This window comes from Camellia sinensis, chromosome 6 (genome assembly GCF_055761805.1).
Source record: "Camellia sinensis isolate YWXY chromosome 6, ASM5576180v1, whole genome shotgun sequence".
NCBI lineage: Eukaryota > Viridiplantae > Streptophyta > Magnoliopsida > Ericales > Theaceae > Camellia > Camellia sinensis.
Window position 1 is genome coordinate 180,211,859 of NC_138966.1, and position 72,089 is coordinate 180,283,947.

The following is a 72,089-nucleotide window of genomic DNA, read 5'->3' on the forward strand; positions in this document are numbered from 1 at the left end:
TTCTGATTTTGATGGTTATGATGGTTATTGGGTAGTGGAGGGGTAATGTGACATGGCGGTGGGGTGGGGTGTGGAGGGGTGTTTGATAGTGTGAAGTGAATGTTATTGATTAGACCAAATTGATACAAATTTTTTTTTTTAAAAAAAAATGATTAAAATTGAGCAAAAATTCAAGATCAAATTGACACAAAAGACAAATTACTGGTTTACTAGTGTAATTACCTTGTTAATTATAAGTAGAAAGGTGGTCATTTGTTACTAACAAAAGTAACACTACAACAAATAGCACTTTTGGCGATTAAATTTTTAATCGCCAAAATTACTTTTTTAGTTGCTGAAAGGTTTTACCGACTAAATTATTTGGTGCCAGCTTAGTCGTTGAGTAATTGTCGGGAAAAGTAATTAGCTACTAAATTTTTTTTAATTATAATTAGCAAGATGTCCACGCAAAATTGTTGGCTAACATAATCCTAAACAGTACTAATGTCATGCGCATATGTAAAACATTTTACAACATGAGAAGTGAGATAGATAGATAAATAGATGGGTGGATGGAGGAAAACTACCAATTTTCATAGCATTTACCGGCTCCTGTGGATATTAATTTTTTTTAGCACAAGTGTGGATATGAGCTAGATTAAGTACTATTTTTTTATTGTTTACAAAACGGAAAATTAGAAAAATAAAAATGTTGCATATGTTGCTTGTCTATTGTGAAATTTTTATCTTTGTAGCCTTCCACCAAACATAGACCAAAAAAAAGTCACCTTATATTAAAGGGCAAACTACAAACACCCCCTCGAGATTTGGTAAAAATACAGATTTCTCCATGAGGTTTGAGAAATTACAAATTACTCCCTGAGGGTCAAATTTTCATGACAAATTAAGAAAAATTATGGGGGAATCTGTATGAAAATAAAAACCTCAGGGGGCAATTTGATATGAAAATATAAACCTCAGGGGGTGGGATGTAATTTCTTAAACCTCAGAGAGAAATCTGTATTTTCACCAAATCTCGAGGGGGTGTTTGTAATTTGCCCTATATTAAAATAGGCACATATCAATTAACATTAAGATAGCAAAGACATGCACATGGGGAAATAATGCATTTAAACATAGATAAGGAAGGATATCAACTACCAATTCCATGTATATCTATATATATATATACATTTTTTTTTGATGCGCTGTTGGGTGTTGCACCCAGGGCCGGCCTTGAGGTTGAGGGGCCTAAGGCGAACTTTGAAAATGGGAGCCCCTCTTACATTGAAAAAAAAAAATTTCATGAATAAACGATAAGATAACTTTTTTTATTTATTTGTAGTCACAAAAAAATTTACTTGCACATATAATCATTAAAATTATAAACAAAACAATTTAATGAAACAAAATTAGGGCAAAAAAATTAGGAAAAAATTATTCAATTAAAATTGATAAAGACCTAGGTAAAAAAATTTGGGCAAAATTATTTATTCTACTAAAATCTAATAGATAAAGAAGGTTAAAAAAAAAAAAAAAAGGGCCATATATTGTATGTATTGTTTTTGTTGGGCCCAAACATTTTTTTTTATGTATATATTTTCATTTTAATAAATATAAACAAAAAAACTACACTTATAAATAAGTATGGGCTAAACTGTACATGGACCCAATAAATATTTTGGGCCCTTTAAATTGATCCTAAAACCAAAAAAAAAAAAAAAAACATTAAACCTATAATATTTTACCAAATTTAGAGACGCTATTTTGAGGCCAAAATTTTGGAGCCTAAGGCCTAGGCCATACTGGCCTTAGGCCAGGGCCGGCCCTGGTTGCACCGCTGATGTTGAAGCTTTGTTGATTGGCTTCTTAATGCTGCTTGTATGCTTGTTGATGCTTTGTTGAAGCTTTGTTGATGTTTCTTTCTTTGCTGCTTGTTCTGTTCTTCTTTGGGTATTTTTGATTGGTTTCTCACCAATCTTAGGTCAAGTGCTAGTATATGATTGCGCTTCCTTTACGGTACCAACCTAGTTGGGATTGTTAAGGTTAGTTATGATATTTTTTACACTTCCTGCTTTGTTGATGTAATGTTGCTTGTATTTTACCTCTTTCATCAATAAAGTTTTGTTTTTGCTGATAAAAAATATATATATATATACATTTTTTTAAAAAAAAAATTCTTAAGGTATCTAGGATTTTGTCCCAACATTATTTTTATTTATATAGTCTCGCTGTGTCACATATATTAAATTTCTAAAGATAGCTTCAAGAGAAATAGAGCCATTTAACTATTGATTCTCTAAAAAAAAAAAAAAAACTTTGACAGTTACACTTTGAGATACCATGATTTTTTTTTTTTTTATTTTCTTTATTTATTTATTTTTAATGAGAGTTACAGATCTGATGAACTGAGACAACCTGTTGATTTCAATATAAATTGTCTTGTTGGATCCATGTTCCAAGTTCTAGCACAAAATGCACAAACATGAATCCCAATATGCTATGTATGTGTTTCAATTCCACCTTCTCCATAAATCATGACATCAAAACAACCAAAACTTTGACAGCAATTTCACATCACGAATATTCTGTGTTTTGAATTTTGCTGACGTTAACTTTGTTTAATTGCACTCAATTCGCCTACAAGTTCCAACACTGCAATCATGCACTTAGAACCCAAGCAATTCGAGCTTTAATTCAATTTTTTTTAAGGTTTAGGTAATAAATTTTTGAATTCAGAGTAGATTTGGATAGAAATTAAGAAATTCAAATTAAATTTGAGTCAAGCTTATACAGAAACAGTGAACGATCCAAGCAACTTAAAACCCGAATTATATATACACATATGTTATTAGCCGATAAATAATGTTTAAAAATAAATAAATGAAATATAAAAATCAAAAAACTCATTAAAGAACCTAGATACACTTAGAAACCAAATCTAGTTACTTGCCATAAAACTAGAAGCAAAACACCTGAATTTTAAGGGCACATGCATAAAAAATTGTTAAAAATTATACATTTTGTATAAAAATATATAATTTTGTAAAATTTTCTTAACACATGCTGTAAAGGGCACACTTCAACAGGAATTATACAAAATCATCAAACTTGAGCAACCATCTCTAGGTGTTTTTGGCACTGGAAACAGTAGAACATCCGGTGGATCTATCTCAACAATCTCCATAGGTTGACATTGACATTGCTGATGATTATTCATAAAAAATAAGGCCAATAATTTAATTAAATATAAGTTATCTTGATATTTTATTTTAAAATAAAAGTTTACTATTGAGCCACGCCATTATTTATCAAATTTCTTTATAAATTTTTTTATTTATTTTATATATCATTACAAAGATCTAGCAGGAGGCCCAAACGGTTTAAAAATTTGAATTTCCACCCCAAAAACAAATAAATAAAGATTTGGGCTGGGTACTACTGAAGTTTGAGGCATCTGGGCCTGCTTCATGACAACTAAGAACCATGACGGCCTGAATTGATGAATTAGTTCGTTTTAGAGCTTACATGTTAGTTTTTGTGTTCTCCTCTATTGATGTTGTCTTACATTCCGATGCACCTAATAAAATTTCTTAAAAAAAAAAAAAAAAGAAAAGAAACTGCTTTAACTGATTGTTTTTTGTAACCAAAAAAAATTGGTCGCAATTTGGTCGCTAAGAGCCCGTCACAGAAGATTTTTGGCAACCAAAACTTGAGTTGGTCGCTGAAAGTAAGCATTTGCGACCATATACTTTGGTCACGAAAAGGATTCCAATTTCTTAAAAGTTCATTTTGCGACCAAAATTCTAGTCGCTGAAAGGTAACAATTGTGACTACCGATTTTAATTGCTAAAATGTGATCGTTAATAGCATTTCACAACCAAAAACTCTGATCGCAAAAAAGTTCACAACAGATATTCTCAAAGACCTATTGTGACTAAAATTTTATTGGTTGCAAAAAAAACTTTCAATTTTAAAAATCATTTTTGTCAATGTAATGCTAATTTTTTTTGTAATACCTATAATACATTTGAAATTAATGCATAATTCATGTCCATCCAATTAAGCTACCAGTTTGGAAGCAAAACTTGTATAGGGGCTTCACAATCATCTTAGAGAAAGGAATGAGAGACATTATTATTGAGACTGATTCTATACAAATTGTTAAACTCCATGAAGAATCTAACCCAACTTTCCAGCATAGGGCCCTCCTTGAGAATGCTAAGTTCCTGCTATAGAAGTGCAAATGCACCATCCAACACATCCTCAGAGATGGAAACAAAACTGCTGATGGTTTGGCTAATTTAGGGGTGAATCACCAAGAACCATTTGTTTTTTTGAATGACCCACCTAGTGAGATTGCTAATCTGCTTGTTGCAGATATACTAGGAACAACATCTGTGTAATCAACCCAGGGGTGAGTGGCAACTTGGTAAGGGCTTGGGGTTTAAGCCCTCAGGTCCTGGGTTCAACTCCCCTCTGGGCCAATCTCCTGAGTATAGCACAGTTAGTTAGGAGGTTGACCTCAAGGATGCCTTATCAGCTACTTGGTGTGGGTTTAATTCTCCCCCGCTGTGCGAGTCCTGACTTAAGCGGAGCTTGCCTTGAGAGGTCGGGACAAGCTTCCAGGTTATAGTCTTTTACTCAGAACGGACAATAGGACACCCTTTAATTCTCCCCCGCTGTGCGAGTCCTGACTTAAGCGGAGCTTGCCTTGGGAGGTCGGGACAAGCTTCCAGGTTATAGTCTTTTACTCAGAACGGACAATAAGACACCCTGGTGATCTCCTCAAGGGACGCTGCCTTGGACCTGCGGAAGAGTGGAAGGATTTTCCTGTAACAAAAAAAAACATCTGTGTAATCAAGGCTTCATGCCTTAACTCTTTGTTCTCTTATTTTCCCCTGAATCAAGGGAAAAATAAATATATAAATAAAAATAAAAAATAAAATATAAAATTAATTAATTTCGACATACTAATCCATCAACAATCCAATCTACAAACAAAAAACCATTGAAAAGAAGTCAAAATAATAATTAATCTATCTAATTACTACCACCATCAACATGAACACATTAATATTTGACAAAATAACCATCAATCCATCCATTTAGTTTACAAAATAACCATCCATCCATCCATCCATTTAGTTTACAATGAATTCACCACATCGAAAACATATTTAACAAAACCATCAAAGATTTCAAAAGCCATTCATATCCAAGTGCGTGTCATATTTGTCTGATGCAAAATATATCAAAAACTTCATGTATAAGCCCAACTTAGAATTAATGCACCGGCAAACTCATGTCCATAAACACGCATGACTACACTTCTAACTACCTGCAATAAAACAAACAAACAAAAAAATAAATAAAAATGAAGAGAGCGTTGTTAATAATAATATTTTTGCTTACATTTCTATTTAATTTTGTAAAATTATGTGGATCTAATTCCACTCCCAAACTAGCAATCACATAGAGCCTTACTAGAAAGTTCAGGTAAAAAAAACAAAACAAAAGAAAAAAGGGAATTAATAGATATGCATAAATAGTACTCAAATACCTTAACTAGAAAATAGGACATTTTTCTGACACCAGCCTTTGGAAATCCAACGATTGAACCAGCTGTCAAAATTGTTCTCTGCAATGTGCTAGTCCATATCTAGGCCATAGGCCAAAGCACACAAAATGCCTATAAGAATTTCTGAAAGCAAGCTTGTACAAAAATTTAAGGCATTATATTCATCATTAACATAGCATTTGTGTACTCTAGTACAGTAACTGAGATATACGTTCCTCTCCTAAGAACAAAACTAAGTATTTGCTTCCAGAAAGCATGTCTAAATGCTGTTCCAATGCAAAAATTTTCTAAATGGATCCCACTTCAATCCAACTGCTAGCTATGACATTTCCATGTTTGATTTTTATTTTTTTATTTGGTACAGAGGAAAAGAACAGCAAAAAACAAAACTAAACAGGCCTACTATACAGTCTGCTAAAAGCAGGGCACTAATTCCTGGGAGGATCTACTAGGCCTACAATGCATAAACTTTTTCGTTTAATGGCTGCAATATGGTAATGTTGTTCTCCTCCTTTATTGGTGAAGTCGTAGAATATAATTTTTTTATGTAGTTTAAAGTCATAGATTCATTCCTAGTGTATAAAAGGCAAGACAAAATCATCTGAAGTAAAGGCTTCCTAGCCACCAAAATGTGGTGGAACTGAACTAAATTGCCATCACAGCATGTCATCTTTGTGATGCAGTCCACAAGCAAGCCCCAAGATGGTGAAATGAATGGCTAACAACCACAGTCTTGGGCAATTGTGGGGTGGTGCAATGAATGGCTAACCACAGCCTTGGGCATTGGCATGATCTGATTACACAGCTAAGGCCCCAAGATGACCCAAACAACCTGCAAAGACTGATGCCAAAAGGATGGCCAAAGAAAGACCGGTGTGTTTTATCTGCTTCTTACTTCCTGGTAGTATCCAGGCTTTTTTTTTTCTCCTCCCTTCTTCAGGGATTTTATTACTGGAGGGACTGAAGCCCAAGTTGCATCATGCCTCAGCCCCCATGATAATAAAAGAGAGATTTCACTGTCATAATTTTTCAAGAACTACACCAATCAAGATGAGGGTGATTGAATCAAACTAATGATCAGCAATTCACCTTTTTTTTATATCAGCCTCCTGGTTGGGGAGAAAAGTCACATAAATTAACTGACAGAATATCCCATAAGTTATCATCATCACAACAAATAAAGAGAGTTTCTATTCTACACTTAGCCTGGTCTAGTGTTACAATTTGACTCAAGCTCTTTGCATTATTTCGTTCCCACCTTGTAATTATGGTTTGTTGATAGTAATCTTCTTCCCTTCATCTCCATTAACCAATTTTATTTCATTGTTAAATTTTGTCAATAAGCCATATACGTTGCATTCTTAAGAATTCTTTTTGTCACATGTGAAAAGTGGGAAGGGAATGCATAGGATGTGCAGCGAATTGCCTGTCCTACCAAACCCAACCCGACCCGACCCGACCACATTTGGATGGATGTGTGACGCGTGGCGGGCGGATGCGGGCCCAGTTTATGAGTTTTCGCGAGTTCGGGTCGACGTGGCGGTTGATCCACCACTACACCCGTGAAACCCGACCCGCCCGTTTTTGCCTCTGTTTTTTTTTTCTTTTTCTTTTTAACTTTTATATATGTATTTATTTATTATTGATCAACAACAAAAACTTTATTGATAAATCAGAAAAGGAATAGAGGATGAGGTATCCTCTTACAAAAGGACAATGATAATACAAAATTGAAAACCCTTAACAAGCTAAACACGGACAAAATCCTACATATCACAAACCGCCAACCAATCTCTAGTTACCAAAAAAAGTAGAACTCCCTTAAATAAAGAGTTCCTCGATACCTAGAAAGAAGTTAAGTGACAAACATTATCCCACAAACAACCCACTTCCCAAAACTTATCTTCAAACAACCTCGCATTTCTCTCTCTCCATAGAACCCAAAAAGTTACAAAAATGACACAAGACCATAGCATTTTAGCTCTCTTTGATCCTCCGAAAGTACAAAAATCCACTAGGAGCATATGCATACTCCCTTTTGGAGCTACCCACATAACATTTCCCAAAGAAAACAATCTACGCCATAAATTCAACGCTATTGGACAATGCAAGAATAAATGATCCACGGATTCCCCATTTTTACAACACAGAATGCACCATTAAGGATTTAAAAAATTATTGGATCTCCTTTTTTGCAATGTATCATTTGTCAAAATGCCTCCATGAACCAAGGCCCACATGAACACTTTTTACCTTTAGGGGAGCACAAGCTTTCCAAACTTTTTTGCAAAAAGAAAACTGAGGAACATGAGGATTGTCAATGATGTAATCAAAAAAAGACTAACAAGAAAATATCTCGGACGAATGAAGAGCCCAAACCCACTTGTCCTCCAACAGAGGAAATAAAGAAAAATAATCAATCTTGGCCAATAAAGAAGTCAACTGTGAAGCCTCCCTATCATTAAGATTCCTAGAAAAATCAAACTTTCAGGAAATTGGAGCCAAAAGTGAGCAAGCCATGGTCGCAATTGTAGAATTATGAGAACGAGCCACTCTATATAGATGTGGGAAATCGGCAACAAAAGAAGATTGACCCATCCAAACATCCTCCCAAAATCGAACAAGTTCCTCATTGCCCATCCAAACAAAAGATGACGAGACTAACATGTGTAAATTTGATAAATTGACTTCCAAGGAGCGCAAGAGTTACCCCTCAAAACCGCCCGTGAATCCCTACCATTGTCATGAGTCCCATATTTGCTTTTTATAACCAAATGCCATAATGAATCAGTCTCGAGGGGAAATCTCCATAACCACTTACTAAGAAGAGCCATGTTCCTAACCACAATATTACCGATAGCCAAACCCCCCTTCTCCTTAGATAACAACACTAACTCCCAATTCACCAAGTGATCCTTTTTCCCCTCATCCTTCCCTTCCCAAAGAAAATCTCTCATCAACTTTTCTAGTGACCTAGCCACCTTAACCAGAACCTTGAACAAAGATAAATAATAAATAGGGATACCACTCAAAATAGACCTAACCAAGTGTATCTACCCCCACGTGATAATAAGGCCTTACTCCACTCTTCCAATCTCTTACCAATCTTTCCACCACTAGAGACCAAAAAGCTTCACTCTTAGGATTATTCCCCAATGGAAGACCCAAATACTTAAACGGAAATGACTTTATACCACAACGTAAAAATGACGCCATGTTCTGAAGTTGATCTTACTGTATATTAATCCCCACCACACTACTTTTTTCCAAATTAACCTTAAACCCTAAAATAATCCCAAAAAATTTCAAAATCGAATAAAGATTAACTAGCTGACTTTCATCCCTTGAGGAAAAAATATGGTATCATCCGCATATTGTAAATGAGTCACACTAACTCTATCCCGCCCCACCTCTAACCCCGCAAAAAGACCTCCTTCTTTAGCTCTATCCTATGTTACATGGACTCTTCAAATTAAATCAAATACCCGTGTCGGACACCCGACACTCGGACAAGGGTATGGGATATGTGTCGGATACTTTTCAACGGATACTTCTTATATAAGTGTATATAACACTATTATTATATGTATATATTGTTATATAATTGCTATAAATGTCATTTTGACACTATAAGTTAAATATAATACCATTTTATCTCACATATTAGATTAAAAATATAAAAATATGACATTTTTTTGCCGAGTCCGCGTATCCTTAAATTTATGATTTGATGAATTCGACCTCTAGATACATACCCGCACCCGACACCCGTACCCGAGTCCATGTAACATAGGCTCTATCAACCATCCTTCCCAACACATCAACCACCAAAATAAAAAGAAAATGAGATAGTGGGTCCCCTTGTCGTAGCGCCCACAAAGCCGTAAAGCATTCCCCCAGTTTACCATTAACTATGACTGACATATTGCAAGTTGACAAACAACCCCTAATCCAAAATTAACAACCCCTTTTTTACCTGAGCCATTCTTCTTCTTCGATTGACAGACATACATACAAGGCAGACACACTCTCTTCTCTCTCTCTCTCTCTCTCTCCCCCCAAAACCCTAAGCATCTACCGACGGCGACGAGCAACAACTGACGATCTATACCTAAAGTCGATTGGCGATCTTCTTTCCCGTTTCTTCGACTGAAACCTTAACCCTAACCCATTCTTCGACTAAAAGAGGATCAGCAATCGTCGTGGAGTGGTGAGATCTTCTTTCCTCTTCTTCTTCTTCTCAATCTCTAACCTTTTTTTTTTTTTTTTTTTTTTTTTGGTTCTAGTTCTAAAACCAGAGGATCGGCGACTAAATCTTGTTTTCATTTTTTTTTTCCTACTCTTGTTTTGTTGATATTCGATAGACCTCTCTTTAATCTATTGTTCTAGTTCTAATTTGTTTTTTGTTTTGCTGCAGTTCTAATGGTGTCATTGATGTAATCATGAACTGGGTTTAGGTTTTCCTCTCTCTCTCTCTCTCTCTCTCTCTCTCTCTCTCTCTCTCTCTCTCAGCTTCATACGAATATCCATTTCAATCTACTACTTATACCAAGCATTTTGCTCTTTCTGTTTGAGGTAATGCCACTGAGAAACTTTTGGTTTTTTTTTTATTTTTAAATATAAAGATTTGTGTAAAAGTGATTGTGTTTATTTTATATTAGCTCCACTTTGCAATTATTGGTTGGTTTGATCACAGTTTTATTTAAATCATTTGCTATAAAGTTTTTCCTTTCTGTCTTTGTTTGCTTCTAAAGAAATTCTAACAATTATTTAGAACACCCCATTTGTTACAAAGTGTTTTCTTGATTAATATGAAAAGTTTATAACTCTGACATGTTGTAATTTGTTTGGTTGATTCTAGTTGGATTTTTATTTTTGGGACTTGTATTGAATGCTTTGGAATGTTATGTGAGGAAGCTAAACAGGTTTATGAATTCTGGGAATTGATTTGCTGCTAAACAGAAGAGGGTATATCATATTGTTTATAACTCTGAATTGAATTGAAAAGTTTGTAACTCTGAATTGAATTGATTTGTTGCTAAACAGAGGAGGGTATGTCATATTGTTTATAACTCTGAATTGAATTGATTTGCTACTAAACAAAGGAGGGTATGTCATATTAATTAAAATCATAAGGAAAAACAGACCATGGATTTAAAAAGCATATTTTGAATATTTTTTATTTGTTTTTGACAGTATATTTGATAATCTTTTGGTCATGGATCCTTCAAGCAAAGAAATATTTTTTGTGAGTCCTAATGTTGAGCCCGAATGTTGACCCCTCTATCCAACCTAATGCTCCCCCTCTTAGACCACCCCTGGCCAAAACTAGTAGTAGTAGTGGGAGAACAACATCAAAGGCTTGAGATCATTTTGAAAAGATTAAGGGTATTGATGAGAAAGATAAGGCTATGTGCAAGTTTTGTAAGAAAGAATATATGGCAGGATTTAAGAGTCATGAACAAATAATTTGTTAAGTCATTTGAAAAATTGTACATAGTACCCATATAGGGCTACTCATGGACAACAAACACTAGGATTTCAATCTAGAGAAGTTGGTGGGGAGGGTGTTGTTGATGTTGTGGCTACGTCACTTTCTATAGAAGTTGCTAGGAAGTATCTTGCCGAGATGATAATAATTGATGAATTGCCCTTTAGATTTGTGGAGGGGATTTGTTTTAAGAGGTTTAGTAACGTCATGCAATCCAAGTTCAAGATCCAATCTCAATATACTGTTGCTAGGGACATTGTAGACATATACACCAATGAAAGGGAGAAGTTGAAGAAAATTGTGAAGGGGCATAGAAATTGCTTTACCACAGACACATAGACTTCTATACAAAATTTGTGTTATATGTGTCTAACTGCACATTTCATTGATGATGATAGGAAGTTACAAAAGAGGATCATAAATTTTTGTCAAGTTGAAGACCACAAAAGAGAAACTCTTGGTAAAAAAATTGAGGCACTCTTAAAAGAGTGGGACATTGATGGCCTTTTTACCTTAACTGTTGATAATGTAAGTTCCAATAATCTAACCATTAGATTCTTGAAACGAACCACAAAACTATGGGAGGGAACAATCTTGGGCCATGAATTTTTACATATACATTGTTGTGCATATATTCTAAATCTTATTGTTGGTGATGGATTGAAGGATCTTGAGTCTTGTATAGAGAATGTGAGGCATGCAGTGAGGTAAGTGAGGTCTTCTCCAAACCGCCTTGACTCTTTTAAAAAGTATGTGGAAGGTTTAAAAATTGAGAGTAGGAGTCTCTTGTGCCTAGATGTGCAAACATGGTGGAATTCCACATATCTTATGTTGGAGGTGGCGGAAAAAATTGAGAGTGTTTTTCAAAAAATGGGTGAGGACTACAATTATAAACACTACTTTTTGGATAATGAAGGAGGTGATAGGAGAGAGATGCCAACAGCTAAGGATTGGGATAATTGTAGAGTGTTTTTGAAATTTCTTATAATGTTCTACAATGCAACAAAAAGATTTTCTGGGTCTTTATTTGTTACTTCAAATACATTCTACACTGAAATTTTTGTCATTGAAAATATGATTGGACAATTAATCGAAGACAATGATCCTATTTTGTCTTCAATGACAAAGAAAATGAAAAAAAAGTTTGACAAGTCTTAGGGAAATGGGGATAAAATTAATCTCCTTTTGTATGTTGCGGTTGCGCTTGATCCTCGAAGAAAAATGACATATTTGCAATTTTATTTTTCAACAATTTTTGGTGGAGATGTAGTGAAAGTGAAAGAAATGCTAGACAAGGTAAAAAATTATGAGTCAATTGTATGATCATTATGCCACACTTGATTTAACAAATGTGCATGCCTTCAATGTAAATGAAACAGTAGATATTGTGATAGATGACAATGACCCACACTCTATTGTGAACTCTCAATTTAACTCATTTTTGGAGGAGCAATTTTCTAGTGGTGGGAGTGTGTCGGAATTGGACAAGTACTTAGGTGATATTGAGAAAGGTAGGAAGAATGCTCAATTTGACATTTTGGACTGGTGGAAAGTAAATGCAACAAAATATAGAGTATTATCACTTCTAGCACGAGATGTATTGGCAATGCTTGTTTCCAGTGTTGCTTCTAAGTTGGCTTTTAATACAGAAGATCGTATACTTGATCCATTTCGTAGTTCACTTGCTCCCAAGATGGTGGAGGTTCTTGCTTGTACACGAAATTAGCTTCGAAGTAACATTTCAATACGCCTTCGGCAATCAATGGAGGATGATGAAGAATTTGAACAACAATATGATTTGGGTAATGTATACAATGATTTTATTTTATTTTTAATCCATTTCATTTATTTTGTTTTTTGAAAATTCATTATCTTCACTTTACATGTTTTTGTTGCGTTATGTTTTATCAAATTCATGTTCAAGCCCAAGTCCAGAGAGTAATTTTATTCAAGTTTAATATCATTGGTAAAATATTACCCTTTTGTTAAATGTTGTTAACATATGTTTACTTATTTATAAGTTTATTAAATAATTTCATTTTTTTGTTATGCAGGTTTATATGACTCATGGTTTTTTTGTTTCTTTTTGGATGACTGTAACTTCTTTTTTTTTTTTTTTGATGCACAATGTTTATTGGATGACTGTAACTTTTTTATTTTTGGAACTCTTGGATGACTGTCGCTTGGATGCACAATGTTTTCCTTATGTTTTATGTGTAAGTTAGATGATTTATGCCCATTGGATGCACAATGTTTTGGGTGATATTGAATTATGCCCATTGCAATCCAAGTTGCACTACCCAGGTTGTTTCGTAGATGTGAATGAATAAATATTTTGAATTATGCCCATTGCAATGAAAACTGTTTTGCATTGCCCAAGATGAACTGCCCAAATTGTTTCATAGATGTAAATGAATAAATATTTTGAATTATGTCCATTGCAATGAATTTTGCATTGCCCAAGTTGCACTGCCCAAGTTGTTTCATAGATGTGAATGAATAAATATTTTGAATTATGCCCATTGCACTGAATTTTGCATTACCCAGGTAGCACTGCTCATGTAGTTTCATAGATGTAAATGAATAAATATTGCATTGCTTGGGGGTTTTTTTTTTTTATGTTGAAAATTTGTAAAATTTCAAACCGCCAAATCGATTCGTATCCATCCGCCCAATCCGCATCCACCGGATTGGCAGACGGATGCAGATTGATTTTTTCCAATCCGCTAATTTGGCGGACGGATAGTGGATTAGAAGTTTCGTGGCCGCAACCGATCTGCGCCTACCCCTAATGCATATCATGAAGAAACAAGTACAGTACTTGTAGGGAAAAATCACCTGGTTCCCGTTGACTCTAGGAATCTGTTCCAAGCTGCTTTTTCCAGACTTTACCTAGAAAATGCAGTTATTGAGAAATTTAAGAAGAAAGAAGCATAAGCATACTGTAAATACACATTTGATAAGAAGCATCTCACTCCTGTTCTTAAATATTCTTCTGCTGCATAAACTGCATCACTTCCAATAGAAATCTTATCAGCACCTGACCTGAAATATTCTGAAGCAACTTCCAAACTAGAATAGCGCCTGTGGAAAGAGTGCCTTAGATGTAGGTTGTAACTATTCATACAAATTTCTAACCGCAGAAGTTTTGTAAATAAAGTATTTAAAGACAAACTCAGGAAAACTGATATTAAATGTTAAGAACAAAAGAAGATTCCACCAAAAATAACAGAAGAACAGTGTAAATGTACCTGCCATTTCCATCAGTAAAATCTCTGATACCACCTCCAACTGTTAATGGTACAAAAACATTTTCTGACGCACACCTCAATACCTAAAACCAGAACAACTGACAAAAAGTTAGGAAATGACAGCACAATATACAAAGATTTATGCTGGACATTCACGTTAATCGCTTGCTGACAAACCTGCAGCATTGGCAAGTCACCTAGAGGGAAGGCACGGAAACCGGTAATATTCAAGAAACTAACCTGAAATACAATGTTCAGGCTTAAAACCAATTTCATGACTCTTCAACAAAATATGAACATCACATCTATCCAAAACCGGGCATACCTCATCAGCCCCATCTTTGTAATACTATCCGGCAAGATCCACCGGCTTGCCAAGGTTTCTCACCTTCAAAAAGATGATGACACTACTCATTACCAAATAAAAAAAAATTGAAGTGATGCATAAGCAATGCACATGATCATAATCCCATATAGAATGAGAAAATATATAAATATAAAAAAAAAAAAAATTGAAGGGAAAAGAAAGATATGGAGAGAGAGAGAGGGAGGGAGGGAGGTGAGGTGAGGTGAGGAGAAGTGGGAGTTAATTGCTATTATTTACTTTTTTCAAAAAGGTAAAGTTTTGTCTTTTCACCAGCATCTATATTTTCTTTTTCTTTTCTTTTTTTTCCCTTCATTATTCTCAATTTAAAGGATCAAGGACAATGCACACTTTCTCCATGTGGACACCAAGCTGGAAACCCAAACTGTTCTGGTTTAGTACAACAATAATCCTTCACAAGGGTTTCATGCTTTTTAAAACTTTATTCCCTTTCTTTAGATTCTGCAAGACATTTTTGATCGGCATAAATTCTGCAAGATACAAAAGCAATCCATTGACTATTTTGCTTATGGTCATAGTTAATGAACAGTTAGTAACACAAATGCTTGCTGCAATGGTAGAAGCTTGTGCTCAATTGAGCAAATGTGTGTTCAAATTGATGGTGGCACTTCATACCAAAAACGCTAGAAAGGTTACGTCTACACATGGTCTGCCTTGTCCAGAATCCTGAATTGCCTAGACATACATTTCTTAGTGGCATTAAATTCTGCTGTATAGGGCCCATGCTTATTAAAGGTAAGTTATACATCCTAAAACATATGCTACTTTTTCCAAGTAATGCATAAAGAATTGTCCAAAGCATTGTTAACCCTAGTATGAAGAACCTTCATTGCAATGTCTAGGCATAGAAAACTACAAGTAACAAGATAAGTTGCTAATATCAAATAGGAACTCGCAAGTTAACCATCCAAGAGTTGGACCAAGTGTTGGACATAGCTAGGAACTTTCTTTAACTTGTCTTGGTAATTACTCCCAAGAAATATGCAGAAAAATACTTACTAAGTGGAAATGTTGACAAAGGGAAGAAGTATTACTCAATACTTGGAATAAATTGATTCCACTTTAAAACTTCATTAAAGGTCCATATCCTGTGTAGGAATTCTATATTATTGACCAATTAGTATTAAAAATTGCATCAATAACAAAAAAAAAAACTTCAAGAAACCAAAACATTAATGAACTAAAGTATAATATATCCCAAAACTCTATGAAGCTAACTCACAATTACTTGGGTCAACATGTAATCCTTGCTACTTCTAAAAGAATATTATTCTTATTGCCTCAACTTGTCATTTGAGCTTTCACTTGTCCTCAGTCCACTTAACCCCATACATATCACACTAGACTATCTTTTCATTAGCATGTTTAGAAAAATATTCACATATGATATGTCTTCCTTCTTTTGCATGTGCCTAATGAAGAACATCAGAGATTTGTCAAGCATGTTAATTTGTAAAGGACATAGCATGTGTCCTTGGCAAGGTCATTAGAATGGAACTCAAAGATCCAAATTCTATCCTAATTTGCAAGTGAAATGAATTTCTAGATAAATGCAAATTTATGTTTAATATATATGGAAATGAAAGCTTGATCAAAAATAATAATAAATTATGAGCATAAGGAGATCTGAAGTGACAAAATCTCAAATAACAAGTAAAGAATAATTAGAAATCAGGACATTGATGGATGAAAAGGGATCAACTACTTGCATAACCCTAAAAATTGAACAGAGCATTCTGAAAAATACAGATTGGCCAACTCAATTGATTCAACTTCCAAGAAAGCAATCAAAATTTTTGAAGCACTCCTAAAACATGAAGACAACATTAAATAGGTTACCCTATCTTATATAATTTAAAAAAAATAAAAAAATTGTGAGGACTTACAATTCCAATAAGGTTCTCAAGGCAGAGCACAAGAGAACTTTTAGTTGCAGCAGAGCAGACTGCTAATTTTTTACCCTATAACCATCAGCCAAAAAGCAAATATGATAACAGAGGGAATCATAGACAAGTAGGATTCTTCATGTATGAAAAAGGGCATGGAATTTGACAACTTTGGAAAGAATAAGTAGTTTTATAATCTAATTAAATGTGGATAACAGATGCAAATTCAACGAAAAACTTAAGAACCATGACAAAGTGATTATTGCATTTATAAGGTAAAATTTTCATCTTACAGCATCCTTGGCCTCATCCATCAATCTCAATACTCCAGGTCTGGGCTCCACCTGCCCATTAACTCAAATCCATTTTCTTCACAATCACTCATCCAGAATAATCACCCACATAGATGAACTAACAAGTAATCATAAATGAAGAATACAAAAATTTGTACTTACAGTCCCAGATCTGAAAATTTCTTTGTATCTTTCAGTCTTTCAATCCTACAGATAGATAACCCTAAAACAATCAATACAACCAACTAATTGATGATCCAGACATGGTTGTTAAAATCGCGATCCGGATCGTACGATCCTACGATCCTACTTTGCCAAAACGATCCAGATCGTTGTAGGATCGATGTTACAACAGGATCGCAAGTAGGATCGTGTAGGATCGCATGAGATCGTGTAGGATCGTATAGGATCGTAGGTAGGATCGTAGATTTTATGATTTTTCACCTTATTTTTAATATGTATCATTTTAATTTTAATTTTTATCTTTTTTTTTAATAGAAAGTAGGATCTTACGATCCTCGATCCGATCCTACGATCCAATCCACCAAACCCTCTCACCGATCCTACTTAGGATCCCAATTTTAACAACCTTGGATACAGATTATAAATCTTTTCAATTCTACAAAATTAGCACAAAGATCGTGCACTAGTATAGAAACTCAAAAGGTATAGAACCTTTTCTTACAATCCAGTTGGATGCTTAAAAATATACAATGGGGTAAACACCATATGAACGATTTGCATCGTAAATGTCCCTTGATTTGCCCTCTAGAAACAAAAACTCAACTAAAGTTTGGCAAAGAAGGTTATTTGGATAAGTAATCTCCATTTCAAAAAAAAAAAAAAAAAAAAAAAAAAAAAAATTCACAGAAGCTTTCTTGTTTTTCAATTTCCTCGGTATTTTCTCGGCAGCCAAATGCATGACTAATTCTCAATATTTCCTAAGTATTTTCAATTTCCCCAGTTTTTATTTGAACATCTAAAAGGGGAACCCAGCTCAGTTTTTATCAAACTAGAAATTTATATTTATATATACATATACATGAACAGAGAGAGAGAGAGAGAGAGAGAGAGAGAGACTAACCTCGTAAGCAGAAGTGGCGGAGCCCAAGATGAAGAGGCAGCAAAACGGGGGATGAAGTGAATGGAGATGGTGGCTAGGGTTTCGTTACTGATTGGGAGTGTAGAGAGTGAGGAGATACAACGATAAAGAGGGCAACCAATCTGACCAGGAATCTCAATCGATTGAAGAGAGCAACGATAAAAAGGAAGCTCAATTGATTTAGGAATTCATATTTGATTTAGGAAACATTCAAAACTATATAGTTTTGATATAAAATATGGTCTTTTCCTTTCTGTGACCACAATAAGTTGGTCACCAACGGTCTTGACATCCTGCTTTTTTTTTTCCCTCTCCCGCCATTACTTTCTGCCACCAAAGTTTATTTTTTGGTCGCAAAAAATGACCTATTAGCCACCAAAAAGTTGTTGGTCGCGAAAACACAACCCATTAGCGACCAAAAAAACGTTAGTCGCAAAAAATAAACTATCTGCAACCAACCCAAAAAAGGTGGTCGCCAAAAGCATTTTTTCTTGTAGTTGGCTTGTGTTGTAATCTAACTACTAATTTTAGTAACATCTTACCTTGTGCCGAAATAAAAAATAAAAAAACAAGAGAAAGAAAGTCAAGAGCATCTGTAATCAAGTAAATTGCATGGAAAACCAAATGAATATTGTCATAATTAATATGAATAACTACAATAACTAATGGCACTAAGACTAGTTCACACTTCACAAGCAATTCTACAGCTCTATTTATTTTAAGAGAAATTTAGTACATAGTCAGACTTCAGATACACATCTAAACTGAGAAGTACCCAACGCATCACACAACAAAAGTGGCTCCAAGAAAGGAGGGAATGAGCCAAAACACGTACGTATGGATGTGTTGTGGAATGCATATGTGGCCTAGAATCTGCAACAAATTTGGCTCTCTCAATGGTGAAAAATGCACTTGCAGTGGATCAAACACCTTGAGCTAGCTCCAGGCTGTCCATAACCAGCTGCTTCAGCCTGCTATTGCTAACCTGTTTCCTGCAAAGAGCAGCAAAAACTGTTTTAGAATCAGTTTCAATGATCAGCTTCTGAAAGCCTTGATTTTGAGCATGTCTAATCCCTTCTCTCACTGCCCAAATCTCAGCCATAGCATTTGAACTTTGCCCCATGGATTTTGAAAAAGCCACAATTGGAGCTCCTCGGCCATGACGAAAGACAGAATGTGAGTAGTATTTTCAGAGCCAGATCTACACAGAGCGAATTTTGAGATTATATCATGTGTCATTCATGGAGAACCAAGTTTGTAGGTAACCTCTCATGTTGAAGGAACCAAAGGAACATTTTAATCCTAGTGTCTAGTTTAACTTATCATATGGCATTCCAAGGAAGAGCTGGAAGAGGAGGCTTGCATTTTCTTGGCACCAACCATATATTGTTAGAACTTTATAACTGAATTACTTGAGTTTTTTTCCTTTGTTTTTTTTTGGGTGAATAAATTACTGAAGTTTTCATCATGTGAAGAGCCCAAAAAGGATAGTCATCCACAGCTCAAATTGGAATTGGTATAGCAGTGGTAGTTAGCCTAACAGGTAAGAATAGGGGGACAAAAACAAAATAGTAGATTTATTACAAATAAAAGTTTGACTTAAGGATAGAGAATATAGTTAGAATAATATGTAATTAGCTCACTGAATCCTCTCTAGCCTCAGAAACTATGAGACAATTTTCCACAAGAAATAGGATTGAAATCGATGGACCATTTCTGGATGCCTTAAGGGTGTAAAAAATTTGTTCATGTTCTGCCTCCTAAACATTTCAAACAAGGGAATCAATGGCTAAACTAAAAAGTTAAATGGAAAAGGGGTCATTTTGCTGCAAACCTATTTCCATTTTAAAAGGCCAGGATGGGGTTCCATTGACTAAAACTCTGATGACAGAAGTAAAAATACATTCCTAGAACAAGCTTAAAATAGGAAATTTGTGACACCTTAAAATATAGTAACAATCAGATTACATTTGGTATGTAAGAACTCATGAGCCAACATTACATTATCACTGATATTTCAGCTCGGAACAAAAGCCTTTTGAAAAGGAAAAACAAACATATTTAACAAAGGCCTCATCCTATTGACTATTGTAGCCACACTATAAATCACATTACACAGGATAATAAGTTGATAATTTATTACCAAACTAGGATTAGGTTTCTTCAGTATAAGAACGATAAAGGTTTCATTAAGCTTCTTTACCCATTAATAAGATCGACCATTGATCAAGACCTGGAGCTGTATTTGATCCCATCCTATTTAAGCAAAATTTGACCTTTTCCTATGAGCCTGTTAAAAGTAATTGATTAGTATCTTCTGCTGACACAAAAAAAATTCCCTTGTTGTTGGTACAAGTTCTAATAAATAAATAAATGAACAACAAGAACAAGCAACTAGATAATCATGAAGAACACTAACTCAGGTGCAACATATAGACCATCACTTTTGCCATAAACAGAATTATACAATAATGCAGTTTCTAATTGTTCTTAACATATGAATGTAGCTCTATCATCGTACTATAAAAATTATGTGTTAATTGCTAATCAGAAAGCAGTTTCAATTCTATCTAGTAGGTGTAGAAGGATATCTAGAATATAACATTAGAAGCTGAGAAATTCAGTTGTCAATTACCAGATAGTTCAAAGTGCTCTTCCGAATCTTCCACCTACCCCATAGGCAGCTTACCCTTCTCTTTATCATTCTTTTGCTGCAAAACAAACTCGTGAAATTTCTCTGCTTTCTGCTTCATTCTCAAAATTATCTCTTCAGTCTCATCATATATCTGTTTCGGCAAATACACCTCCAAATAATCAAACCAATCCCCAAGAGTCATCTTCTCCAAATCTGGCCCGTCTCCAGCCTCAACACCACCCTCCTCATTCAAGCCTTGCTGCCCCAAATCTGCATTCTCCCCAACCTCCTTATCCTCCAATACAACAGTTTGAACAGCTTCTGGTTCCTCATTCAGTGAATTCTCTTTAATTTTTTTACAGTCTTCTTGCCCCAAATTTGACTCCTTCACATCTCCTCTTTCTTCCAAAACCTCATTCTCAACGCTCTTCAATGGCTCATCCCTCATACCCCCTCCGGTCTTTTTATCAACAATCTGAGCTGAAGGATCTAGTTCTTGACACCCATTTCCATCTAGACTTGAATTAGCTTCCTTTTTCGAACTGCAAGTCCTCCTAGTACTCACTTGCCGTTGCCTCCCCTGTTTTGGCTCAATTGGACCTACATTGTCCAATTTTTCAACTTCAACAATCTCACACAAGCTCTCTTCAGGCTCACTCTTCAAAACCTTACCTTTCCTTGGCCGACCTGGCCGTCTGTTCTTCTCTTCCACCACCACCACTTCTTTCCCCAATTCTGCACCAATGTTCTCAACCTCACATAATCTCTCTTGAATCTCAGTAGTCACAGCCTTACCTCTCCTTGGAGGACCTCGCCGCCTCTTATTCTCTGCCGCAACCTCCGTCTTATTCACCAATTGTCCATCAAACCGTAACCCTAACGCACCACAATCACCAATCGAACTCAAATTCGGCTTCTCTGCCACAACACCCACACCACACGATTCCTCCTCCTCCTTAGCCGCTCGATTTCTAGGGTTTCGCCGCAACCGATTATCATCGCCCTTGACCTCAATCTTCACCTTAATGGAGGTATACTCGCCGAACTTGATGGTGTCGCCATCGCCGAGATCGGAGGGGCTCAGAGGCTGGAGCTGTGAACCGTTCAAAACGGTGCCGTTAGAGGTATCGAGGTCGGTGATGACCCATTTGCCCGATTTGGATTCGATCAAGAGGTGTTTGGAAGAAATACCTGCGTCTTTGATGGCGAATGTGTTGCCACGGACGACTCTGCCTATTCGGATCACGGATCCAGGTCTGTATTCTAGGGTTTCGCCCTCTCGAGGGCCTTTCTCCATGATTAGCTTCAAGGTGGAGGCTTCTTCCTCCATTGTTATGCAGATACAGATACTACTCAGCGAAGTGTAGAACTGAAGAAGATGAGAGAGAGAGAGAGAGAGAGAGAGAGAGAGGGGGGGGGGAAATTTGAAAAGTTTGAACATTTTAGTCGGTGTTTGGAAAGTCAAAAATGGATTTTTTTTTTTTTTTTGTTAAAGTTTATTAAAAGATAAAAATAAATTAAAATAATTATAAGATAAAATATTATTATACTAAATTTATAATTATTTTATTTTTTTCTCACAAATATCAAATCTAATTAACATCTAATTATAAAAAAATATAACTCTCTATATTAATGTGCCTACCTAACTCTAATATCATGAAAAATAGTAAAGGTGATAACTATCTAATTATAAAAAATTAAGGTGATCAAAATACCTTAATCAATTTTTTTTTTTTTTTTGTCATTTTATCTCTTTTGTTTTTGTGTGCATTTTCCACCATTCTAAACCTTTCAACTTCTTTTCATATTCACACAGAGAAGTTAACATAAAGGTCAAGTTTGGAAAGTTATAAAAAAATCAAAAAATTAAAAAATTATTTAAAAAATTAAAAAGTTATTATTATTTATAAAAAGTCAAAAATTACGGCTGCATAATTCTTAATTTTAATTTTTCCCTACACACTAATTTATATAATTTTTAATACACGTTTTTTCATAAAAAGTCAAAAAGTTAATCCAAACAATTATATTTTTTTCCTCAACTTTTTAGTCTAAAAAGACAAAAAGTACACTTATTGAGGACACTCCAAAATATAAAAAGAAAAATTATTTGATGGTCCTGGAACATCACATGACCATATATTGCCTTCGTTTGGTTTTCTTCTATATAATCACAAAAGACAAAAAGTCAAAAAAACATCATTCTATACTAAGGGTAATTTTGTCATTTTAAAGTCAAAAAATCAAAAAAACTAAACAAAAATACCAAATGACTAAAAAAATCAAAAAAATCAAAAAGCCAACTAAAAAAGCCAAAACCAAACTAGACATAAGTCAATCATAAACTCTCATATCTGTCCTTGTTTTTCAATCTCCCAATACAAAATCTTCATTGCTCTACCAATCACAATACACGTGGAAACCAACCATTAACTTCTCAAATAAAAGGGGAAAAGTCTTCTTCGAGATTTCGTTATTTTGAACTTGAGAGACTGGTGAACAGGTTAGTGAACAGGTTGATTGGTGATGTTGCAACATTTGTTTTTGGATTCATATATCTTTGTTGATTAATCTTATAAAATTATTTTATATTTGTGTATTTTAAATTCATATATCTTCGTTGATTAATCTTATAAAATTATTTTATATTTGTGTATTTAATTTTTTTTTTTTTAAAAGTCACAAAATGTCATCATTTAAAAATTTGTAATTTTTTAAAAAAAGTTTAGAGAAGACAATAAACAAAAACAAAAACAAAAACAACAACAACTAATTTTTGTGACAAAAAAATATATTTATTGATATAATAATATTTGTGTAATATCATGTCGTAAAAAAAATGATAATAATAATATTTATTAATATATATATATATAAATGATATATACACATGCATATTGTTGCCCTGAAGAATGTAATTGGATTAAAGATTAGGTAAAATTTATAAAAATATCTAAATAGAAGGAATTAAAGAAAAAGGGTAATTTGGTCTTTAGCCAGATATAATTATTGCCTTTACTATCTAAGGCCAAGTTTGGGAAGACTAAAAAAGTGCACTTTTTGTCTTTTTGGACTAAAAAATTGAGGTTGAAAATATGGATGTTTGGGTTAACTTTTTGACTTTTTATTGAAAAATGTGTAATAAAAAATTGTAAAAATTGATTTGTAGGGAAAAAATTGAATTGGGAGTTGTGCAGCCGTAATTGTTGACTTTTGGTGAATAGTGTTAACTTTTTAGCTTTTTGAGTAACTTTTTGACTTTTTGACTTTTTTGGATCTTCCCAAACTTGGCCTAAATATGTATAAAATTCATACATAAAAAACTTGACAAGAATGATGTTTCAATATGATTATTGTAAATAAATCTATTTAATGGTATTTTATTTTGAAGTGAAAGATCCACAATAAATCACATCATTATGTATTAAAATTACATATACATATATATATATATATATATATTGTAGCATAGTATTACTCGTGTATTAAATATGTCTATCTAATAAAGGCAATAAAAGGGTTATTTTTTTTATTTTTATTGTTTTTTAAATATCAGAGTTTAGGGACATGGTTTCATAAATTTGGTTCATGATTTGGTTGGAAAGAAAAAATAAAAAGTAAGAAAATTGTGAATAATTTTTTTTTACTTTTTATTTTTCTCACTCGTTCTTTTTATTGTTGAAACTTCTTTTTAAATTCATAATTAAAACTCACTATAAAAAAAACATATATTTATTTCTACCATTTTATCTTCTTATGTAATGTGTCAACCTAATTATCAACATTATATTAAAGACATATATTTTTTAAAAAAATAGAAAAAAGAAAAGAAAAGAATAAAAGTGTAATCTTATAATGCTAATGATGGTTTAAACCCCTATAGAAGGCAATGGTGTCTGTCTTCTTGTATTATTGAATCATCTTTCCCCTGTTTGTCAATAGGTGGAATTGAATGCTTCTTTCATAATGGACACACGTATCTCCAGTCATGTTGATAAAGGAACAGACATAAAATTCCATAAAATTTAGAAATGACAACACTACACACATCAATAGTTGTGTCAAAACATTTCAAAACACGTTAATTTACTTCCAAACAAGTATAACAACCTCCATTGTGCAACAATAAAAGACCTCCAAGCTCTTTTACTTGCCTTTCTTTGGAATGAACTCTTCAAGCACAGGATAAGTGATTAATAGAATCCAAGAGGAAATCAAAAGTTGAGCAAACAACTCCTCCAATTTCCCCTCAAAAATGACGTTCTTCACTCCACCAATGAAGCAAACCAAGTTCAACACGGTTAATATTATCAAGGGAACCATGAACTTGTCAGCCCCTTGGAAGTCGAATTTGCCTTGCTCATATTTTTCGAGCTTTTCTTTGTCAATGGCTTTGTTTGTCAACCTGAAATTCGCTTTGGCAACACCTAACTTCTTCATTACAACATCCAGACACCCAAAGAAGTATGCTGTTACAGCCCTCATTACCCCAATTCTTTCTTCATTCCACCATGTCCTAATCGAGCCACCAGTACAGTAGACTTCGTATAGATGCTGGCAAACAGAAAATGCATATGCAGCTGCAAAAACTACAAACCACGGGCTTGACACCTAAACAATAATTGAAATATCACATAATCAAACTTCAAAAGAAAACCATAAGACAATTAACCGATTGTGGAACCATTCTTTTAATGTATTAAATTAGGAAAATAAAAGGAAAGAATATCAAGAAAATATATACCTTTGGGTACAAGGGAATGCCACTGAGAAAGCATAGTTGAGGGACGATTCCATGTAACCAGTTGGCCAAGAAGTAAGTGGGGGAAAATGTGAGGAATCCGTAGCACATGCTCTGAAGAATAGACATCCTTGATATACCATACGTAAAAGGGCTAAACCTTGACAAAGCAACTTGAATCAATCCAGAGCTCCATTTCATTAATTGAAGCAAGCCATCCTTCATGTCAACAGTGGTGCAACCCAAGAAACATGGCTTTTTTGGATAAAGATACACAGACCTCCATCCTCTACAGTGCAATAGATACCCAGTGAACGTGCTCTCCAACAAGCTAACATAAGAGTAGCCTATCTGTTACCCAAGCAAATAAGAACTTTTAGGGTTATTCAATACTGTACTAATTTTCCCAAACCCATAAAAAGTTTTAAAAGAAAAAAGTTGTAGGAGGATTCAATACTTGCCTCCTGACCCCATTTTGTGCCTTTCTCAAAGGTGCAAGTCGCCAAATTTTTGGCTTCATCCACAATTGCATCTGATTGAATTTCCTTCCCACTAGTGTCTTGATGATTTGAACTTTTTAGTGAAGCGATGAATTTGCTAGACAAACCAAAATTTTTTTGTGGTTCATGAAGAAAAGCATCTACAGACCCAAGATAATGAATAAGTAAGAGTAAGAACATTAATAAAAGAAGTTGGCCAAGTCTTCAGTAATTTGATGTCCAGTTGTGATAGAAGTTGTGTGTGTCCTGTTTCTAACTATGCTAATTGTTAAGTAAATAAACACATATAAAATAACACTCTAAAAGGTAATATAGGCATACCCTCTTGATTAGGAGTCCCATATAATGCCTTTCTCTTCAAGTAATAGCCTGTACCAGTGAACAGAGGGCCCCTTAGCCCATCCATGCCTTGCCACTTCAACTGAAATTGGATTGAAAAATTAAATCATGTCGTGGGAAAATGCTACACTTTAATTGGCTTTAATGTTGCAGTTGATAAGCAATGAATAGGAATCATTTTAAAGGTTTTGTATACCATATAAGTTGATTTTGCTTCGCTGTCGTAGATATCATTCTTGCTAACATTGTAAAACATTTGCGGATATTGTACAAACGCAAGAGAGGGAGAGATCTTGGTGTCAAGATGGAAGCACATTGCTTGTCGTGCTGATGTTGGGTCATTGCAATACATGTCACAGTCTAATACTAGCACATATGGGCCATTGGTCATTATCCCAGAAACTCGAAGCTGTGCAACATAGGTGGTAAAACTTTAATGGTTAATTTTGAGACATATATATATATATATATATGGAGAGAGAGAGAGAGAGAGAGAGAGAGAGTACGAGAGCATTGAGGGCTCCAGCCTTGAAACGATGAGGATGAGATGGTCTTTTTTCTCGAGATACATAGACAAGAAGAGGCATTTTAGCTTGGTCATCATTGCTAATTCCATCCTTTCTATTATCATGAATTACCTACAACATAATAACCAAATTAATTAGATGATATATCAATTTTCACTAATCTTATATTTTTATGTTGATGGTAAGCAAAAAATTTGCAAGCATTACATTTAGCTGATAACATATTACTCTACAGGACAGAGTACTAGCACAATGCTATAAGGTAAAATTCTATAAGGATACACACACAAACTGTTGAGTTTTCAAATGCAATGCCATGTTGTCAATACTTTTTGTCATGCCTTGCAAAAATCAAATGAATTGTTTAAAATAAACTTGTCATTTAAAATTAAAAATGATGTGCAATTGGAAGAATGTTGACACGTGTCTTTTACAGAGGTTAATTTTTTATCAAATAAAATGCAAGTAAGTGTTTAGAGATTTCAAAATTTTCCCTTAATTTGTGGTCTTTTTTAGCTAATAACTATGTATTAACTACGTTAATCAAGATCAAACTTGATTACTACAGAATTGCATTGGCTTTCCTAACATTGATTTGTCTGCTTAATTTGTCCTACCAAATATATTCACTTCCATGTTGAAGCAAAAAGAAAATACTATACAAAATGAATTATTTATCCGATTTATTATCACTAAACATAAAGATAATGAGTGTTCACACCTATGAAGCACGGATACTTCAAAAAGGGTGACGTATCCGTATCGGATACTTATCGGATACCGATACTCCTCGGATACTCGCGGATACGTATCAGATACTTCTTAAAAGTATCGGATACTTCTTAATTAATATTTTATTAATTTTGAAGTATCGGATACTCGAAGTTACATATTACTTATAATATTTTGTTTAGTTCTTTCATAAGAGGAATATAGTGAGGGCTTAAGTAATAGAATTTGTCAAATTGATGTATCCTTGTTGTCTCTCTCACTTCTCTCTCGCTTTTTCACTCTCTCACGTTTCGTCTCTCTGCTCCCATTCTTTTTTTGGTGTTGGCATGTAAGGATGATATTTAATTTGCATTTGCATTTGCTTTTGCTTTTGCTTTTAGTTTTGGATGTTTTATGAATGTTTAAGCACTTTTAGGTTAATAGGAATCCCTCTCTTTATTTATTAATTTACTTCAAGTTTTATTTTCATGCATATTACATTATTAAAATCACAAAAAAAAAAAAAAAAAAAAAAATTATGAATGTATCCCCGCTGTACCCGTATCATACTTTTTCAAATTTTGACATATCGCCATATCCACATCCCCATATCGCCATATTCGTATCCGTGCTTCCTAGGCTATCATTGATGACTTAAAAAAGTATATTTGCTGAAATTTTTATTTAAGAATGGTTTTTTGGCTTTGGCTTTAGCTAAGGTCTTGTGATATTCACTGATGAAGAAGAACAAATTGAAGCTATTGACCTTGAAGATTCTTAGTTTTGTAGGAATCTTTCTTCTTTATCAAGTTGTCTTTTGCTTTAAGTTTTATTTTTATGCATACTGCATTACTAAAAATTGTTAAAATAATATTTTTTACGAACGTATCCCCGCCGTACCCGTATCCTAATTTTTCAAATTTTGTCGTATCGCCGTATCGTATCGTATCGTATCTGTATCCGTATCCGTATCCGTGCTTCCTAGGTTCACACATATTAATTAATGTAAGTCCCATTACTTTCGTGTCTAGTTAAATAAAATTTAGTCAAAATCCATTTATATATAACATTCTCTCTCATAGTAGCATACGTTTATCAATTAAGATTAAACACAACATTAAGTGAAATCGAATTTACAATGTCTCAGTTTATTAGGCACGTTTGGCAATAAATTTAAAAAGTTAAAAAGTAACTAAAAACCAAAAAATCAATTACTACTCAAAAGTCAAATATTTCTTTCTATTTACTCTACTTTTTCACATATTTTTGTAAAAAAAATCATCCCAAACATCATGATTTTTTTTTATCTCCTATTTTAATTAAAAAAACCCCTAAAAAGCCTGTTCCCAAACCTCATTAAAAATCCTTGCCATCTATTATGGTTGTTAGGCTCTGCCAATTAAACTAGGCCATAGTAAGATCATTTAAAAGACAACAATTTTATAAACAAACATCATTTTCATTGCTATTACTAGGACTCAACACCCTTTTTAACATCAATGCAACATAATACAATCAACATTCTCATTTCAATTATGGGATTTAATGTGACTGTATTGAGAATATAAAATAATAAATTTATCTCTTTTCCTAACAACTTAAATTTTTAGAAAAATTAATTGGGAATTATTCAATACAGGCCCGGCCCTGAGGGTAGGCCAAAGAGACCTGCGGCTTGGGCCCCCAGATTTGGGCTAAAAATAGGGTCCCAAAATATGATTTTGTGTTTTAGATATAAAAAAAAAAAAATTTAAAATACTATAAACCCAATTGTATATGAGGCCTAAAAAAAATATATATTATGATAGATTAGAGGCCCAACTTACATAGGCCCAAACAGGCCCGACCCTGAGGGTAGGCCAAAGAGGCCTGCGCCTTAGGCCCCCAGATTTGGGCTAAAAATAGGGTCCCAAAATATGATTTTGTGTTTTAGATATAAAAAAAAAAAAATCCAAACACTATAAACCCAATTGTATATGGGGCCTAAAAAAAAATATCATGATAGATTAGACGCCCAACTGACATGGGCCCAAAAGCAAAAAACACATTATAATTTATAATATCCACCCTGAGGCTAAGAACGTGGGTCACTGAAAGAAAAGAAACATGGAAAGAAAAACATCTCTCTCTCTCTCTCGTATTGGACTAATCTCTCTCTCGCATTGGACTAATGAAACCTTCAGTCCTCTCCTCTCCTCCATATTTGGCGGACGCTGAGCATTAACAATTTTAGGCATCAAAATCGTGAGTCTCTCTCTCTCTATATATATCACATTTAAATGGAGGAAGTTTTTGCCCTAATTTTCCCCTTAATTTTCCTCCTAATTTCTTGCCCTATATAATTTGTTCTTTAAATTAGAAAACTACCTAATTTATGTGCTTTAGTGGAATTCAATAATTTTTGTTATGCTCTAATTCTTAAAGTATATTATTTGCAGAGATCAATGATTGTGAATTTGTGTGGATTTGTGATTATATAGAGTAGTCATGCCTCCTAGGAAGTATATTTCTGGATGTGAAAAAAGAAAAATAAAAATAAAAATTAGAAAATTTTATTCAATCTCAATCGGGAGCGCTTGATAAATTTTTTGGTAGCAAGAAACAAATAGAATGTTCATGTTTGGTTGATGAAGATTTGGTAATTGAAGAACTTAATCAATATAATGAGAATGATAATGAAGATTTGAGTGTTGAAGAGCCTATTGAATGTTTGAATGAGAATGAAAATGAAAATTTGGTGAATGAGGAACCCATTGAAAGTGAAGATTTTAATGTTGAATATGGACCTTTAAATATTAATGACCCAAGTAATTGGGACAAGATTGATCAAAATTTCAAAGATTTATTAGTTGAAAGAGGTCCTATAAGAAGTAATGTTGTCAATTTCCCTAGAGATTACAAGGATAGAGGTCCCAGAGATTTTTTTTTTTTTTCAATATAAGAAAGGCCCTATTTCCAAAGGTCGCCTTGATTCAATACCATCACATACCTCAATATGAGGAGGTCTATCGTGCACAACTATGGCACCAGATCCTTCAGCTTTCTCCACATTTTGCTTGAATAATTTGTATGCTGACTGCACAAACAATAAATATTCAACAATTTCACATTCATCATTCATATTAATATTAATATTATAAAAAAATAAATATTATTTTATTAAAATAAAAATTAATAAAATAAATAAAGATTTAAATATTAACCATTTCGGGTAATAATTGAACTAAATTAATTGACCAAAACATATTATTAAATTTATTAATTTTAAAAAGATTGTTTGTTAAAACTTATAATAATTGTAACAACAAAATAAAAAGTTGAAATCAATTCATATACATTATAACTCTAGTTTGTAATAAATAAATAATGGCTTCTGTATAATAAATTATTGATTTAAATGTGATTAATTGATCTTAAAAAGGTAAAAATGTGTACATCAAGGGGTTGTTAATGATTTTAGAAAATTTACAATTGCATACCCGATTTTCAATATGTATCACAAGATACACCCAATGTTGATGAACGGCGACCGATATTGTTATGTGTACCTCGTTTGAAAAATTAGTTATTTTAGTTAATTTTTGATTTTTTAAATTGACTAAAAAAAGTTATATTTGGAAAGTTTGCTAACTTTTTTTTTAGTTAATTTGATGATTATGAGAAAAAAAAAATATAAAATGATTATGATTTGGATATAATATTTTATTTTATTAATTAATTTATTTTATTTTATCTTTATTAATTATTTTAGCTAAAAAAGTCATTGCCGAACAGGGCCAGCGATTTAAAACCACGTTTATACCTGAAAATCACTCAATACATGTAGGATGAAAACTTTGTATATGGGGAATTAATGTGAAATTAGTTAGATCAGTCCTAATTTAAAGGGAAAAGTTAGTGTTCATGAAATTTTTTTTATGAAAAATTTATCATCTTTAGCCTCCGTTTGGGAAGTGAGTTGGATTTTTGACTTTTTGACTTTTTTAACTATTTTAACCTGGGCTAAAAAGCTTGGTTTGAGAAGGATTTTTTTGACTTTTTTTGTGAGAGAAAAATGTAATAATTATGAGTTGGATGTGATATTTTATTTTTTGTGGCTAAAATAGCGTATTTTATCTTTTGTGACTAAAATAGCCAAAAAAAAAAAAACCCGAAAAAACCCTTCCCAAACGGACCCTTAGATTATTTTGATTGAATTACTTTGATTTGATTAGTGTATAGTGCTTTATTTTAAGTGTAATTCGAGGATCACAAAACTTTTATAATTATTTTCATAAAAAAAAATTTATGATACCTATCATTACCTCGTAATTTAAATATCAGCTTATCATATCAGTCGATATATTGAGAAATTTTAAGCTTTAAATTATTATTTATTAATATATCAGTTGAATTTTGTTTTTTATTTTTTATATATTGACCAATATGTAACTATACGAATTACTTGAAAATCATCATCTAATCCTACCTCGATCTCTTCTTCCTCAGCTTTGAATTCCTCACTCCAAAGCCTTTCCCCATCCCCTAATGGTGAAAAAAAAGCTTCGGGGCACCTAATCTTGATACCATACTTCCTACAAAACGGCAGCCAACACTTAGCAAAACGACCAGCTTCTTTAACAGCATACAACGTGGACGGCGAACCACCGTCATCAGAGATATACACGCCAAGCTTCTCCGGCGGGTAGTCGAGCGCCATGGCCGACAACACCGTGTTCATCACCTCCAGAGTGGGCTCCTTCGTCGGATCAGCGGTGCATATGAACACGTCAACCCCCGGAAACTCGACTCCAGCGGGGAGGTTTTCGGGGTGGGCGGTGCGAACCACGGGCCGCCACTCGAAGGCCTGTGAGAGGATCCATAGGAAGGTGAAAAGGAGCTCGGAGATGGTGATGAGGACCCATGATAAGACCGGTACGTCGCCGAGGAAGAGGTGGGAGATTCGGTAGTAGAGCCTGGCTAGTACTGCTGTCAATTGGAAGATGTTGAGGAGTCTGTTAATGGCGATTCGAGTGTGTTGAACTGTGCAGGTATGGAGAGTGGTGGTGGAGATAGCCATGTTTTCTTTTTTGAGCTCAAAAGGGTGCCTCCTACGGCCTCCTCATATACATGGAGGGATTCAGGATCATCTGTTTGGAGCCTATTCTATAATTTTATTTAATATAATCTTGTAATTATTTAAAAAAAAAAATTTAGAGTGTGAATTTTTAAAATTTTAATATAATATATAATATTTTTTAAATTTTTGAGAGGTGAGCCGCCCCTAGATCCATCACGGTTGACGGGCTAGGTAGCCTCAAATTTGAAAAAAAGTCAGTAGCTTTTATCGTAGAAAAATGGTTGGGAGTATTAATTAGTGCTCTCACTAATTAGGTGGCAGTGGATCTCATCATTAATGATGTGATATTTTAGTTTTGGAATTGTATTTATTTTTTATTTTTTTTTATTTTTTTAATACATTAATATTATTAATGATGATATTTTTAGTGTGAATCGTTTATTGTAACTGAGGGAGAGACAGTGTGGCTAGTTGTATGTCACTAACTGGATAAAAAGATTTTTTTACCCTTTGTTGTTCATATTCACCAATCGAAAGGACAACTGAGGTCTCGTTGGAGGATAGATTTTTTTAATAATTTTTTTAATTTTTTAATTAAAATATAATATAAAAAATTAATATATTTAGAATAATTTTTTAATTTTTTATAAAAAAATATATAAAAAATAAAATAAAATAAATCTTAAACTTTTTAATATAAGTTATTAATTTTTTAATTTTTTTTAATAATTCCGTAACTTTTCAATTAAAATCAGCGCTCGTCAAACGAGACATGTGTCAAAGGCCTATCATCTCTACCTTGATAGAAGTGAAGGTGAAAGTTGAATAATAAATTGTATTTTTTTTAATAATTATATTATTATATTTATTTCTTTACTTGTAATAATTATAAAATTAAAAGAAAGGTAAAATATAAAATATAAAATGTAAACTTATATTATTTATTTCTGTATAAAATAATTATTCAATTTTCAGAAGCAAAATATATAATAAAATTTAATTGACCTGAAGCAGAATATATAATATAAAATATTATATTATTTTGTATACTTAAAATGAGACTAAATGAGAGTAATTAAAAGGAAGCAAAATTATGCCATTTGTATAATTAAAATGAGACTAATTGTATAATTATTTTGTATAATAATTATAAAATATAAAATGAGGCTAATTGTATAATATATTATAAAATATAAAATATAAAATATAATAATTGTAATAATTATATTTTTTTGTATTATTAATGAATTTGAAAGAAAGGTAAAAAAATTTATAATATTTGTTTTTTTAATTTTTAAAATGAGACTAATATTTTCGAATAATAAAACTCCGAATAATAAAAGGGAAAATCGGTATAAGGTCCCTATCCAACTTTTAGTAATAGATTAGGTCCACAATCTATTCTTTTGTAGTCTAAGGTCCTCCCTCACCCATACCCATATATAACATTCACTCTCTCATTCTCTCTCCTCTCTCTTTTTGCACCAAACAACCCCTTTGTTAGTGTTAATGGTGTGGAGCTGGTCGGCAATGGTCGGAATGCCGCGATCTGAGCTACGAACCATCACGATCTCAGTCTGACCACTGCGATCTAAGCTGAAATCAGCGCTGACGGTCGAGTTGCCTTGATGTCGTGGCTGTCTTCATCGTCACCGTCGCCGCTGTTGTTGTCGTCGCCGAGCACGGCCGCTTGATGGTAGTGAGGTGGAAGTCTCAGCCATCTTCATCATCTTCTCTTCTTCAACCTCCTCTTTGTAGAAACCAATCGGTCAAGGCTTCTCTGCTAAGTACATGTGTGATATATATATATAGAGATTGGGGTTGAAGTTCACATAGAAATGGTTGGACTGTGTTATAGAGATAGTTATTATAATATTTTGTGAATTTGGGAAAATATCATATTAATTTCTAGAGTTGACAATTTCTGGAGATAACCCACATGAGTATATGAGGTAAGACACCATAAAACACTGTTGCTTTTTGATTTCACATTTCGTTGTTGGTCTTGTTGATCTTCTCTTTGATGAGAAGAAATTGATGGGTATTGTTATATGTAGTTTTTGAAGAAAACCCAGTGAAATTTGTTTGTTTGTTTTGTTTTCGTGGTACACTCAATGAAATTGATCAAATTTCTCTGATTTGATTTGGATTGAATTTTCTCTGGTTTAGACTTGAAATTTTCTAATTTAGATTGAATTTTCTATGATTTTGATTGAATTTCTCTGGTTTGGACCAGAGAAATTCTCATAATTGGATTGAATTTTCTCTGATTTGAACCTGAGAAATTCTCTGATTTCGATTGAATTTTCTATGATGCATCTGGTCATGCTCAGAGAAATTCTTTGGGTTGAGAGAATTTCTCTGGCTGGGAATTTTCTCTGGATTGTGGAGTCCAGAGAAATTCTCTGGGTGTGAGAATATCTGAAAATGTATGTCTGAGAATTTCTTTGGGTTTGGGGAGTCCAGAGAAACAGAATCCCTTTTCTTTCCCCCCTCCTCACAGCAGCTTCCTCCATACCTTCTCCCTTTTCTTCCCTTTTCTCCCCTTCCACCTAATTGGCAGCCATAGTTATATATATATATATATTCACAATGCCCAGAGAAATTTGAATTTTCTCTGGGTTGAATCCAGAGAAATTTAGAATTTCTCTAGATGAAATTTCTCTGGATCAATTTTCTCTGGACCAATTTTCTCTGGACTAATTTTCTTTAGACCAATTTTCTCTGGATCAACCTGAGGGACCTTAGACATTATGAAAATATTTGGTGTCCTTTATGCTAGAAAATGTTAATACTAGGGACCTTAAAAAAAAACCCCATAATAAAATTAATATTTTGGTGAAGAGGAAATAACAAGTTTTGAGTATTTATTTCTATACTGAGATTTGTTGGTATTAATATTTGTTGACTTATTAATCGGTAGTATTATATGTACCAATTAATATATTAATTAGTGTACCAACACTAGTTATGATATTATTATTAACCAAACTTATTAATCACATTACAAATTCTAAAAACCTCTTAAATTGTACCACATCATTAATTGGTACACTAAGATCCCATTTTGTGTAGCTGTTAAAACAGATTATAGATTATAGCTTAACAGAAGCCTCGTTTGGGATCATACTATTTTGGTAACTTTTCGACTTTTTAGCTAAAATATGAGGTAAAAAAAAATTAGCCTGTGTTTGGCAAGTGGGTTTGTAGGCTTTTTTGGTTATTTTAGCCACAAAAAACAAAATAGGCTATTTTAGCCATAACAAACAAAATATCACATCCAACCCATAATCATTACATTCTTCTCTCACAAAAAAACTCAAAAAAGCCAAAAAGTAAAAAAGCCCTTCCCAAACCAAGCTTTTAAGCGCAAGCTAAAATAGCCAAAAAAGTTAAAAAATTAAAAAGCCAACCCACTTCCCAAACGGAGGCCTGTATTTGGCAAGTGGGTTTGCAGGCTTTTTTGGCTATTTTAGCCACAAAAAACAAAATAGGTTATTTTAGCCATAACAAACAAAACATCACATCCAACCCATAATCATTACATTCTTCTCTCACAAAAAAACTCAAAAAAGCCAAAAAGCCAAAAAGTCCTTCCCAAACCAAGCTTTTAAGCCCAGGCTAAAATAGCCAAAAAAACCGAAAAGTCAAAAAGCCAACCCACTTCCCAAATGGAGGCTTAGGCTCCGTTTGGCAAGAACTAAACGGGGCTTTTTTGGCTATTTTAGCCACAAAAGACAAAATAGGCTATTTTAGCCACAAAAAACAAAATATCACATCCAACCCATAATCATTACATTCTTCTCTCACAAAAAAAGTCAAAAAAGTCAAAAAGCCAAAAAGCACTTCCCAAACCAAACTTTTTAGCCCATGCTAAAATAGCCAAAAAAATCAAAAAGCTGAAAAGCCAACCCACTTCCCAAACGGAGGCTTAGTATGTTTTGAATGACTTTTTAGTTTTTTACGAAAAGATGTGCAAAAAGTAAAGAGAAAAGGGAATCTTTAACTTTTTTGTATAAGTTGTTGACTTTTTTATTTTTTTTGGTGACTTTTTAACTTTTTGACTAAAATCATCACTTGTCAGACAAGGCCAGATTATAGATTATGACTTTAATCAAAAGCTGTTAATCTTGGTGTAACTGTTGAATTATAAATTTATGTTACTGAGTAGTATTTGTTAAATAAGCTGTGAAATAGTTTTTTCAATTAACTTTTATTTTTTGTTATTCACTACTTGTCTATATTTCTCATAAAAAAAAATAATATTCTATAGTTCATTTGGGTCTTTTTCTATTTAAAAAAAAATAAAAAATAAAAAAATCTAAGAGTTTAACCGTAAATTAACATGTCTACAGCAGAAACTGATAATCAGAAGTAAGGGATGAGTAACTTCTCAGAATCAACTTTTTTGACTTAAAATAAGTTGTTAGAATCAAAAGCTGTTTGAAATAAGTTTAATCAAACAGTCCAAAATAGCTTTTCAAAAGCCAAAAGCCATAAGTTGACTAAAAAAACCTAAACAAACACCCATTAATTAATACACCAATTAATACATATAGTATTACTTTTTATTAATTAATATACAAAATTTATTATAAAAATGTCCATTGATAATATCAACTTAGAGGTTGTTTGGGATGTTCTAAATAAATGTACTTTTTGACTTTTTATAAAAAGATGTATAGAAAAATAGAGAAGAGATGTTGATTGATGTGACTTAAAAAAGATAAAAAGATAAAAAATATAAACTTATTTAGTCTTCCCAAACAAAGCCTTAATTAATTTACTAGTTTCAATCTGTTGCTTCTGAAATTCACACATGACAGGCGGTGGTCCCTAAAGCGAAGCCACATGGAAATCTGTCCCCTTTTTTTTGTTTTTATGAAGAAAAATGCTTGGGAGCACTAATTAGTACTCCCACTAATTAGGTGACAGTGGGTCTCGCCATTAATGATGTGATGTTTTGGTATTGGAGTTGTATTTTTTTTTTACTTTTTTAATGTATTAGTGCTATTAGTGGTGATGTTTTTAGTGGGATGAATCATTGTTGTTTTATGAATTACGGGAAGGACAGTTTGGTAAATTTATATTCCACCATCATTTCAAACACATTTTTCAATATAACAATTCAAATAAAAATTTATCACATATTCCTAAATACAAAAATTAAAATAACTATTAAAATAGTTAAAAAGTAAAAAAGTTTAAAAAATAACCACTTTTCAAACACTCACAATATAAAAGTAGAAAATTCATATAAATTTTTTGACAAAAAAATTAATTAGACTAAATTGCTTAATGTGAAAAATCAAAAAGTAAAATTGATACAATTAAAATTACAAGAAACAAGTTAACGTAAGAGGTAAACTACATGGACCATTGATATAAATTGAAAATTTTAATAACACCACTCAGTATAAACCTTTCATTTTAAAATGGTTTGTTCATGAAAATTAATTTTTGTAAAGTAATCCAAAAATATCATGTGGTAATTGAAATCAATAACATAGAGTTGGTATAATGTTAACTCACTTTTATTAATAGAAAATTAGTCTAAGGTCCCTCTTCCACTTTTAATAATGGAAGCGATCCATAATGTTATTTTATGATGTCTAAGGTCCTTCAACCCCAAACTCATATATCACAGAGAAATTTAAGAAGAAACGAAAGGGCTTCAAAAACTAAGTTTGGTCTCTCTCTTCTCACTCACTCTCTCTCTCTCGCTCTCTTTCTACATTAATGGCAGCTGGGTTGGTATCCAACGGCGATTTTTTCGCTGCAAAGTCTTCGGGCGTTAACCGGCCGTGCTGTCTCTATTTACAGCGAGGTTCAAGGTCGTCCATGGCCTCCTAGCTTCGCCGACGGTGACCCCAACTCTTTCGTCTGCTCCGTCTGTTCCACCGCCACTACTTCTAGCTCCTCCCACCTCACCAAACCTCCCTTTACTTCCATCATCAAGCCTTTTGTTGAATCTCTCTTTACTGAACAAGATCACAGTTCTCAAAGCTTCACAAGATGGCAAACCATGCTTTTATGGTGGGAAAGAAGCTCTGGGAAGAGATTTCATCTGGGACAATTTTACTCAAATTGGAAAATATGGAAGAGAATTTATCTAAATCGTGTATTCATTCAATTTTGATTTCAGGCAATGAATTCAAACAGAGAGGTCGAATCATGGTGATTCCACGTGGGTTGACATTGGGATCACATATTATAGTGGTAGGAAAGGCTAATTGGGCTCACCCAGAGACTGGACCAAAGATTGCATTGGTGAGAGAGAATGATTACTCTGTGCAGAGAGAAATTCTATGTTATTCAATTTTCTCTGGGTAATTTTGAATGAACGTTTGTTCATCTCTCTCTCTCTCGCTACTTGGTCTCTACGCCGTTTCACTAAGCTTCAAGCATTTCGATTTCATCTCTCATTCTCTCCAGAGAAATTCTCATCTAGAGAATTTCTTTGGAAAAGGCTAGAGAAATTCCCATATTTTGCTTGACACCAAGAGTGAAGGCAAGCAAAGCATGCTGCTCAGGTGTCTGACCATCCTTAGAAATACCGACTTCAAAACTACCAGTGGTGGAGTTGATGAAATCACGATGGCCAGGAGCATCAATGACAATGCAGTAGAATTTGGTGGTCTCAAACTTCCACAAAGCAATATCAATATAAAAAGAGAAAATTGTGAACAAATCATAGAGATATTTGTGAGCAAGTTAGAAAAAATTCAACCCCAGAGAAATTTCAAAGCAAAGAAAACAAAAAAAGTGAACAAACTAGAGAAATGGTTTGAAATTTCTCTGGATCGACTGCAGCGGAGGCGTTGGTGAAGTTGGCATTGATGGAGAGAGATTTGTTGATGGAGTTTAAGGTGTTTGTTTGAAGACAGTCGATGTTAGAAATTTTGATAATGTTTGAATTCATTTTGAGTTTTTAGATTATGGATTTGGTTACTTGAAATTGTGGATTGAAATTGAATGTGTGATTTGATCACAGTGGGAGAATGTGATTTGGCCAGAGAAAATCAACAAATTTCTCTGGCCATCACACAGAGAAAATTAACACAGAAAAGTAACAGACACAATTTTCTCTGGTTTGGTTAAAACATAGAGAAAATTATAAGTAAATCAGAGAATATTAGTCAAATAATACAGAAAAAATTGTAAGCAAATCACATAGTTATTTGTGAGCAAATTAGGGAAAATTCAACCCTAGAGAAATTTCAAAACATAGAAAATCAAAAAAATTGAACAAACCAGAGAAATTTCAAATTTCTCTGGTTTGGAATTTCTTTGGATGGAAATTTCTCTGAGTTGAAATTTCTCTGGATCGAATTTTCTCTAGATCGATTTGAGGGACCTTAAACATTATAAGAATATTGAATGTCCTTTATGCTATAAAATCTTAATATCAGAAACCCTAAAAAAAAAATCCCCTTTAAGAGAAAAAATAACCCCCAAAATGTGTTTTGTAATTCCTTTTTTATCAAAAATACTAAATAGATAACACATTGTGGTTACTAATGTATTTTTTTTTTTTTATGAGAATAAAGTTGTAAAATGAATGGGACTAAGAGCTTGTTTGGCATATCTACGGCAGCATATTTTTTTTTATCTTTTTAGGATCAAATTACTTCCCTATTTCTTTACATATTTTTTCATAAAAAATTAAAAAATATATTTATTTAGATCATTCTATTTTCTATATCAATAATGATTCATTCTACTAAAAACATCACCACTAATAGCACTAATACATTAAAAAAGTAAAAAAAAAAAAAAAATACAACTCCAAGACCAAAACATCATATCATTACTGGCGGGACCCACTGTCACCTAATTAGTGGGAGCACTAATTAGTGCTCCCAAGCATTTTTCTTTCTATATTATTTTAGTTCTCAATATTTAAACTGTGCTTAGTCCTATATATCAAATATGTGCCAAAATTGTACTCATACACATGAAAATAAAATAAATATACTTTTTAAACGATATCATTTTATGTTTTATTTGTTTGAGAAAATATTTTTCTATATTTGATAGTGGTGGTGGTGGTGGTGGTAAAACGAAGGTGGAGGTGGAGGTGGAGGTGGAAGTGAAGGTAGTAGCATGCTGGTAGGGTGATGTCAGTAGTGATTGCCCCAGTGATGGTGATAGTGGTGTAGGGGTGAAAGTGAAAGTGGTGATGGTGTGGTGACATAATAAATTTTTTTTCCAACTTTTAAAGATGAAAAATATTTTCTATCTAAATAAGCTTATTTTTCATTGATCATGAAAAAAAAAATTCATTAATTTTTATTTTTATTATATCAAATATCAAAAAATATAAAAAAATATTTTCGCCCAAACCAATAGTGCCTTAATCTTTAATATTTCAATTGTGCCTTGTCTTTTAGTTCAGAAGGAATTTTTTTTTAGTTGCTAAATAAGAGGAAAGGTAGCAGCCACAAGGGGCTACAACCCGAAACACCAGAGGCAAAACAATAGAAACTAGTAAAAAGCAAGCGAACAAAAACTCGGGCAAAAGAGTAAAGACCAACATCAAAAAGCGGTCTTCTACTGATATATTTTTTTATCGTGAAAGAAAATTTTATTGATACCCCCGAAGCAACAACCAAAACCAGAACACAAGAAGCAAAACAATCTAAAAACTAAACTAACAAAAAAAAAAGAAAAAAAAAAAGAAGTAAAATAAAAAACTTAGGCAAAAGAGTAAAGATTAACAATCAAAAGAGTTCTTCTACTACACATTTGTTTTGGGATAAAAGATAAATTTTAATCCTTAACATATGTGTTCTTTATCATTTTAGTTACTCAAATTTTAATTTTGTTATTTTAATATTTAAAGTTGTCAATTTAGCCCTATCTTTGACATCGGTTTACATTGATAACAGAAAAAATATTTTATATTTAGATAAAAGACAATTTTGGTCCTAAAATATGCGTTTCGTATCATTTTAGTCTCTCAAGTTTTAAATTTTATCATTTTGTTTCTCAATGTTATCAATTTGAACTAGGACTAATTGACTAAAATTGACAATTTTGATGTTCAAAATGACCAAATTTAAAATTTGAGGGACTAAAATGATAAGAAACTCATGCTTTAGGGACCAAAATTGTCTTTTATCCATATTTCTATTATCAATATAGACAGACGTTAGACTTTGGAGCAAATTGACTTAAATTGTCAACTTTAAAGATCAAAATGATAAAATTGAAACTTAAGAAACTAAAATGAAAACTAACGTATACTTTAGGGATTAAGATTGTCTTTTTTTTTTTAATTTTTATCTACAAAAGAAAATTCCATTGATGCAAGAACGAGAAAAGAGTACAAAGTTAACCCAAATAAAAGATTTTACGGTATCATCAACCACTCATTGGATATGCCTCGCAAAAAAATAAAATAGAATCTGGTCATTGGATATGAATGTCAATTGTCATTGCAAATACAAATTGCTTCTGCCGATTGATAAAAGATTCTCTTGTTAATACATTATGTCAATCGTAATAAATAATTTATAAAAAAATAAGCGATCATAAAATATATATATCTAACTCTATAATACGACATTTCAACATGACCTCAATAGGGAAGTTTTGAGTTGTTTATGCGATTCAAGCAGTTACATTTAGATGAAATTGATGTGATTATGTCCCATTCAAACGTTGTATTTGATTGTAAATACCTTGGAATCTACAATTTCATATGCTCTTAGTTTTTTTGTCTTTGTTGATTTTCTCTCTAAATGGCATCCTTGCCGATCAACACACTTAGGCCTCGTTTGGCAATCGAATTTTTTAATCAAAAAGTCAAAAAATTACTAAATTAGCCAAAAAGCAAACAACCCATACCAAAAAGTCAAAATTCTCTTTTCTCTCTACTTTTTGCACATCTTTTCGTAAAAAGTCAAAAAGTCATCCCAAACATACTAATTTTTTTTAGGAGTAATGCTAGAGACCCCAAATATTCTACCAAAAGTTTTACCAAATGTCTCACATGGGTGTAGAACCCACACAATGTGGGTCCCATGTGGGTCCCACACCCATGTAAGACATTTGGTAAAACTTTTGGTAGAATTTTTGGGGGCTCTAGCATTTTTGTTTTTTTAGCTCATATTTTAGCCAAATAGCCAAAAAGTTACTAAATTAGCCTGTTCCCAAACGAGGCCTTAGTTCATGTTCGACCCACCGGACAAACTCAAGTAATTTGTTTTACAAATTTGCTTTCTTGGAACACGACTAGTTGAATAATTTCTTCTTTTTGAGTTTATATAAGAAAATAATACTATGTCTTCGTTTGGGGAGAGCTAATTTAGCATGATTTTTTTACCTTTTTGACTGATTTAGCCAAGCTAAATTAGTTTCGTTTGGAAAGAACTTTAGCTTTTTTTGGTTTTGATGGAATGATTGTAAGAAAAAAAGTGATGAAAGAAAAAATAGAGAAAATAGAACTCTTGTATATTTGATATATAAAGAAAGAGGTACACTCTCCATTATATAGGAGAGAACATTACAAGCATTATCATGCCACAGTGGCGCCGAAAGGGAAAGGGCCAGCCGAAAGATTCCACCATCTATCTGTATAGTCTATACTTTATATATATAGTAACAGTAGGTCTGATACATTATTAACAATTATATAATTATATACATTAACAATATTATTATATACATTAACAGCCCCCGGCAAACTTAAGGAGGATAAATATCAACCAACTGGAGTTTGGAAACAAAGTCAATGAAACGGCCAAGAGAATGAGCTTTGGTGAAGATATCAACAGGTTGATCAGCAGAAGAGATCGGATAGAGATGAATAGTACCACGAGTGACGTGTTAATGAATAAAGTGGCAGTTAAGCTCAATGTGTTTGGTGCGATCATGAAAAATATCATTGTGAGTAATTTGAATAGCACTCTGATTGTCACAAAAGAGGTCAGTGGCACTAGAGGGGGGAACATCCATACCGGCAAGAAGCCAACGAAGCTAGAGAAGCTCCTGAATAGTATCAGCAAGAGCACGGTATTCGGCCTCGGTACTGGAACAAGCGGAAAGAGATTGTTTCTTGCTGCGCCAAGAAATAAGAGAATTGTCCAAGAAAAAGCAGAAGCCAGTAGTAGAGCGGTGGTCAGTAGGATCCCCAGCCCAATCAGCATCAGAGAAAGCACGAAGCTAAAGAGAGGAGCGGGCGGAATAGTGAAGACCATGAAACAAGGTGCCTTTGAGATAGCGAATGATACGAACTAAAACATCAAAATGAGGGGTACGCAGAGCCGACATATATTGGCTGACAATATGAACGGCATAGGCAATATCAGGACGAGTAACAGTGAGATAGACAAGGCTGCTAACCAGCTGACGATATAGGGTAGCATCAGAGAAGAGAGTGCCATCAAGAGGAGTAAGCCGACTCTGAGGCTCCAGGGGAGTGGAGGCAATCTTGCAATCTGTAAGACCAGTGCATGTGAGAAGATCAAAGGTATACTTAGCCTGAGAGAGAAACAAACCCGTGGAATCATAGGAGATTTCAAGACCCAAGAAATAGTGTAGAGGACCAAGGTCTTTCATCTCAAAATGATGGCTAAGAAACTGTTTGAGGTGAAGAATACCAGCCACATCATCACCGGTGATAATCATGTCAAATCACGTCATCCACATAAAGCAGAAGCAGGGTGGTCCCGTGAGCAGTTTTCCTCATAAAAAGAGCCGTATCATAAGAACTGGAGGTGAAACCACAATCATGAATAGTAGAGCTGAACTTGGCAAACCAAGCGCGTGGGGCTTCCTTGAGACCATATAAGGCACGCTGTAGTTTGCAGACCTTATGAGGTGGATAAGTAGACCTAGGGGGAGGGTGCATATAGACCTCCTCGAGAAGAACACCATTAAGGAAAACATTTTTTACGTCCAGTTGGTAAAGGTCCCATTGACCTGTGGAAGCAACAGCAAGCAAGCTGTGAACAAAGGTGAGATGGGCAACAGGAGCAAAAGGCTCCTCATAATCAATACCATATTCCTGGTTGAAGCCTTTGTGTAAACACCCCATTTTTGACCGTCCTCAAGACTTGGACGTCACCGTTTGAACGCTTGGTGATCATCCATGTTTGTGTTCGTCTTGAGTTCCCGGAGGTCTCGGCCACGCGCCCTGCCTCAGGATCTCTCGACTCGACTGTTTTGTGTTTGGTTTTGCACCAAACACTTGTGTTTTTCCTTTGAGGGGCAGGGAATGGCTTGTTGGCCATTCCCACACATCACCGGCCATGGCTTAAGGCCACCGGCTGGGTTTTGTTGCCATCGGCCAAATATTTGGTCGGTCGGCACTCTAGATGGTCGGTCGGCCATTTATTTTGTCAAAATAGCATTTTTGGCTGGCCGATCATTGTGCATCTACTTTTACAAATATTTTTATGCCAGCTGTGCTAGCTGGCATACACCTTTGCTCCCCTCCATACACGTGTATGGAGGGATTTCACTCTTGCTTAGCTTGTTTTGGAAGCTTTACAAGAGTGAATCTCTATAAAAGGGAGCCTCTTCTCCCTCCATTGGGGTTACAAAAAATTCCAGAGAGAGCTCTGAGATTAGGGTTTACATATTGTGTGTATTCTATCTCTATTTCTCCATCTTTTTTGCTCTACGTGTGTTTGTGTCTTACTTTTGTGCATAAACACCTAGTGTTACACCTTACCTTGGCTACTAAGGTGCTGAGGAGCTGTTCTTGGTGTTCTTGAGTGGATTCAAGCTTGAAAAAGGAGCTGGAGCTCAGTTCTTGAAATGGGTCAACAAGGGTAAGAACTTCACCCTTTATTCCCCATTTTTGCATAGTCCTTTTGCCTACCTTGCATCTGTTTTTGATCTTAGTATATAACATATAAAAGTTTTATTTTTACTTGTTTAAAATAGTTTTTTAAGGTTGCTTTGAGCTTTGGGGTTGTTTGACCCCTCTTAGGGCTTGTTTGGCCCATTTTTGTGCTATTTTGGTGAGCTCCGGGACCACCTTGTTTGGGCCTCCTCACCACTGAAATCTTGAGGGATTTTAGTGGTGAGGATGGTGGTTTAAGGTCCTAAGAAGGAGAGGGCCATCCCCTCTCCTTGTTGTCTTCAATAATGGCCATTTTAAGCCTCATGAGTGAGCATCTAGTTTAGGTTCATGTTGGCCATGTCCTAACTGTTATTTAGTGTTATTTTTCCATGATATAGCACTATGTTAAGTTGGTTTAGACACACCATGCTTGCCTTGCATACATGTCTTGTAATGCCATGATATGCCTTAACATGTGCATAGCATTTAGACTACCATGCCCATGTGTTTTGGCCTAGCTTTGTGAAGCTTTTATGCTTGTCTTAGTATGCTAAAGGTCTGTTTTTGGTCATTGAGGTCGTCCATGTATTGCTTTGTATAGTTACCATGCAATCTCCCTTGTAGGCCTTGAGTATTGACCCCTCTAGCATGCCATCCTTGCTTTGTTTCAGTGGTTTGGCACCACTTGCCATGCCATTTCAGTCCATTTAGCATGCTTGTATGTTTGCATTTGATGCCCCTTTAATGTGTTAAAAGGTTGTTGTCTTATGCTCCATGCTTGTGCTATTGTGTATGCCTCTAGGATTAGATCATTTAGATGCCATCTAAGTGGTTTTTTGGGGCTCACTTGTGCATGATTCAGGACTATTTAGATTCAATTTGGTCATTTTCTTCATGTGTCATATGATCATAGTTTAAGTCCTTGGGCTTGGTTGCATGTCTTGTTTGTATTGTAGGTTGATTTGGCATCACCTTTGCATGATTTTCAGAGCTTGATATGTATGTCATATGTCCATGATTATCCCCTTTTAAGTGTGCTTAAAAGTCCTTCTTTGATGCCTAAGTGATGGATCATGTTTGCATGCATGCTTGTATGTGCATTTGGCCCCCATCTCCATAGTTTTTTGCCACTGTTTTGGGCCTAGTGTAGAGCTGCCCAAATTAGTCTAAGTCCACTCTTCACATGTTGTTACATGTCTTACACTTTGCATGCTTTGATTGCATCATGTCTTGCATGTCCATTAGCCTTGCATGTTGTTGCATACTTGGCCTATTACATGTTTGTTTGCGTGCTTGAACACCCATATTCCATCTTGCATGCTTGTTGGTTAGCATTGATGCTTCATACCTTGCATGCTTGTTTGCTTAGGTTGTGTGCCTAGCTTGCATACTTGCCCTCATGCTCATGTTGCATACTAGCTCACATGCCTAGGTTGCATTGCATTGGCATGCATGCTTTGCCTCTTGAATTGAGTATGATAGAGGTTGAGCTCACGGTTTGTTTATGTGCATTTCATTCTACATTAAAAATGCACAACTTGGTTTCTTGGGCCATCACGCATTGAAATGCGCGATTGGTGGTCCAAGAATCAAGGAACATACCCCTTTGAGTCATGAACATGATAAGGGATGTGTTGGTGCATACATTTGCTTGAAATGTATTGCCATGCCATGTTTTGCCCTCTGCTGCTGTCAAAACAGGTTTCTGCATAAAGCTTTGGCCGATCGACTGAATAGAGTGCCGACCGACCAAAGATGGATGGCTGAGAGCTCAACAAATGGTCGATGACCATCCCACCATGGCCGGTGAGGTTTCTACTTGGTCGGTGATGATCCATAATGTCCATGGAGCATTCTTTGGGAATTGTGCCATTTTAAGAGGAGCAGAGCAGAGAAAACAGAGGCAGCTTGTGCATGGCGACGGATTTCCGAGCAAACCCGAGCACGCGTGCATTGGACCCTCTTCCCGAGGCCTTTTATTGCTTAATTAGCTTAGTTAATTTGCTTAACTAGTTAATTTTTTGTAATAATTAATTAGCTTGTAGGTTAATTAATTGTATTATTCTTTCGGTCCCTCCGAGTGAGGGTGAATTTGTAATAAGTGTGGGTGCGTGTGTGCATGTCTTCCAACCCCCATTTCTTTCTCCCTTTTACTTACCTGCTTTTGATGGTTAGTATTAGGGCATATTTAATTTAGCATCCTTATGCTATGCATGCGTGCATCATTTATCAATATTGCATACACCAGGCTCGGCGCATCATGCTAGCTGCATAATATATTTCAAATCTAACTTGAATATATGTTATTTGCACATTCCACATGCCATCCTAGGATTAGCCGAGCCTATTCTAGTGACATTCTGTATGCGTTGCATTAGCCACTTAACATGGACTTGGATCATGCATGATTGCTAACATGTTCCTTGCTTTGGCTTGGAGTACGCTGTAAGTATTTATGCTTTGGCATCTCGCATGAGCGTGAATGTTAAACATGACAGTATGCTTGCCATGAGGCTAAATGATTATGTGATATAACTGCATGAATGCCTGTGGGTGAAGGTTGGATTGTTTAAATTGGGATAATTCATCGAAATCCGTATTTTAACCTACTCGCGAGTAGCAAAATTCAAACCATTTTCCAAACAAACGAAAATGCGATGCTTTGTTCCAACTTAGGCAATTTAGTCTATACTTGTTTTGCTGTGCGCATCGCATAGTAATTCTGGGCTAATAACCGGTATAAGAACGCATAATGTTTTCAAAACAAGATATCATGGTTAGTAGAGGCCGATCTTCGAATCGGGCGAGAGGGGGTGCTCATAGCTGACCTTCCCCAATCGTACCCAAGTTCCCGAGCCGAGGTAACTTTGGTGATGACGGACACGTGGCCTTAGGCAAACGAGTCAGGGTTTCCTAAATTCCCCCATAAAAAATATTTAGGTGGCGACTCTGTATCTAGCAAAGCAGTCCATGTTTGACACTTCTTTACAAAAATCTGTTTTCCAAAAACGATTTTCCGGATTTGGGCTCTTTGGTGATTTATCAATCTCACATTACACATTGTGAGATCAGATTAAAAACCGACACAAATCGAGTCCGAACTGTAGCGTGGGGCCCAAGGGCGTGTCTACAGTTTCTGGCGACTCTGCTGGGGAGTTTAGAGAACTTGACTCGAATGCATGATATCCTGTTTTGACTACACTTATGTGCTTCTTTGCATTGCATGTGCATTGGTGCGCCTAGGACACCGTGTTTGCCATCTACTATTCCTGAACGGTTTGCCGGAGGCTTGCTTTGTCAAAGCATGCCATAAGGTTAACCGGTTATGGGCTCTGCCAGTATGGGAGCACAAACCCCGGTTTTATCGGGGCACCCTCTTTGACCATTCGACCTAGTGCATATTCGGAATCCATAGTGACCATTTCAAGCTAGGACAGGTTGCTTACCCGATTATAGGTTGTTTGAAACCGCTGCGTGCGTAGTGAAGCCCTAGCTCCTGACAAAATAGGACAGGGAAACCCTACCCCAACATAGGGGTGTTTTGGTTCTTATTTACTTGCTATGTGCTTTTAGAGTGTATCTCTACAGGAACACACATATCAGTTCGCAAGTTTAAGTACCAGGCCTGAGGGCATCAGTATCAGTATTTTGGGAAATCAGTTATATTTGGGGGTATCAGACTCAGTTTTGGGACAGCAATTTTGGGGAACAGTGATCAGTAGTAGAGTACAGTTATTCAGTCATGTTTGTGTCTGTTCCGTCTGGACTGAACTACTGCTTGTTTTCCCTTTCAGTTCAGAGATTTGGGTTCAGAGATTTAGTGTTCTCCTTCACTGAGGCAAGGCAGACGTCTAATCCGTCAATCGCCGGTTGCATCATCACCGTTCAGTTCAGCGGACTTATGATGACACAGAGTTCAGAAGAAATCGTGGTTATGTCAGTTGCACTGGACCAAGGAACCATCTTGCAGGATGAGCCCAATGTCGAAATACCACATCCGCCCAGGTCGCCTGCTGCACGCCCGATCTGGGAACCCCAGATGTTTCAAGTTCGTGAACCTACCACGTTTGAGTTAATGGGAATGATCGGCGATCTCCAAAGATCCGTGGCCGATCTGGTCTATGGAATGTCAGCTTCGCCACTTACTGCACCATATGCCGGGAATTTTATACCGCAAGAGCCCCCGCTACTGGGGCGAATTGTGATCGAACTCAGCCAACCTGAGGTTGTTTCAAGCTGTGACCGTGACATGCCAATAACAACCGGGTTTCGATCTGATGTAGCAACCCAAACCCTTGATCAGGCTGAGGCTAGAGGTAAGAATAAAGTAGGAACAGATGCTGATCCTGTTGAGCAACTGCTATGGGCAGTCGAGGCTTTGAAAGCCAGGGGGATGAACAAGCAGCAAGTATTCGCAGTCATGACTAAAGCTGTGGATGATGCTTTCCCCACTCCAACCGAAGGCAGTTCAAGCCAGGCGGAAGATCGGGATAGGCCTGTCATGCCAGAACAGTTCCTTCCGCTCCTAACCCTGCACCGGGAAAAGATCAGAAAGCCAAGGCAGTATCTGCCGACCCTTTTGCTAGTGCGTCTAGTAAGAACCCTCAGACCTCGAAGTATCTGCCTCGAGGGCGCAAAGTCTTTCACGCCCTCTACATGCCTTTGTCCAGGGCATTTCAAATTCTGGCTAAAAAGGGACATCTTAAACGCCTCAAGCCTCGACCTCTACCGAAGAATCTTCCTCTCACACATGATGCTGCCTTATACTACGCGTACCACCGGCAAACCGGTCATAGCACCGACGGTTGTTTCCGCCTTCGCCACGAAGTGCAAGATTTGATCGACAATAAGGTCATCCTCCCACCTACCTCAGCAAAGTCTGTCACCACTGAGTTATTAGACTTCGAGGATACTGCAAGTATGTGATCAGGGGTTGGACCACCTACAGGCGGCGCCCGGTGTACTTCAGATATGGCGTTTGGCACGCACTCTCAGGAGCGTTTGCGAATGCAGTTTTGTAATTTCTGGCTTGGGTGTCGAGTCAGTTCTTTGTTTTGTTTTGGGTCTGTCTCATTGTCTTGAGTCAGTCTTTTTGCTTAAAGGGTCTGTCTTGTTGTGTCGAATCAGTCCCATTGTATAGAATGTCGGGTGATCCCGGGGTTGTTGCCTCGAACACCGTTTTGTTTTGTAATTATCCTTTTGCTTTCTTTTGAGTCTGTCTCTGTTGTGGAGCCAGTTGCAACCAGGAAATCTGAATGAAACAGCTGTGGCTATCATGTTTCCATGCTTATTACTACTTTGAGCTAGTTATGCCAGAGCATTTGAATGAAACGGTAGAGCATCTTACTCACTCTTCTGCACCCCAAACTCATTGCATTGACCTAAGTTTTTTCAAAACTTTTTGAACACTGTGGTGATGAAAACGAAAAGGAAGGAATTCCTCGGGTTTTGCAAAAACTTGATCAAATTGGGAGAAAGAGAGGCATGCTAAGCCCTTACTAATTGAAATCATGTTTGTTAACGTGAGTACTGAGAAGGACCCTGGCTTGATCCAGATTGGTTCCACACTATCTTCAACGCGAGCGATTTGTCACTTTCTTAAAAAATTTTCAAAAAACAAAATATTTTGCGCAGTCCTGCGAAGACCTGTGTGGAATCACTCTTGAGATTGTGCAGCTTAGGATCGCTCTCAGCCTCAAGACTTGAGCCCTTGCTTTCAAACCTTGGACCTTAGTTTAGAATGTTCAACGGTCAACTACAACATGAGGCCTGCGTGGCCAAATTTGAAGCAACCCTCGAACAAAAGGCCAAGAAAGTTAGATCAAGAAGATCAGACCTCATCAGAAGAAGCTTGCAAAGATAAATCAAAAGCGCCCCGCGAACTAGGGGCAAAAAATGTCCGATGTGCTCGAAGAACCGAAGACGGATCCTTCTGCAAGTCAATACAATAACCACCCTCCGGGATACAGATGGCTTCGAGATCCTAAAACCATTTGGCATGGACCTATTACACTTTTACCCTTGAGAGGCTCGCTGGGCCGAAAACCCAGAAGGGCGACCCAGGCAAAAGTTAGAGAAAGAGAAAAACACAAAAAAGAAGAAAAAAAAAATACAAAAAAGAAGAAAAAGAAAAATGCAAAAAGAAAAGAAGAAAAAAATGAAGAAAATGAAAAGAAAAGATGAAAAAGAAAAGAAAAGAACAAAAAGGATTAAAGGAAAGAAAAACACAGCTCGCAAGGTTGAAAACCCAAAAGGGCGGCCTTGGCAAAAGTTAGAGCGCAAAAGGAGAGGTTAATACCCGAGTGTACCTTACCGGAACTACGTAAGTCTTGATTCCCATGTCTGGGATACGTAGGCAACTTCATCCTGAAGTCCAGCCACAAACACTTCCAAATCAAGTGTGTCCATGTAATGGTGTTGATCATCCTTGCCTTTTCTGAATCTGATAGTTCGGTTGTGACACGGCCGGAACTATGTAAGGCTTGATTCCCATGTCTGGGATACGTAGGCAACTTCATCCTGAAGTCCAGCCACAAACACTTCCAAATCAAGTGTGTCCATGTAATGGTGTTGATCATCCTTGCCTTTTCTGAATCTGATAGTTCGATTGCGACACGGCCGAAACTACGTAAGGCTTGATTCCCATGTTTGGGATACGTAGGCAACTTCATCCTGAAGTCCAGCCCCACGCACTTTGAAAGTGACTGTGTCCATATATTTGTTTTGACCATCTTCGTCTTCTCTGTATCCGAGAGTTCGGTTGCGATCATCACTGATGAGGACTGACTACAATATGCTGCAGCGTTATCCACACAGGGGGCAACTTTCCGTTGCCATGAGTCGCCATCCAAACCAGGGGCAACTTTCCGTTGCCGTGTTGTGCCCTTCAGACAAGGGGCAATTTTCCATTGCCTTCGATCCGAGGTTGCGCATCTTGAGAGTAGGTTATGTGCTCGTTGAGCAGTGACCGTTTGCAAAAATAGTTTTTGAGAACTTTTTACTGAGGTTGACTATTTTCTCAAAAATTATTCCATCTTTTCCAAAACTGGACCATTTTCTTAGACCCAAAAAAGGAAAATTTTCAGTGCTCATAGCCTAACTTGCATGATTTCAAATCAAAAATTGAACAAGCATGTTAATCTAACTCTCATCTTGGTCAAAATTGTTTTAGTAGAAAGCCAAAAACAAAAATGGTCAAAATAATGCACTAGGGGCACAGTTGAGTCAGGCTTCCTGTCTTTCCCCTATTTTCAACATACTTGCCAAGAAGGGCACTCTTCATGCCAGAAGAGCACAGCTGAAGCTGTCAACAAAGGACTAAAAGCTCTCTCAACCTTCGAGCAACGAGGTATCAAGCCAAGTGCGAAGCACGAAACGGAATGGATCAAGATACTCCACTCCCTTATCAAGAACATCGACTACACGTCACCGGAGGAAATAGCTGCAAGCTAACAGTGTTGGGCATGAACCCACAACCTCTTGTTTATTCACCGACCATATCTGGGGAGGGATGAAAAATGAGAGAGTGAAAAATAGAGAGGTGTGAGTCGAGAGAAAAGTGAGCAGAGGGGTTTTGAGAGAAAAACCGAGCCTGAGGGCCGAGTGATGTGAGAATCACAAATAAGAAAGGGTGGGAAATAATACCCGAAGAAACTGGCTCCTTGCGATTTCTGAGGTCTCTCGTCCTTATAACGTGTCTGTGTGTCGTGTCTTTTGTTTTGTTTACCTTAACTTTTGTTTTGAGTCGGTCCCGAGCGTGTCTCGTTGTGTTTAGGTTGTTTACCTTTCTTTTTTCTTTTTCGTTATTGAGTCTTTTTCATTATGTTCAGTCGTAGGCTCAATACTCGATTGCAAATCCTTTTGTCAAATCGCTTTGTGCTCAGGGTGCTGTGCCACTCTCCACATTTGTGCAAGGCAAGATTGGTTCCTTCAACAAACTGCAGGGTCCACCCCCGATAAATGTGAACAGAAAAACCTGGACCTATCTGAAGCTTTTGGGTTCCGGATTGCGAAGCAAGAAATTTTGGAGCATCTGAGTGTGTTTCAACTTCTGCAGAGTTCAGAATGAACCGTGTATTTAGAATGAGCAATATGCTGCTGTGGGCTATGAGTTCAGAATGAGCAGTGTTCAGAATGGGTTGTGTGTTCAGAATAAGCAGTACGTTGTATGAACTGTGTGTTTAGGCTGTATGCAGAATGAACCAAGCGCTGTGTTATGGGTTGTATGTCCAAAATAAGCAGTATTGTTGGATGAGTTGTTTTGCTGTTGGCCGGTGGACTATTTTTGTGGCCGGTGGATGGCCGGTGACCTCCCCTGATGGCCGGTGAGCCTCCTACAACCTTGTTTGGGTGAGATGTGTGGTTTGGGGCCTCCATTGCTCAAGAAAGTGCAAGAGAAGGTGTTTCCAAAGCCTAACCGGTCTTCGTTTTGACCTCGGGCCGTGTCTTCTATGCGCGATCCTCGTATACGTGCAAGGTGTATCCTTTTCGCATCCTTTTTGTACCTTGCAAAGGTTTGGGAACTACTTCAGATACATTGCATTGTTATACGTGCTTACACGCATTATCATGCACACAACTCGCATTATTTTGCACCCCAGCTGCAGTCTGGCGAGACCTTAAATACCCCCGGTCTAGGAGACCTTAAATCCTCTGAACGTGCAAAACCTTCGGTGCTTGCATGACTGCATGCGTTGTAGCACACATCATCCCTCGCATCGTTATGCGTGTCTACACGCGTTATAACGCGCACAATTTGCATCATCATGCATTCTTCCCCAACTGCGGTCTGGTGAGACCTTAAACCCGCTCGGTCTGGCGAGACCTTAAATACGCCCGGTCTGGCGAGACCTTAAGCACACTCGGTCTAGGAGACCTTAAATCCTCTAAAGATGTAAGACCTTTGGTTTTTGCATGCATACACACGTCGTAACAAGCACAACTTGCATTGATGTGCACTGCTCACATACATTATCATGCATCTCAAGCGACACGCGTTGTCGCGCGTTCGAGTCCACATGCATTATCATGCATCTCAAGCAACACGCGTTGTCGCGCATTCGAGTCCACATGCATTACCATGCATTTCAAGCGACGCGCGTCGTCGCATATTCGAGTTCACATGCATTTCAAAAGCCGCGCGTTGTCGCGCATTCCAAGATCATTTGTATTGTCATGCATCTCAAAAGCCGCGCGTTGTTGCGCGTTTCAAAATCATGGATCATCATGCATTTGCATTTCAAAAAAAAGAAAACAACAAAAACAACATGCATCATTTGCATTTCAAAAACAAAAACACAAAAAAAAACATGCATTATCATGCATGTTTCCTTCATCATGCATTGCCATGCATTCAAAAAACAAAACAAAAAAACAAACATGCATATGTCATGCATTTCACTGTAAATAGTGCATATGTCATGCATCATTGTAAATAATGCATATGCCGTGCATCATTGTAAATAGTGCATATGTCATGCATACCACTGTAAATAGTGCATATGTCATGCATCACTGTAAATATTGCATATGTCATGCATTTTATTATATATATTTTGTATATATTCCATTCCATCACATATTTGTAAATATTGCATTATTGCGCCTTTCCATGTTGAGCTTGGTCTGGTATGTACCCATACTTTTCACGTCGAAGCATAGTTCTGTATGTGTACGCGCCTATTCCACTGCTGGTATTGTGGTTTGAGGGTTGCGGCACCTTTTCTGTGTTAGACGTGGCTTGTTTGTGTCCATGCTTTTCCTAGGCAAGATACGGTTTGGGCCGCAGGCCTTATCCACTGTAAATATTCCATTCCATTGCACATTTGTATATGTTGCATTGTAGCTTGCATGCATCTACTACATCGTATCCATCTATGGCTTGCGCCTTTCCATGTTGAGCTTGGTTTGGTATGTGCCCATATTTCCACGTCGAAGCACAGTTCTGTATGTGTACGCGCCTATTCCACTGCTGGTATTGTGGTTTGAGGGTTGCGGCACCTTTTCTGTGTTAGACGCGGTTTGTTTGTGTACATGTCTTTCCTAGGCAAGATTTGGTTTGGCCCGCGTGCCTTATCCACTATATCCTACCCATCCATTGCATATTGTATATGTTGCATTGTAGCTTGCATGCATCCACTGCATCACATCCATCTATGGCTTGCGTCTTTCCATGTTGAGCTTGGTCTGGTATGTGCCCATACTTTTCACGTTGAAGCACAGTTCTGCATGTGTACGCGCCTATTCCATTGCTGGTATTGTGGTTTGAGGGTTGTGGCACCATTTCTGTGTTAGATGCGGTTTGTTTATGTACATGCCTTTCCTAGGCAAGATTTGGTTTGGCCCGCGCGCCATATCCATTGTATATATTACATTGTAGTGTAATTTGTTACATCCAGTATTAGGATCATAATCTTTTCTGAGCAGAGCATGCCTCACTTATGTCATTCCACCCAATTACTTGTTCCTGTGTCCGTCTACATTACTCATAGTTCTGCATATGTACGCGCCTATTCCACTGCTGGTATTGTGGTTTGAGGGTTGCGGCACCTTTTCTATGGTAGACGGACTTTGCATCTCCATCAATCTTTTTGACATTTGTGTGGTTTTGAACCGCTCATGATTGGATCATGATTCAATTGCATTGCATATCGTTTGCATTGTTTATATATAGTTTTGTATGCTTTGCATATTATTTGCATTATTTTTACATTTATTTTGTAATTTTACATATCATTTGCATTACGTTAGATTCAATTGCATATCATCGCACTATTTGTGCACCCCTTGGTCTAAGGAGACCTTAAATCCTACATTCGCGTTATCGCGCAGCTTTCGATTGCATTGTGTAGACACCCCATTTTTGACCGTCCTCAAGACTGGGACGTCACTGTTTGAACACTCGGTGATCATCCATGTTTGTGTTCGTCTTGAGTTCCCGGAGGTCTCGGCTTGCGCGCCTTGCCTCATGATCTCTCGACTCGACTGTTTAGTGTCTGGTTTTGCACCAAACACTTGTGTTTTGCCTTGGAGGGGCAGGGAATGCCTTGTGAGGCATCCCCACACATCACCGACCATGGCAGAGGCCACCGGCTGGTGTTTTGTTGCCATCGGCAATGTATATTGCCGGTCGGCATTCTTTGTTGCCGGTCGACAGCCCATTTTGTCAAGATGGCAATTTTGAGCAGCCGACTACTGTTCATCTGCTTTTGCAGATATTTTAATAGAGCTGTATGGCATTTTGTTCCCCTCCATACACATGTATGGAGGGATGGCCTTCTTGTTAGCTTACCTTGTAAGCTTTACAAGATTGGCTCCTCTATAAGAGGAGCTCTCCTCTATTGGCTTTAGGGTTGGACAAAAAGGTTAGAAAATATACAGAGGAGAGCTCTGGATTAGGGTTAGGGTTTGTGTCTCACCTATCTCTATTTCTCTCTTTCTTTTTACCTTTGTGTGTGTATAAGTGCATTTGTGTCTTACTATTGCACACAAACACATAGTGTTACACCTTCCCTTGGTTACTGAGTTTCTAAGAGGTTGTTCTTTAGGTTCTTGGGTGGTTTTGAGCTTGGAGGAGCAGCTGGTCCACCATTGTTGAAGAGGTCTTCAAGGGTAACAATCTTGCCCCCTTTTTACCCCTTTCTTGCATTGCATTTTTGCCTATCTTAGAACTGTTTTTGAGCTTAGTGTATAATATAAAAAAGTTCTGTTTTTAGGCCCTCTAAATAGTTTGTTTAGAGTGTTTTGTGGTTTGGAGGTGTTTGACCCCTCTTAGGCCTTGAGAGGCCCCATTTTGTGCTATTTTGAGTGAGCTCCGGGACCTTGGTGTTTGGGCCTCCTCACCACTGAAATCTTGAGGGATTTCAGAGGTGAGGATGGTGCCTTGAGGTCCTAAGGAGGAGAGGGCCACCCCCTCTCCTTGTTGTCCTTGAAATGGACCATTTTTGGCCTCTTGAGGGAGCACCTAGCTAAGCTTCATGTTTACCATGCCTTAGCTGATTTCCATGCTTATTATGTCATAATATGCTTCTGTTTTTAATTGGTTTTGGTACACCATGCATGCTTAGCATACCTACCTTGTAATGCCATGTTTAGGCCTTAACATGCCTTAGGTTGTAAACCATTGTTCAAGCATGTTTTAGGTCTAGCTTTGTGAAGCTTTTGTGCTTATTTTGCCATGTTTAAGGTCTGTCCTTATCCACTTTGGTCGACTTTGGCATGCATTGTATAGCCCCTTTGCATTGTGGCTTGTTAGCCTTAAGTTTTGGACCATGTTGCATGCTTGGCTTGTCTTTGTTTAATTGGTATGGCACCATTTTTTTTAACATAATTTTAGAGCTTTTGTTGCATGCCGTTAGTCCATGTTTGCATCCTCTTAAGTGTGCTTGAGAATTGCTTTTAAATGCTTGAAGTATTGGACACCCATTGCATGCATGTGCGCGTGTGCGTTAGTCCTTCATTTTTGGGCACTTTGGCCACTGTTTTTGGGCCTAGTTAGGGCTGCCTAACTTAGTCTAAGACCACTCTTATATGTTGTAGCATGCTTACCTTGCATGTTGTAATACATTTGGCCCCTTTGGTATGTTGTTACATTCTTAGGTGGTATTACATTTAGCATGTATTCCTTGCCAAGTTGTCTAACTTGTTGTATGCCTCACATGTGTGCACATTGGCACTACACATTGCATGCGTGTTGGTAGCATCCATGCATTCCTATGTCGCATCCTTAGTTCATATGCTTAGGATTACATTCCATTTGCATGCATGCTTGGCCCCTTGAAATGCTTGTGATAGAGGTTGAGTCCTATTGGTTTGTTTATGTGCATTGCATTCCATATCAAAATGCACATTTGATTCTTTGGGCCATCACGCATTGAAATGCGCGATTGATGGTCCGAGAACCGAGGATCATGTCCCTTTGAGCCATACACATGATAAGGGATAGGATTGGTGCATACATTGCTTGAATTGCATTGCCATGCTCTGCCTTGCCCTCTGCTGCTGTCAATTGCAGGTTCTGCAGGCACTTTCTGCCGATCGACTTCATAGAGTGCCGACCGGCAACCCATCGATGGCCGATGGATGCATTCTTGGCCGATGACCACCAGATCACAGCCGGTGATGATTCCTTCCAGCCGGTGGCATTCCCCAGTATCCAGAGAAGCAATTCTGAGACTTTGGCAGTCTTCAGAGGAGCAGAGTAGGGAGAACAGAGGCAGCCTATGCATGGCAGTGCACTTCCGAGCAAGACCGAGCATGCATTGCATTGGGCTCTCTTCCCGAGGCGGCTTATCTGCTTTCCCTAGATTAGTTAATTTGTTTAGCTAATTAGATGGCCTGTAATATTTAATTAGCTTGTAGGTTAATTATCTGTAATATTTATTCGGTCCCTCCGAGCGAGGGCAAATTTGTAATAAGTGTGGGTGAGTGTGTGCATGTCTCCCAAACCCCACTTCTTTCTTCCCTTTTATTTACCTGCTTATGAAGGTAGATTAGGGCATGTTTAAATCAGCATACCTTATGCTATGCATGCGTGCATCCATACATTTGTCTCGCATGCACCAGGCTCGGTACATCATGCTAGCTGCATTTGTACTTCAATTCCAAAATTGAATACGTGCATCAATTGGTTGCATCTCACATGCCATGCTTAGGTTAGCCGAGCCTGCTCCAATTGCATCCTGTATGTGTTGCACTAGTCAATTTGACATGAACTAGGACCATGCATGTTGGCTAACTAGTTTATTATTTTTGGCGTGGAGTACGATGTAAGTATTTTCATGTTTTAGCATATCGCATGCGTGTGAATGCTATCATAACAGCATGCTTACCATGTGGCTAGATGCTTATGTGATAAACTGTTTGAATGCCTGTGGGTGAAGGTTGGATTGTTTGAGTTGGAAAAATTCGTTGAAATCCGTATTTTAGCCTACTTGCGAGTAGCAAATCCCAAAACATTTTCCAAAACAAACGGATATGCAATGCTTATTCCCAAATTAGGCAATCTAGTCTATACTTGTTTGCTGTGCGCATAACGTAGTAATTCTAGGCTAATAACTGGAATAAAAACACATAACGTTTTCAAAAACGGATATCATGGTTAGTAGAGGCCGATCTTCGGATCGGGCGAGAGGGGGTGCTCATAGCTGACCTTCCCCAATCGTACCCAAGCTCCCGAGCCGAGGCAACTTTGGCGATGACAGACATGTGGCCTTTGGCACCGAGTCAGGGTTTCCTAAATTCCCCCATAAAAAGTATTTAGGTGGTGACTCTGTATCTGGCAAAACAGTCCATGTTTGGCACTTCTTTTCAAAAATCTGTTTCTCAAAACGATTTGCCGGATTTGGACTCTTTGGTTCAGATTAAGAACCGTGACACAAATCAAGTCCGAGCTGTAGCGAGGGCCCCACGCGGGCGCGTCTACACATTGTTATGCATGTTGCTAACGATATTGTACCTGTTGAGTTTTTCTTTCTCTTTCAGGCACGATATTGTATGTACGGTTCATTTGAAGCTAGTGCAACCAGACGAGCCGCACAGGTATTGTATCCTCCGAGTGAGACGTATCGAGAATTACATAATTCTCTTGCATCCTCTTTGCATTTTAGTGTAGTTTGGTTTGTGCTAGCTTAAAACTGTTGCATTGTATGTGCTTCGTTATAGCTTTCTTTGTATGATCATAAGTTATGCTCGGCTTCTTGCATTTTTAGTTGCATTCCGCCCCTGCCTTCGGGCACATATCTTTATTGTCTTGCATGCTTGTCTAAGTCTTCGGCCTTGTCAAAAATGGGTCGTCTTTGGGCTTTGACATTCACTCCCGTCATTGTTATGACTTTCGAGTTCTGTCAAAGAGGGGCAACTGTAGACACCCCATTTTTTACTGTCCTCAAGACTTGGATGTCACCATTTGAACACTCGATGATCATCCATGTTTGTGTTTGTCTTGAGTTCCCAGATGTCTCGGTCACGCGACCCGCCTCAAGATCTCTCGACTTGACTATTTTGTGTTTGGTTTTGCACCAAACACTTGTGTTTTGCCTTTGAGGGGCAGGGAATGGCTTGTTGGCCATTCCCACACATCACTGGCCATGGATTGAGGCCACCGGCTGGGTTTTGTTGCCATCGGCCAAATATTTGGTCGGTCGGCACTCTAGATGGTCGGTCGGCCATTTATTTTGTCAAAATAGCATTTTTGGCTGGCCGATCACTGTGCATCTGCTTTTACAAATATTTTTATGCCAGCTGTGCTAGCTGGCATACACCTTTGCTCCCCTTCATACATGTATGGAGGGATTTCACTCTTGCTTAGCTTGTTTTGGAAGCTTTGCAAGAGTGAATCTCTATAAGAGGGAGCATTTTCTCCCTCTATTGGGGTTGCAAAAAATTCCAGAGAGAGCTCTGAGATTAGGGTTTACATAGTGTGTGTATTCTATCTCTATTTCTCCATCTCTTTTGCTCTAAGTGTGTTTTTGTCTTACTTTTGTGCATAAACACCTAATGTTACACCTTACCTTGGCTACTGAGGTGCTGAGGAGCTGTTCTTGAGTGGATTCAAGCTTGAAGAAGGGGCTGGAGCTCAGTTCTTGAAAGGGGTCAACAAGGGTAAGAACTTCACCCTTTATTTCCCATTTTTGCATAGTCATTTTACCTACCTTGCATCTGTTTTTGAGCTTAGTATATAACATATAAAAGTTTTTTTTTTACTTGCTTAAAATAGTTTTTTAAGGTTGCTTTGAGCTTTGGGGTTGTTTGACCCCTCTTAGGGCTTGTTTGGCCCCCTTTTTTGTGCTATTTTGGTGACCTCTGGGACCACCTTGTTTGGGCCTCCTTACCACTGAAATCTTGAGGGATTTCAGTGGTGAGAATGGTGGTTTAAGGTCCTAAGAAGGAGAGGGCCATCCCCTCTCCTTGTTGTCTTCAATAATGGCCATTTTAAGCCTCATGAGTGAGCATCTAGTTTAGGTTCATATTGGCCATGTCCTAGCTATTATTTAGTGTTATTTTGCCATGATGTAACACTATGTTAAGTTGGTTTAGACACACCATGCTTGCCTTGCATACATGTCTTGTAATGCCATGATTGGCCTAGCTTTGTGAAGCTTTTATGCTTGTCTTAGTATGCTAAAGGTCTATTTTTGGTCATTTGGGTCATCCATGCATTGCTTTGTATAGTTACCATGCAATCCCCCTTGTAGGCCTTGAGCATTGACCCCTCTAGCATGCCATCCTTGCTTTGTTTCAGTGGTTTGGAACCACTTACCATGCCATTTCAGTCCATTTAGCATGCTTGTATGCTTGCATTTGATGCCCCTTTAATGTGTTAAAAGGTTGTTGTCTTATGCTCCATGCTTGTGCTATTGTGTATGCCTCTAGGATTAGATCATTTAGATGCCATCTAAGTGGTTTTTTGGGGCTCACTTGTGCATGATTCAGGACAGTTTAGATTCAATTTGGTCATTTTCTTCATGTGTCATATGATCATAGTTTAAGTCCTTGGGTTTGGTTGCATGTCTTGTTTGCATTTTTGGTTGATTTGGCATCACCTTTGCATGATTTTCAGAGCTTGATATGTATGCCATATGTCCATGATTATCCCATTTTAAGTGTGCTTAAAAGTCCTTCTTTGATGCCTAAGTGATGGACCATGTTTGCATGCATGCTTGTATGTGCATTTGGCCCCATCCCCATAGCTTTTGGCCACTGTTTTGGGCCTAGTATAGAGCTACCCAAATTAGTCTAAGTCCACTTTTCACATGTTGTTACATGTCTTACACTTTGCATGCTTTGATTGCATCATGTCTTGCATGTCCATTAGCCTTGCATGTTGTTGCATACTTGGCCTATCACATGTTTGTTTGCGTGCTTGAACACCCATATTCCATCTTGCATGCTTGTTGGTTAGCATTGATGCTTCATACCTTGCATGCTTGTTTGCTTAGGTTGTGTGCCTAGCTTACATACTTGCCCTCATGCTCATGTTGCATACTAGCTCACATGCCTAGGTTGCATTGCATTGGCATGCATGTTTTGCCTCTTGAATTGAGTATGATAGAGGTTGAGCTCACGGTTTGTTTATGTGCATTTCATTTTACATTGAAAATGCACAACTTGGTTTCTTGGGCCATCACGTATTGAAATGCGCGACTGGTGGTCCAAGAATCAAGGAACATACCCCTTTAAGTTATGAACATGATAAGGGATGTGTTGGTGCACACATTTGCTTGAAATGCATTGCCATGCCATGCTTTGCCCTCTGCTGCTGTCAAAACAGGTTTCTGCATGAAGCTTTGGCCGGTCGATTGAATAGAGTGTCGACCGACCAAAGATGGATGGCCGAGAGCTCAACAAATGGTCGATGACCATCCCACCATGGTCGGTGAGGTTTCTACTTGGTCGGTGATGATCCACAGTGTCCATGGAGCATTCCTTGGGAATTGTGCCATTTTCAGAGGGGCAGAGCAGAGAAAACAGAGGCAGCTTGTGCATGGCGACGGATTTCTGAGCAAACCCGAGCACGCGTGCATTGGACCCTCTTCCCGAGGCCTTTTATTGCTTAATTAGCTTAGTTAATTTGCTTAACTAGTTAATTGTTTGTAATAATTAATTAGCTTGTAGGTTAATTAATTGTATTATTCTTTCGGTCCCTCTGAGCGAGGGTGAATTTGTAATAAGTGTGGGTGCGTGTGTGCGCGTGTGTGCATGTCTTCCAACCCCCACTTCTTTCTCCCTTTTACTTACCTACTTTTGATGGTTAGTATTAGGGCATATTTAATTTAGCATCCTTATGCTATGCATGCGTGCATCATTCATCAGTATTGCATGCACCAGGCTCGGCGCATCATGCTAACTGCATAATATATTTCAAATCTATTATTTGCGCATTCCACTTGCCATCCTAGGATTAGCCGAGCCTATTCTAGTGACATTCTGTATGCGTTGCATTAGCCACTTAACATGGACTTGGATCATGCATGATTGCTAACATGTTCCTTGTTTTGGCTTGGAGTACGCTGTAAGTATTTATGCTTTAGCATCTCGCATAAGTGTGAATGTTAAACATGACAGTATGCTTGCTATGAGGCTAAATGCTTATGTGATGTAACTGCATGAATGCCTGTGGGTGAAGGTTGGATTGTTTAAATTGGGATAATTCATCGAAATCCGTATTTTATCCTACTCGCAAGTAGCAAAATTCAAACCATTTTCCAAACAAACGGAAATGCGATGCTCTGTTCCGACTTAGGCAATTTAGTCTATACTTGTTTTGCTGTGCGCATCACATAGTAATTCTAGGCTAATAACCGGTATAAGAACGCATAATGTTTTCAAAACAAGATATCATGGTTAGTAGAGGCCGATCTTCGAATCGGGCGAGAGGGGGTGCTCATAGCTAACATTCCCCAATCGTACCCAAGTTCCTGAGCTGAGGCAACTTTGGTGATGACGGACACGTGGCCTTAGGCAAACGAGTCAGGGTTTCCTAAATTCTCCCATAAAAAATATTTAGGTGGCGACTCTGTATCTGGCAAAGCAGTTCATGTTTGGCACTTCTTTACAAAACTCTGTTTTCCAAAAACGATTTGTCGGATTTGGGCTCTTTAGTGATTTATCAATCTCACATTGCACATTGTGAGATCAGATTAAGAACCGACACAAATTGAGTCCGAATTGTAGCGTGGGGCCCAAGGGCGCGTCTACACTTTGGCAACAAGGTGAGCTTGGTAGCGCTCAATAGAGCCATCAGAATAGGTCTTGATTTTGTACACCCATTTGCAGCCAATGGCAGTCTTATCGGGGGAAAGATCAACAACGTCCCAAGTATGAGTTTTGGCTAAAGCCTGTAATTCATCAGTCATAGCATGCTGCCAAAGAGGATTAAAGCAAGCCTCACGATAGGAGGTACGTTCATGAGTAGAAAAAGCAGTGGAACCAACAATATAATCACGAAGATGAGTAGAAGGCTGGGTTACCTGGTGTGGACGAGCCGAAGGTGGAGGAGCCAGAGTGCATGGGAGGGACTCAACAGAAGGTGAGGAGCCCGAGGAAGTAGGACCGTTAGGACGAGCAGGCTCACAAGAAAGACCAGTAGGCAAGGAGGTCTCAAGAGGTGCAGGTAGAGACGGTGGATCAACTTCATCAGAAAAGAGATCGGTGAAAGGGTCAGTAAAAAAAAGAGGGTGAGGGAGTGGATAAGCGGAAGTGAGAGAGAGAGAGGAAAACATCTTGTGTTCCCAAAAAACCACATGACAAGAGATACGGAGGCGCTGGGAGATAGGATCCCAACAACGATACCCTTTATATTCAATACCATACCCCAAGAAGTAACAAAGACGTGAACGAGGTTCAAGTTTGTTGTGTTCATGAGGTTGGAGAAGAACAAAACAGGCAGACCCAAAGACCCTAAGATTGGTGAAAAGGGGACAAGTGCCATGCAAACGCTCATACGGAGTGTGATTATAAATGACAGGGGTAGGGATACAATTGATAGTGTAAGCAACAGTGAGAGCGGCTTTGCCCCAAAAATTTTTCTAACAAGAGGAAGAGAGAAGAAGAGCTCAAGTAGTGTCGAGAAAATGCCGATGTTTCCGTTCAGCACATCCATTTTGTTGAGACGTTCCTGGACAAGAACGATGAGGTTGAGTAACATGACTCTGAAGAAAAGAAAAAAAATCAAAATCTTTGTATTCCATGGCATTGTCGGAGCGAAAAATCTTAATAGTTTTAGAAAATTGGGTTTGTACCATTGTAGCAAAATTGTAATAAAGTTGTTTGAGTTCAAAGTGATTTTTCATAAGAAATAACCATGTAAAACGGAAAAAATCATCTATAAAAACAACAAAATAGCATGCACCTCCCATAGTAAGAGTAGGGGAGGGGCCCTAAATATCAGAATGGATGAGATCAAAAGGTGCAAGAAAAATAGAGTCACTTTTATTAAATGATAAAGCAGGTTGTTTGGCAAGTTGACATGACAAACAATCTAAAGTATCAAAACTAATAGGACCTAATTGACCACTAGAAATTAAAGACTTTAACCGACCAACATAAAGATGGCCTAAACGACAGTGCCAAAGCTGAAAAGGAGATAAAAAAGGAGCAATGGTAGAAGCTGTGGGCTGAGAAGAAGCCGGAACATGAAGATGGATGAGTTCATAGAGACGTCCATGCTTATGGCCGATCCCAAGAGTCTGTCCCGTCCGAGGGTCCTGCATCAAACAACCAGTATGGAAAAAAGTAACAGTTAGACCATGCTTACATAATTGACTAATGGAGATAAGGTTTAAGGTAAGAGTAGGCATAAGATACACATGGGATAAAGATAGGTGAGAGGTGAAAACAAAACCAACATGACTTACAGATAAAAGAGACCCATCAGTAGTATGAATAGAAGGAACATGAGGATCAGAAGATAGAGAAGTAAAAATAGTAGGGTCAAAGGTCATGTGATTACAACAAGCTAAGTCAAAGTACCAAGAAGTGTTACCTGAGGTGACAGACAAAGCAGTAGAGGGAGGAGTACCGGAAGTGGAGAGAAATTGTTGGAATATGGCTTCGACATCGATTTAAGAAAAGACTGGAGTAGAAGGGTCTATAGGCACAAAAGGAGGTAAATCCTCTGAGGCAGCAGCAGCAGTGCGAGGAACAGGCATAGATTTAAACGGATACCCAGATCGTTGAGAGTTACCCTATGAAAAATTATCGGTGGAAGGACCATTGTGAGAGGATAAACCAGATAAGGCTCGTGCTGGATTGCGAAAGCAATCTTGCTGTAGATGACCAAGGCCAGTCTTGTTGCAAAACCGACAAAGGCGAACTGGACAATGAACCAGAGAATGAGTACACGGAAGACCTCTGTTTTGACAGTAATTACAAGCAGTGGACCGTTATGGTGAATGAGAAATTTGAGTTTGGGGAGTAGCAATAATGGAGTCCACAAGGTGCGGGTAGAGAGTACCAAGCCAAGTTTCCTCTGATAGTGGTTCGGAAATAGCCTGCTCAAGAGTGGGTAAAGGAGTGCGATGAATGAGAGATGCACGCACTGGCTCAAAATGGGGAGTGAGAGCATGAACCAATCGCTGTTGGTCACGGTAAGTAGTAAACAAGGCAGCATCCTTAGTATGGGGCCAAGGAGGTTCAGAGAGAGCGAGTTGATCCCAAATAGAATAAATTTGGGAGAGAAAATCATTAATAGGCTGAGTTGGCTCTTGGCGCATACGGTGAAGATGACTCTGAAGCTGATATTGGTGAGCAAGGCCGGTAGCCTGATATCGGTCTTTCAAGAAATCCCAGATGTCTTTTGCTGGAGTAGAAATAGAGTCAAATTAGAACCGACCAAACTGAAGCTTGATGGATGTAGTAGACGTATTCAGAAGCCAAGTGATGATCTGATAGTTCTTACTGTCCCAATCCTCCAAGCGGTCTACATATTTGTCAGCTGATTCAGCGGTCTCTTGGATGGGTTTACGCATATCCCCAGTGATAATACGCCAAAGTTTCTTGCCTTTGAGGAAGCCAAACATGGCTTGTGCCCAAAAGACATAATTGGTCCCGTCAAGAACAACGGAAATAGGGTGTTGAGAAAAGTCCGGGCGATCCATAAAGGAAAAACAACACTATAGATGTAGAATCTGAAAAAAACCGAGGTTACCAATGAATTCAGAAGGTCGAAATCAGTGGGAAGAGGACTGAACGGACCAAAAATACGACCAGAAAGGCAGTAAATTGGCTAGTCAAAGTGAGTTTACTATTCTGGTCAAACAAGGATGACGTCACAGCTGTAGGGATAATGTCATAGGCGTAGCGCACGTTAGCATAGAGGTATGCAGCGTACGATAGCAGGGGAGCAGAAGCGGCGCACGAAAGCAGCCAGGGCTTATGTCAGCTGACGTTTGAAACATGCGGCTCACGTTAGCAGATGAGGCCGCGGCGCACAGTAGCACGAGTCAAGTGTAGGAGGCGCGTAGGCCGCGTCTGATAACGAGGCAGCGCGTGGCCTAATGTTTTGGCGGCGCATGGGGGTGCGTGAAGCGTCGGATGATGATGAATCTGGTGGCATTGGCTTCGTCGTGAAGAAACAAAGGGGTTGGTGTTGTCCAATCTGTAAATTAGAAAATGACGAGATACGCAGGAATCTACTAGACAGAAAATGTGATGCAACGGAAGAGGAGACTAGGAAAAAAACATGTGCTCTGATACCATGAAAGAGAAAATAGAACTCTTGTATATTTGATATATAAAGAAAGAGGTACACTCTCCGTTATATAGGAGAGAACATTACAAACATCATCATGCCAAAGTGGCGCCGAAAAGGAAAGGGCTAGCCGAAAGATTCCACTATCTATCTGTATAGTCTATACTTTATATATATAGTAACAGTAGGCCTGATACATTATTAACAATTATATTATTATATACATTAACAATATTATTATATACATTAACAAGTGAAATGATTATGGTTTGAATATTGTCTTATTAACTAAATTAGTTTATTTTGTCTTTTTGTACTTATTTAGACATTTTACCTCTTTCCAAATATAACCTATATATATATATATTAGAAATTGGTAACTCAATACTTAAAGTTGTAAAACGAACTAAGTTACCTAAGTTACTTGAATTAGACTCGTGTTTGACTCATTCAAAATTTGTTTGATATGAACTTAATAAGTCAAATTTAAATGTATATTTTAAAATTCGTTAAGTTTTTTTGTTAAATTTAAACAAATTACTATTTAACTCACTTATATATATTATAAAAAATCAACAACACGAGTTCGGCTTGCGATTGACTTGATTAAAATTTATTTGAAGTCAACACAAAAGATAAACAAACAAAAATTAAATATGTTTTGAATTCAATTAAGTTTTAAAGTAAATTTAAAGAATTTGTTAATATTAATACCCAAAATGTATATATATATATATATATTATGGATAAGGGGGGTGTGATGCAACAGCCGGCTTTGAAACGAAATATTCGAAAGTAAAAATGCATAAACGAATGAAAGTCATCTCAAGTTTTGTTTGACATTGGTTAATATAGTTAATTTTTTTATGTTGAGACTTTTTCAGCCTTGTTTAGCTTAAATTTTTTGGCTTTTTTTACTTGTGTGAGAGAAAACGTGTAATAATTATGGGTTGAATGTTATATTTTGTCTTATTAACTTATTTAGCCTATTTTGGGATGTTTGGGAAGATAGTAAAAAATAGAGAAATTCTATTTCCACACACTTGATTAACTCAGTGCACATCTTTTTTTTAATTTTTTTTATTACATTTCTATCATTCAATCAAATTACCAACACACCTCTCCCTTTCTTAATCCCTCCCAACATCCCAACTCAACCCTAACTTTTGCCATTTCCGACCACCAGAAGTCACCTCCCTCTCTCCCGATCATCACTACCTTCATAGCATTCCTCTCCTCTTGACCGGCATCTGTTACATAGAAATCCAGTTATGGCTATTAATCTGGCATAACTTGATATATGTTATTAAATTTCATCTCTTTCTTCTATTTCTTGAACAGGTAAGAGCTTTTGTCCTCCAATATATCCATTGGGAGGCCAGTTGTGGCAATTAAATGAAGGTGTTCCTTTGATATGCCTCCATTCTCTTCAAGTCCAGCCCTTCCCAGCACCACCATCTTTTGCTTCACAAACGGTTGTTGATTGTCAGCCTCTTATGGGATATGCATCTGTTATTTCAGTGGCAGACCTCTTAACATTCATCTGTTCTGATAACTTTAGTTTTAAACATTATGTTGAGCTGAAAGATGTTTGTGTTGAAGGGGCTATGGCAACTGCAGATGGCAATCCATTATTAATCAGATCAATTGGGTTATTCACAGATCCGATCTGAGGGCGGCGGTGGAGAGGAGGAAGCAGTAGCGGGAGGGGGAGAAGGTAAGGGAGGGGCAACAGCCGTGGGAGGTTGAGAGAGGCTGAGAAGGGAACGGCGTCGGTGGGAGGCGGTGGTTGTCGACAATGGTTAGGGTTAGGATTTGTTGGAGAAGATGAGGGTAGTTTAGTATTATCTAAAAATTATTGATGTGTATTGAGACAAAATTAAAAGTTTTAGTTTGTGTGTAGTGTAAATTGAGTAAATGATATATACTAAGATAAGTAAGGATGTGTAAATAGAATTACCCTTAAAAGTGACTTTTTAGCTTTTAACTAAGATTTTGACTTTTTTAGACAAGTGATTTGGGATGTTGGTAAAAAGTTATTTTTGGCTTTTTTTTATTAATATTTGTTTGTGCTGTCAAATCACAATAAAATGACCAAACTACCGCCATTGAATTTAAAATATTTACAACTTCACCCATGTAGCACATTTTGAGCCTTGAGGGGTAGAATTATAATTTCACCAATTGCTGAAAATCAACTTTCCAAATATCTTTAAATACAAAAAAATCAACTTTTAATTTTTACTATAAATGCACAAACGTGATTAAAAACTAAGTACTCAAAAGAGGCCTTTGTCATTTTGTGTTTTTTTAACTCCCACATGATAACCAAACTAGGGCTCACAGTCTTTTTCTTGGGTACACAGGTGGCAGCCTAGGTAAAGTGGCGTGCTTATGTATCTCTTTCATTTCTTTTAATTAAATATTTATGAGCATACGATGTGATAAGGTTGTGCGTGTGTGAGTAATACAGTGAAAAGGGAAGTAACAATGAGTATTTTGTTGTTGCATATTCAGTTACACTGTTATTATAAGAGAGTTACAATTTATATACTTAAATTTATGATAAATTAAAATGTATATTATTTATCATGTTATTGTGAGTAAATTATTATAATTTTTTTTTCTTTCCATTTTTATGAGAAATATCAAATTAAAACTTCCTACAAAGTAGGATTTTGGCTACAATACCTAACCTTTACATATATATATATATATATATATGTATATACTAGTTGGATCCCTGGGGGTAGAATGTTAATTGTTTGAAGAAAAAATTGAGTTGTCTTTGTATGGTATAAATTAAGCTGTACGGAATCTCTATATTGAAATTCATAATAATCAAAAAAAAATTAACAATTGAAAGGAACGGTATACTCTATGTTAGAGTAATTATGTGTAATGTGTATAGATACATCTTGTCTTTCTTGATGTACAATATTTTTAATTTTGCGTGATAAAGTTTTGTGGCTTTCTTTCTTTTACTTGAATGGGCATATTTGGGTTTAAGAGTTTAGAGTTTTATCCATTATTGTGGTTTCTAAGGATAGAACATGTGATATGTAAAGGTCTTTATTTCATAAAAATTAACAATGAAGTACTAAAAACTTTCAATCCATCAAATTATAGATACTTAATTTTCAAACTTAAAAATTTATAGAGTTTACGCATTTATTATTCGAGTGTCAAATTTCATAGAAGATTTATTGCTTGGAAAATGTGTTGGATTTGGGGATGTTTGGCTTTGGAATAGTTTTGTAACTCTCTTCAGTGGTGCTACATTTGTGGTCAGCTGGTGTTTTTAAGATTTTGAGTAGGAAACCTTTGTTTGTTTTAGGAGGTGGGTGAAGGAAAGTGTCTCTTCCATAATGTGTTTCAGTACTGTCAAACATTTTTTTTTCTATTTACCTGAGATGACTGAAGGAAACGCAATTTGTTTGTATTACTATAGTAGTCATTTTGGATGCATAGAGAAGTTTTAAATGAATACCTATGTTAGAAGCTCTGTTTGGAGATTAGTTAGAGTGTTGTCTTGCATAACATGCATATGGGAAAGGTAAATGTTTGTCTTGTGGGACCACAATTTAGCTGCACTTTCTTTACATTTCAAATCACCTTGCAAGATTTTAGAAGGATATGAATTCAAACCATTGGTCCAATTTTAGAAGGATGTTTGTCATGTTGTTTAAGAATTAAGAGTGACATAGATTTTGGAGATTTTGTGGTTTCAAAATTTTAAACTTTTTATTAACAAGTCCCATAATTCAAGATTTAGTATTTCCAGTTGGTTCTTAGTCAAGTTTTGCCTTATGAGGCATAAGTCGGGTTTGATTTTTTATTTAATTGGAAAAATCCGGGTTTTCTTTTTTTTTTTCCACTTAGATTGTGCTGCTTTTTCTGCCATATTTTTTGGAGAAAGTTTGTTGCTTTCTTGAGTAGCTTTTGTTTAATTAATTGTTGTAGGTTCAAGGTCAAATGCATACAACATATATGTAATCTAATTCGAAAAATTCAACAGAGGCTATCAAAATCCAATGACCCAAATCAGGCTGGTAAACTCTTTACTTATTGGGACATATTGACAAATACTTGGTGTACATCTATTTAATATGTATACACCTAGGAAGGAAAATAGTGTGGGTAAATATCGTGCAACACATATATAAATCATAGGTGTCAAATTACAAATGTAATTGCAAAGATTTGCAACGGTGGAAGCAAAGCTTTGGATGACTAACTTCAACAGTGTTAGGGCAGCGGCAACAGTGACAATGATGTGAAGAACAGTGTAATAGCAATTTCATCCAGAAGATATATATATATATATATCTTGTGAGAAATTCCATGTTTGGTGCAAAAATGCATGGCGTAAGAAACAAATTCCAGCCATCATCATGAATGCGAGTTAGACCTGTGGGTCGGTGAGGTTTGCTGCTCAAAGTGGTGAAATTTCTTTTCTTCTTCATTGTCTGCGCGGACGATTTGAATCCCACATGAGTAATTAAAAATCTGCAAGAAAATTTTGCAGGGAGAAGCTTTGGAAAATAGCGAAGCAACAGGAGCACTGATCAGGGGAAATTTCTAGAAGGAATGGTGGTATTTGTTTTCTTCTTCTATTGCG

The 72,089-nt window shown here is 36.7% G+C and overlaps 3 protein-coding genes across 11 annotated transcripts; all 3 read right to left on the reverse strand.

Moving 5' to 3' along the window:
- Positions 1–5,039: 5,039 nt before the first annotated feature.
- LOC114259399 (imidazole glycerol phosphate synthase hisHF, chloroplastic-like) lies at positions 5,040–18,333 on the reverse strand. 8 transcript variants are annotated; one of them, XM_082875543.1, is made up of 12 exons: positions 17,951–18,333; positions 17,029–17,073; positions 16,867–16,917; positions 16,574–16,648; positions 15,687–15,775; positions 14,628–14,690; positions 14,480–14,542; positions 14,303–14,385; positions 14,027–14,135; positions 13,890–13,943; positions 5,543–5,641; positions 5,040–5,320 (listed from the first exon to the last, which is right to left on the reverse strand). In XM_082875543.1, the coding sequence occupies exons 7-12, from the start codon at positions 14,486–14,488 to the stop codon at positions 5,243–5,245; spliced, it is 432 nt and encodes a 143-aa protein (XP_082731669.1). In that variant the 5' UTR covers positions 14,489–14,542; positions 14,628–14,690; positions 15,687–15,775; positions 16,574–16,648; positions 16,867–16,917; positions 17,029–17,073; positions 17,951–18,333; the 3' UTR covers positions 5,040–5,242. The 8 variants fall into 8 exon arrangements, with proteins under 8 accessions (XP_082731669.1, XP_028055216.2, XP_082731673.1 ...); XM_028199415.2 differs by lacking the exon at positions 15,687–15,775; XM_082875547.1 differs by lacking the exons at positions 5,543–5,641; positions 15,687–15,775.
- A 243-nt stretch (positions 18,334–18,576) lies between these two features.
- LOC114259398 (SMAD/FHA domain-containing protein) lies at positions 18,577–22,066 on the reverse strand. 2 transcript variants are annotated; one of them, XR_003628255.2, is made up of 3 exons: positions 20,604–22,066; positions 20,172–20,258; positions 18,577–18,960 (listed from the first exon to the last, which is right to left on the reverse strand). XR_003628255.2 is itself a non-coding variant. In XM_028199412.2 (2 exons), exon 1 carries the CDS (start codon positions 22,042–22,044, stop codon positions 20,638–20,640), a length of 1,407 nt encoding a protein of 468 aa, XP_028055213.2. In that variant the 5' UTR covers positions 22,045–22,066; the 3' UTR covers positions 18,577–18,960; positions 20,604–20,637. The 2 variants fall into 2 exon arrangements, 1 of the variants encoding a protein (XP_028055213.2); XM_028199412.2 differs by lacking the exon at positions 20,172–20,258.
- A 2,499-nt stretch (positions 22,067–24,565) lies between these two features.
- Positions 24,566–32,605, reverse strand: LOC114259397 (quillaic acid 3-O-glycosyltransferase CSL1). Its single transcript, XM_028199411.2, has 8 exons — positions 31,893–32,605; positions 30,414–30,500; positions 26,693–26,824; positions 26,383–26,595; positions 26,169–26,268; positions 25,809–25,987; positions 25,351–25,698; positions 24,566–25,217 (listed from the first exon to the last, which is right to left on the reverse strand). The coding sequence occupies exons 1-8, from the start codon at positions 32,481–32,483 to the stop codon at positions 24,753–24,755; spliced, it is 2,115 nt and encodes a 704-aa protein (XP_028055212.2). The 5' UTR covers positions 32,484–32,605; the 3' UTR covers positions 24,566–24,752.
- Positions 32,606–72,089: the final 39,484 nt, after the last annotated feature.

Bases quoted from the DNA above. Each gene is read 5' to 3' on its own strand.
- LOC114259397 (XM_028199411.2), bottom strand. From the start codon at position 32,483: ATGGCTATCTCCACCACCACTCTCCATACCTGCACAGTTCAACACACT. The intron at 26,825-30,413 runs GTATGTGATGGT...ATTATGTTGTAG, and splicing joins ATAGACCTCCTCATATTGAG to GTAATTCATGATAATAGAAA. The intron at 26,269-26,382 runs GTATACAAAACC...ATCCAATTTCAG, and splicing joins AAGCAAAATCAACTTATATG to TTGAAGTGGCAAGGCATGGA.
- LOC114259399 (XM_028199415.2), bottom strand. The intron at 5,642-13,889 runs GTGATTTTTCCC...CCTATGGCCTAG, and splicing joins CTAGAGTCAACGGGAACCAG to ATATGGACTAGCACATTGCA. The intron at 5,321-5,542 runs GTATTTGAGTAC...GTTTTATTGCAG, and splicing joins TGTCCTATTTTCTAGTTAAG to GTAGTTAGAAGTGTAGTCAT.
- LOC114259398 (XM_028199412.2), bottom strand. From the start codon at position 22,044: ATGTTCAAACTTTTCAAATTTCCCCCCCCCCTCTCTCTCTCTCTCTCT.